Source organism: Pezoporus wallicus, unplaced genomic scaffold (genome assembly GCF_028554395.1).
Source record: "Pezoporus wallicus isolate ANWC-B61680 ecotype Strahan unplaced genomic scaffold, APGP_CSIRO_Pwel_v1 contig_10160, whole genome shotgun sequence".
NCBI classification, from domain to species: domain Eukaryota; kingdom Metazoa; phylum Chordata; class Aves; order Psittaciformes; family Psittacidae; genus Pezoporus; species Pezoporus wallicus.
In genome coordinates this window covers 137802-208516 of record NW_026641390.1, presented here as the reverse complement: position 1 = coordinate 208516, position 70715 = coordinate 137802, and the positions used below count along the sequence as shown (strand labels likewise).

The window sequence follows — 70715 nt, the reverse complement described above, 5'->3', positions numbered from 1 at the left end:
TGGAAAAAAGAGAGATAAAGATAGGAGGCTGTTCCCCTTCTCAGAAATCTTCCATTCTGACAAGCTCTATATTTGTACTTTGCCCGACAGTGATATTCCCAGGATCATGCTCACAGCTGTATCTGCTGCCCTTTTACCTCTGTTACACAGCTGATATAGTTGCCCAGTATTTGCTAGTTTTACCCAGCTTTGTTCAGGTTTGTCCTAGACCATGTTTGCTTTGTCAGGTATCATTATCATCATCATCAGTCTTTTTTAATCCACTGGGATTATCAAAAGCCTGAAAGAGCTTACTGACTTTAGAGGATTTTATCCTTTACTTCAGACTGAGGGCTGCCTGAGAACTGTTTTTTTATTCAGTATGTAGTACCCAACTTTGTATTTATTTTATTTATTTCAGAAATCTAGATATAAAATGTAACATAGCATTTGGTGTCCTCTACATAAGAAGGACATGGAACAGTTGGAACAAGTCCAGAGGAGGGCCATGAGGATGATCAGGGGACTGGAGCACCTCCCATATGAAGGCAGACTGAGAAAGTTGGGGCTGTTCAGCCTGGAGAAGAGAAGGCTGTATGGAGACCTCATAGCAACCTTCCAGTATCTGAAGGGGGTCTATAAGGATGCTGGGGAGGGACTATTAATTAGCTCATTCATAGTTCTGAGGTCTCCATGCAGCCTTCTCTTCTCCAGGCTGAACAGCCCCAACTTTCTCATACAGGAGGCGCTCCAGCCCCCTGATCATCCTCGTGGCCTGCTTTGGACTTGCTCTAACAGCTCCATGTCCTTCTGATGTTGAGGACACCAGAACTGTAAACAGTACTTCAAATGAGGTCTCATGAGAGCGGAGTAGAGGGGCAGGATCACCTCCTTTGTCCTTGTGGGCATGCTTCTTTTGATACTTCATTAACACTTCTATTCTAAGCAGAATTTAGCTGTCTCTTGGTTTTGGACCTGCATCAGTTTAGACACGTGTTCAAAATTATTTGCAACATAACCCAATTTTTTCATGTGTGAGAGGTAAAATAAACTAAGTGAAAATCTTCAACAGTGGCCAAAGTAACAGCAGACTGCATTAGAAAGAGCATGGCCAGCGCATCAACCGCTCACCACCCACCAACCAATACCCAGCCCGACCCAAGAAGCAATGTGGGCCTTCCAGGTAACTCCCCCCCAGTTTCTATAAAGGGCATGACATGCTGTCGTATGGAATACCTCTTTGGCTAGTTTGGGTCAGATGTCCTGTCTCTGCTTCCTCCTGGCTTCCCCTCCTCCCTGGCAGAGCATGAGACTCAGAAAGTCCTTGGTCAGAGTAAACATTACTGAGCAACAACTAAAAACATCGGTGTTATCAGCGTTGTTCCTAGGCTGAAAGTCAAAAACACAGCACTGCACCAGCTACTAAGGCAAAAAATGACTGCTACTGCTGAACCCAGGACATCGTCCTGTCTGGGGACTCCTGGTGCGAGAGAGAGAATGAAAAACTGGAGGGAGAAAGGTGGTTGGAAGGCTGCTGAGGCTCAGCACATTATTAAGTGTCCTAGCAAAATCTCGACATCAAAGAAAAGGTTCCCTTAGGCTGCAGCAATATCTAACTTGGGAAGCATGAGCCAAGCCACAGAGAAAGGAGGGTTAAAGCCCACCCCATAACAACCTGACTCTTTGTGAAGGCTGCCCTAGGTGGTATTTGTAGCTAGTCCATAGAGGTTTCACATGGATTCCTCAGCAGCAATGCCACCCCAGACCACTTCCTCATACTTGACTGATTGTCCTGTCCAGTGTTACACAACAGTAACCAGGTGAGGAAAATGGTGATTATGAAATCACTTTCATTGTATTTTTCTAATTATAGTAAAACTATTTTGTCCTGAATTACTAGTTTTGACTTGGCAATGTTGCAACTGAAACAATTTTAGGACCCTTACAAGCACAATGCCAGAAGAATCAGATTTCCTGAAACACTAAATCCAGAAGGTAATTTTCTCTTTCCAAGTAACAGCATTCATTTGAAGTTAACCAGAATGTATGTAAGTACTGGCAACCCTCTAGTAAGCATCAGGAAAAAAAGAAATATTGGTCCTCCCTGTCCAGTCTGGAGCAAGTCAGATGGGTTGTGACAGCAAGAAATATCACTTCTCTAGTTTCTGTGAAGACAAAATAAGCACCATTCCATCGTATACAGGAATACTCCACAGTTGTAATTACCCACAGTCATGAGCAACCATAGAAGTTTGATGTTGCAGTTCTTCAGGCAGAACTCTCAACTGATAATGGCTTGCTTTTAGATATTTTGAAACAGGCAGCTGAGATAATAAATGACAAGCATTAAGAAAGACTCTTCTAAATATTAAGTTTTGGAATAGCAAATTGCACAGATAAGCTTGCCACTTCAGGCTACTAAAGTAGATTCCCTGAGCCTTGCACTTACACCCTGTGTGATAAGAGATGAGAAACACATCTGTGTTTAATGAAAATATTGCCAAGCAAATGAGTTTCTAATTCAAAACAACGCAATTTATTAAGCAAAAAAAGCCAAAAACAAACCCAATAAACAACCAACAAAACAAAGTGACAAATATTTCACAGGTAATTTTATGGATTAAGAAAGGAGTGGGGTTTGATGGCAAATTTTTAATAGCAGAATGTTAATAGTCTTCTCACTTTTGCCTGCTCTGTCATTGGTTAAGACTGTTGCTTTCAAAATATGCCTTCCTATGTACTTAATGGAGGAAAATAATCACATGGATTTTGTAAATACTGACATGAGAGTTACTAAAGGCCCCACATGACCTTGAAGCCGCTAACAAGTCTTACTGGTCCTGACAACGCTCAGGTGCAGACTCTACCCACAGCCCTGCCTGCCTGGGCCGCTGAACTCTGATGTTAGGGCACATGTCTTCAGGTTTGGCTTTGGACCTGTCTCAAGGAAGGACTCTGCACCCTTTAGTGGCTTGTCTGTTACACTGAGAAACTATACCACTAACTCAGAAGTTACTTGTGTGTCTGTGCCATTGACGTGGATTGCAGCTATGGGAGGCAGAATAAACATCCCAAAGAATATTGAAGAATGGGATTTTAATATGGATCTTTCACATAAGATAACAATGTTATTGGAATTGCATGTGGGAATAGTAAGAGAGTAACATTCTTCATGCTTTCATCCCTAAGAAAAACATAGGTCATGAAAACATCTCAATCTGCTCTCCCCGCTGGGAAAAAGAATACTTCAGCTGGGTCAAAGGGGTGTGTGAGTAGGAAGAGTAATTAGGGTTCCTTATGCCTGTTCCTATTTCTAGTCTATGCAAAAATATCCCTCTTATGGGACATGGGATAGTTCAGAGGAACGAATTCCTCACCTTGAGGCTGCAGTGATGCTGTGTCACGTGCTTACAGCTAAAATACTCCTCTGCAGGAGGCTGCTCTTCCTATTCTGTGGGCAAGCCTTATAGATCTACTAGATTTCTGTGAATTCCTCAGTCTGGGCAGTCACCAGTCCTCTGAATTATAGCTGTTAATGACAGTTCTTAGCTATCTGTATTCAAATACACAGCTATTCAAATTCAAAGCATGTATGCAGCAAGACATGATAAGAAACCTCTCCTTGCATACAAAAGAGTGGTTTCTGTAACACTTTAGTTGCTCATCGAGACAGATAAGAAAAAAGCTGGAGAGCACATGTAGAATAATCATCAACTAGCTAGTCCTCCAACAAAATATAGAGCAAATGAAGAAGGCAGTCTAGGGACAAGTTGAAAATTAACTACTTGTCAGTTCCACGTCTCCAACCAGGAAAGGGTGCTCACAGAATTTGTTATAAATCAGTCTGGAGACCCTCCAGTTATCTTGAAGCTGTGTATCTGCAGGATTTTTTCCCTCTGCTTTGTGTTGATAGGTCGCTGGACTCTGAAAAGCTCCTCTGTCTGTTTGACGAACAGAAGATTTGAAGTGCCAAAGTGATAGCAATGAATAGTTTGAAGGCAAATACCCTGGTGCGTTTCTACAAGCAGCTGAAAACTATCTGTAGTCCAGCAGCAGTGCCAGCAGGACTCTGCAGCCTGGCCACCTCCACTCATAAAAACAGGAATGGTGCATGTAAGTGTGCTTCATTTTATTGAAATAGTGCTGGCTACCTACAGCGAATTGATTCTGAGGGATTCTGAATTTAATAGACACTGCAGTCTTTAATTTTGAAAAGTGTAAGCCACAAAACTCTCCAAATGTGGTGTACAGGATAACTGCAATGAATCGCTTCCTGAGATGCAGGATACTACTAGAAGATGTCAAAGATTTAGTTATTTAAAACACTGATTAATTTATTTAAAGATAAGATGGTGCCAGCCAGAGATCGTGTGTCTACTTGCTCACGTGTAGATAATGTCAGCTGGAGCAGTAGTTTTTTACATCTAGGAATCCTTTTGTTTCCTGTTTTTTCCCCCGTCAATGTATTCAGCATAGTTACTTTTCCCACAGAACAGCCAGATCCTTCCTTGAATACTGAGATGTGATTTCCTTCTATTTAAACTATCAAACAACAAATTTTGTATTAGCTGAGGAGAAAACAGATGGTTTTCTGGCAGATATAAAGCAAAGCAGAATGGAGACAAGCACAAGGCTTTGTTTATATTGAAAGCTAGAAGAAATACTCAGAAGCTTTCTGTGTTTAATAGCTTTACACTTGGAAATCCATTTTGAAGACTATGCTGAATTCTTTCTGCCACTGAGTGACTAGCATTTCAAGAAACCTGGTAGATTGGCTGGCAAGTTCAGTGTGCACAGTGTTTTAGATACTCCTAGACATGGAAGCTTTATGTAACACACAGCACGCAAGCTTCCCTGCCACTTAGCACATCAGAAATAAGTCAGAACAGGTCTTATAAAGATACAGTGTTTGCAAAGTTTTTCAGAGTTCTTACACTAAATATTCTTTTTCCTTTCTTGTTACTTAGAATAGAAAATGCAAATTGTATCCTGAAACCTTAAACCAGAATGGGTACTTCCATCTACTAATATTTGTTAATATAGCAGTTCCTTATTTTTTTATACCTTCATTTTTAAAATATGCCTTCTAGATATCTAGAAGATGATTAATTCTAGAAGCAAGATTAGCGCTCAGTTGTTTTATTAGAGAAACAACCACAAGAAAGAGCTTAATTCCTAATGCAGTATTTAAATGATCACACATGCATCCCTGATCACATTTTCCCCTTTTCTGTGCTTTCGTAGTACAGCTGAAAAGTCTCTTAAACTTGTACTTCCTTTCCTACTAATTTTTTCTTTATAAGCATGCTCAGAAACTTAGAATCATAGAATAGTTAGGGTTGGAAAGGACCTTAAGATCATCCAGTTCCAACCCCCTGCCATGGGCAGGTACACCTCACACTAAACCATGTCACCCAAGGCTCTGGCCAGCCTGGCCTTGAACACTGCCAAACTTCATTTTTTCCCATTAAGACAAGGAAAAATACATTGTTCATCTATTCAAAGAAAAGCATTACAGTAATGTTTAGAAAAACTATGATTCAGCCTTACAAAATAGCAGCTTTCCTAACAAATTCATATTAATTGTGTTAATTAGTCTCTACAACTCTGCATCCCCTCCACATAAGAACATGTGCATATGAGAGAACATATTCTAACAGTCAGAAGCAATCTATCACTCCTTTAGCTGCAATTTATCAGCAGACTTTTTCAGCTCTGGAAATTCAACAGCTAAAACCAAAAGCTGTGCCAGTGAGTATAGTGTTGGGGCTCATACAGTACTGCTCATCATGTGCAGGGATATGAATTACTGCTTCAGAGGGGAAATCCAGATAATCCACTGTAACTGTGGTTAAAAAGTTCTGTCATGACTCTGTATTTTTATTCATTATTTATTCAGTGTTTTTATACTTGAAGACATGAAGATTGCAAGTGAGTATTCATTGTGAGTCCAACAATTTCCAATTTCAGAAGCCACACAAGAAAATATAAACATCTTTCATAAAAAAAAAGTACTGAAATCATGAATCAGCAGCACAGGATCCCTCTAGACAGTTCCTAATTCTGCTCCTTGCTCAATTTTAATATGCTACTAAGCTTTATAGCCTATAGAATTAAAAACTCAAGGAATGGAATGTATTACAGTTAAGTGTAACATTCCTGTTTCATCAGTGAAATTACTGATCTAGGAAAATTATTTGAAATGTTCAGTGGAGTAAGAAGGTAAACTGGAGAAATAACCACAATCCATAGAACTCCACACAGGATGGAGAAATAATTATTTTATGGTTACCCATGGCCCATTGGTTTCCAGTAAGGGGTTAATGATGTATTTTTTGCTATGGACACTTGTTCCAGGGTAACTGTACTGAGAAACTGAAACTCACTTCACGGTAACAAGATTTCCAGGAAGAGATCATACAAGGCTGTTCCATTATAGGACCATTGCTGTTTAAATTAACTGCAATTGCTCTCCATCTTTTTTTACTCTTTTCAATTTAATTTTTCCTCTTTTCAATTTAAGACAGATGCTATTTATTACTTAAATCTTTCTTTATTCCATGACATTCATGCAGGAAATGCCAAAACAAACTGATTCAGGAAAATGCTATCTTTGGAATGGCTGGTTTCAGCTGCCAGTGAACAGGCACCAGCTCTGAATGAGCCAGCCTGTAAGTTCTTCCATCTGCTGGCTAGACCCTGTGCACAACATCCATTCAGAGCAAAAAGCACATTCAATTAAATTCAGCTATTCACAAAAAACCCTTTTGGTGACAAAAACTTGATCAAAGAAATGGTAAAATTGGACTGTAAATTTCTTGGGTAATGTCTGCAATATGAAGTTCGCCATTTTCCCAAACTTCATCTCCTATCTTTCTCCCTTCACCCTTCCCACACACAGAAGCAGTCTCTCGCCGATCTGTGTGGTGATGCTTTCACTCAGCAGTTAACTCAGATGTTTGCTTTGAGGATATAAGTTAAACAATTCAAAGACTAACACTTTCTAGTGCCTTTTCTGGATTCCTCTTGTCTCCTCAAAATGACAAAAGCATATTTCTGCACTTCACTAACAAAGAACTGTGAAAACATTGCTGAGAAACATGGCATATATTTATGAATTTCTAGTGACATAGACTACCACAGAGGATGTCTGTACTAAGCTCTGTAGTATGTTGTACCATGGAGGCAGTGGTTTCAGGCACCTTTTAATACAATAGAGAGCTGCTGGAAATGCTCTTCATAGGGATTTTAAGATTATAGAGCACCCAAGCAGTTGTTGCCAAAACAGATCTCAATGTATTTTTCTCTTTTCCTTTTCTTAGCCTTTTAGAAGTTAAAAGAAAAGCAGAATCCTTCAGGTTTTGGTTTTTAATAATTGTAGAAGTACAGAAATGACACAATCCAGGTGTGCCATCTCCAGGACTGCACATACAATTGCAGAAACTACACAAATTGTCCATGAGAGATCTTGTAAGCCCTTTCCATGCTGAGCTACTAAGTCTGCATGCATAATTTCGGCAAACGTTTTTATACAGAAAAGATAAAGCCTCTGTTTGCTTTACCTTGCCAACTGGAATCACGTCCTCCTTATCTGGACTTAGCCTCAGCCACTGCCTTCTCATCCAGCCTCCTATCTCTGCCAAACATTCTGGAAGCAGAGAAAAGCTCAGCATTTCACAATCTGCTGCTGCTTTTCTGTAGAGCTTAGAGTACTCTGTCAGTTACATCCATTTGATAAAAAGCACTGGACTGTTTATCAATAAGCTGGCCTAAATCACAGTCCAAATCTGACATGAATTCAGCAGAACTTTCAACACCTTGTTACAATGGACCTCAGCCAGCCATCACTGTTACCCTCCAAAATCTTGATTCATACTAAAAAGCTTCAAAGAAATCAACCTATTTTGGATTTCCTCTGTAACATTCGATCCAAGTGACTAAAGCAGAGCCACGGTCTTCTAAAGTTTAAAATGGTTCTCTGTTGAGTTTCAGTTATATGTTTGGGTTTATTTTTCAAATTCAGAATGTGTTGCTATGGAAAGGGCCCCTGGTCAACTTAGGACAAAAATGCACTCCCTTCAAGTAGGAACACTGTCCACCATGCTGTCCTCCCTCTTTTACTTCAGAGCTGGGTGAAGCTTGTTTGAAGGTCCCTGTGTAAACAAACCAAAGTGCTTCATTCAGCAGGTTGGATTTTTTTCCTTTTTAAAGATTAAACCCATAAAGACTGGAATCCCCTGAAGCTGAGTCATTTTACCCCTCATTCTTACTTGATAACCACCAATTTTCATACTCTTTCTTCTAATTCTGTAACCTATACATGAGAACTCTGTCCTCCCCAGGATCCCTAAAGGTAAATTAAAAATGAAACATTGAAAAATATTTTGTCTCTTTAAATCAAGTTTACAACAGTGCAAACTGGAAGTAAAACCTTTCATTTAGCTCAATTTATTTTGGATTTTTACCATCAAACTGCGGCCTTCAAAATATTTTCTTTGAGATCGTATTATAAATTAATGCTAATCCAGTAATATTATACACAACCCACATTTTCATCTGGATCTTGATTCCCACTCCAAACCTTTTGAGACTTGTATCAGTGCTAAATGAACTTTTTTAACAATTATGCCAAACACACCACAGCTGCAATTAATTATACAAAACAATTATAAAGATTTGGACTATTTGGATGGCTCTGTATGTCTACTTCAGCTGGGAGTGGTAAGGAGAAAAACACACAGTGCAAGTGTAAGAAGCCTCCAAACACTATAAAATTAAATGGAGCATCACTGTGTCTGTCTGGAAGATTTTAAATAAGTAAAATAAATCAAGCACAGATTAGGCCTGTTTGTGGCAGATCTCTCTTCATGAGTGACTCACATTTTGCTCACGCTTGTTATACTACAGTATTTACTGAACTGTTCAGACAATGCCATGGATATGGCATGTAAAAAGGTAAATGATAACTAGAACTTTCCTCAGTGAGCTGACTGCAAATGAGGTGTGCGTAAAGCAAAGGGTGCAAAATGCACACTGATTAATTCTCAGCTTTTTTTTTCGCTTTTATTTAAACTTTGCACATTTGAAAACAGACCTAATAGATGAAGTTTCTATTTCTCTTTCCACTCAGATTCTGCATCACTCATCCAGAAGGCCAATTGCCAAATTTCTGGTTCTGGTGTTCCCTATACACACAAGACTCTCTCATTTAGAAACAAGAGAGAATGTAGCTAAAACTTCCCAAATGGTCCAGAAATGCAGCAATTTTGGAAAAACATGAGAACAACAGAGATACTGTAATTCTGGCTGCCATTGTTCTCCCCAGCTTGCTGCTTGAGAGCCATGTCTCTTGCTTGCATCAACCACCTCTAGCTGGGACATGGCCAAGGAGACACTGTGTATCTGCAGTGGTCAAGAATAGATTTTGGCCATGCTAGTTGAGTGCTGTGCAGAAGGTCTAGAGCTTTGGTTTCCTTTTGCAGAGGTAGTTTTTGCCTTTCTGTCTGCAGTTTCCAAAACAAACCATCCCAATGCCACTCAGCTTGTATTTTGAAGTGGTTTCTTTAACCCAGTAGAGAAGAAAAGGTTTTTTTCATCAGATGCTGAAGTGTTACTTAAATAGTGTGTACATGTAAAAACTGGATGGAGATTCCATGAATGATTCAGAAGGGAAACAAAAATGTTCAGGTCAAAGTTATTTTTCTTTTAGTTCTGCACCAGAACAGCCCATTGTTTCCGCAAGCTTAAGAACTTTCCTGTGGTTGTGCTGTTCAACACACAAGAAATGACTCATTCTGCTCAGTTTTGTAGCTCTATAAGAAACTTCACATTTTCAAAAGCTTGCAGGATCTAATTCGTAAAAGCTTTACAAAGTTTGTCTATCTTAATGCCACAGCGTAAAGTAGTGGATTTTGAGGATTTTTTTTTTTGTCAACTGCTTTTAACACGCAGAAAAATGATAGTTGTGCAGAAGCCAGGTTATGCTCTGCAACAGTAAGCACCTATACTATGATATAGGGCATGCATACATACATCAGTTAATTTAGTAGATGTGATTTCTAAACTGCCTGAAATTATTAGTTGTATTTAGAGGACACATCATGGGAGAATGGAATGTGAAGGAATGTCATTATTGCCTTGGTAGATAGGAATACAACCCAGTATCTCTTTATACTGAATATTACAATACCTGAAGCTACATTTGAGCTCCCTGCTGCAATTAAGCATGAAGCTCATTATGAGCTGCCCTCATGACCAGGAGCTACCTGTTGCTCGTAAGTAGCTTCAGCGACAGGTCTGACCTGTACTAAATACACTTGCCCAACCATGATCAATTGGCTATTAAACTGTAATTAACCCTGAATCAAAACTGCATTTATGGGTGGCAACTGTTTTCAGTTTCATCAAGTACCTTTCTCTTCAAGTTACAGGAACTGTATGTTGAAGATAATACATTAACCATCCTGAAAAACATTGAGACTCAAACCACAGTTCATGGTGTTTGCAGTTGAATCTTGCTATGCAAAAAAAAGGGCTGTGCTTTAAAGAAGGTCTATCTTGGCAAGTAGGAAGTAAATTAAATTCAAACCCGTATGAAGACAGGCTGAGAAAGTTGGGGCTGTTCAGCCTGGAGAAGAGAAGGCTGTGTGGAGACCTCATGGCAGCCTTCCAGTATCTGAAGGGGGCCTATAGGGATGCTGGGGAGGGAGGGACTCTTCATTAGGGACTGTAGTGACAGGACAAGGGGTAATGGGTTAAAACTTAAACAGGGAAAGTTTAGATTGGATATAAGGAGGAAGTTCTTTACTGTGAGGGTGGTGAGGCACTGGAATGGGTTGCCCAAGGAAGCTGTGAATGGTCCATCCCTGGCAGTGTAAAGGGCCGGGCTGGAGGAAGCCTTGGGTGATATGGTTTAGTGTGAGGTGTCCCTGCCCATGGCAGGGGGGTTGGAACTCCATAGTCTTGAGGTCCTTTCCAACCCTAAGTGTTCTATGATTCTGTAAAACATCCTAAGATCACAAGCTGTTTGTACATCTAATGATCTGTTTCCTCATCACATAGCCACTAATTGCAAATCACTTGCCAGATTTCAACCTCTTACTCAACTCAGGAGTACTCTAAATACATTGTACTGTGAATGCAATGGAAACTTGTTACACAACGTTGTAAACTAGAGCAAACACTTCTTTGTTGGCTCTATTTAGTCTTGTCTCCAACAGAACATTCTCAATGCTACATCAGGTTCCTCATGAAAATTCAGAAGTACTCACTCTAAAACACCCCCCAAGGGTAAATGCAAATGTGCAAAGCGATTTTAAGGGAGTAACCAAGAAACAGGATTCACAGGAGGTGGCCAGATGAAGGCCGGGAGCTGAGGTGTGGTGTTTGCTCCTGGCTGCTCAACAGACACAGCAAAACTGAGGACTCTTCATCTCTGCACGTTCACTCAGTCCGCTTTCTACGGAGCTTCCTTTGTGTTCCTCACTGGGAACTGTAACAGAGAAAAAGGGGCAAGGAGTAACCAAGGTTTTAACCCGTTTCATCCACCTGCCTCAAGCAGTTTCACACAAATCCCGGTTGAATCGGCCCCTTTTTACCATCCTGGGGTGGTCCTGTTTCTGCCTCCAGCCTTTGGGGCAGATGCAGTGGGGTAAAACGGCCGTCATGTTAACTTCTCCCAGCTTTCCCGTGTGCAGTTTGGGACAGGGACACCCGTGCAACCTAAACCTCCTGCTTGAGTAAAACCGACTAGACAAGAATAACAGCTAACCCCTCTGTGACGCTGTCACCCTCAGGGCAAACACGTTTTTGATGTGAGTCAGGCACAGGGATCAGCATGACCACGGGAAATGGCGAGCACGCTCACACGGAGATGTACTGTCTCCTCCGCAGCGTTATCACTGGATAAAATGCCGGTGGAAGCCAGCCTCCGCCCCTGAGGGAGAAGCAGCCGCCGGGGGGCCGCCGCCCTCACCCTCCCGCCTCTATCAGCGACACCGCCCGCTCCCCTGAGGGGATCGCAGCGGTCGAGGGCCGGCCCGGAAGGGGCTGCGCCGCTCTGGGCCGGGCTGTGCTGGGCGGTGGCACCCGGCGGCTCCGCGGTCTCCTCAGCGATGCTGCCGCTGCTTCGCCGCGCTTGGGTGGCCGCTGCCTCACGGCGGGGGACGCGGCGATGCAGCCTGGGCGCCTGCTGCTCCTACCGCTTGCGAGACGTCCGTGAGTGCTGCGGCCCTGCCGAGACCCTTCCCTCAGGGGGGCCGCCTGCCCACGGGCTCCTTCAGGCCCGCGCTGCCCTCGCCCCTCGAGCGGAGCAGCTCCCGCCTGCTGAGGGGAGCTCGATGTCCCCCCGCTCCCCTTGCTCTCCCCGCCCGGTTCATCGCCTCCTGCCCACCGCGCTGCGCCCCTTCGTGTTGCCCAGGGCTCGGGCATGGGCAGCGCCCATGTTCCTTGGTCCCTTCGTGGTCCTAAAGGGGCTGCCGGTGCCTCCAAAGTTTGGCTAAGGCGGAGACACCAACTTCAGCTTGGCTTTGTCGGCGTCCGGTCCTCCGCTGAACGTCAGGAAATGGCAGTAACAGTAACGGGGATTTGAGGACTTCTGGGGAGTATTTTGTTTGCCTTACCTGTGTGTGGTGACCTTGTGCGGGCCGATAAAGTTTGGTCCTCGCTGAGGAAACTGAAGGGGAAGGTTGTTTAGCCACCCCTTACGTGAGAGGTTTGTTAAAAGATTTAATTTGCTTTTATTTTCCGCTTGCAAAAGACCTCAAGCAGTTGTACGTAATGAAGTAGGCAGTAATGCAGTGCCTGAGAGCCTCTCCAGTTTGGGTTCAGTGAATGGGCCCAGCACAAAAACCCTTTACTGGTGTTTCATCGGTGGTGTGGGACAGCAGGTGAACAAGTTCTCCCCATCCACACAGATCTTGATTCTGCTTTGAAGTAGAATAAAATCCTGCAGAAGCTGTATTCATGCAGCTGTATCCAAGCAGCCCCCAAAATGTGTAGTTTGGGGTTTTACAGGTTTGGGATCAGCTGTAGGTTCTGATTGTATAAAGGAGTCTTGGTCAATATGGGCACGGCTGCTTCAGGGCCCTACACCCTCAGCAGTGGTGTAACCTGTAAGCACATGTAGGCGAAAGACTAGCACCTTCAAGGGGGTATTTTTGCTTTCTCATCAGAGTTGTCCTGCGTCTGGCGCAGGCTGATGTCAGTTGATGGTACTGGTGTATGAGGAAAGCTGAAGTGGTGTGCTGAGAGTCAGGCAAAGTTATAAAGCAGAAGCCACTTTAAAATCAATCATCTGTAAAAGAGAGTTTTCTAGGAAATAAGCAACAGAATTTCTTTGAAGAGCACTTTGCAAATGCAGGAAGGTATCGTCAACGCAGTTGTATGTCAGATTACTGCACTTCCCTATGTGGCTTTGAGTCATGCAACTGGAATGTGTTGTTATTATTTTTTTTACTTTTCTGTGCATCAGCTGACTTGAATTAGCTTTTGGAGCCAATATGCCAAAGCGCCTTCTCTTGCCAAAAAGTTCTGAGGTATTCGGTTGGAAGTTCTGTATCGTGCATTAGAGCCTGACTCTCTTCATCATCTTCCAGTGCATCCACTCTGGCAGAGTCCGCTTACAATCCCTGGAGGCACCCGACAGTCTCCTATCAATATCCAGTGGAGAGACAGTGTTTATGACCCCTTCCTGAAGCCTCTGAAAATCAGCTACGACCCAACAACGTGTCTTCACATCTGGAACAACGGCTATTCATTCCTGGTTGAGTTTGATGATTCTACTGATAGATCGAGTAAGAAAAACTCAGAAAAATCTGTTTAATGTCTTTATTAATGCATAGAGAGGAGAAATACTTGCTAGCTGTAAAACCTCAGGAGAAGTGTTGGAAATGAATGTATAGTAAAAGAATGTTTTAGCGTTTACAGTGGTGGGAACTGTAATGCAAAAGTTCTATGCAGGCCTTACTCTAAGTTATTTACTACCATGGACACTGCACAAACCCTGTGTTGCAGGTTAAGACTTACTCATATTGCACAAGCCTTAATCCCCTGCCTTTTTTATTAGGTCTCGTAATATCACAGCTTTGCTGCATGAGTCAAGCTTCAGTTGTATGTATCTACTTAATTTTAAATGAGATTCCATATTACACTATTAAATAGTGAAGTGTATAAGATATTAAATAGTAATCTGCCACTTATCTCTTCTGCAGTGTTAACAGATATATTTAATGCATTTGAAATAACCGGTAACAAAATGACTTAAGTTTCAAAAGCATACACACTTATCTCAATAAGCTCTTGGAAAATCGAATCATACTAAATTGCTACCATAGGGAACAGAAGGTGCATGTGTTCCTGTTAATTTTAGCATAAGCAGGAGTTCATGCATGCAGAATCAAATTATACATTCCAGTAATTTACTGTGAATAAGGATTCTGACCTGAGCAGCTATATCTTTTTTAAATGCTCAGCGTAGTGGAGTGACTTAAAATGAAGATATTGCTACCAAATTCCAGATGTTTTTGTCCGTTGTTCCTTTTAAAAGTTGACTTTACCAAAAGGTATTGCTGGTGCGTATAAAGAAGTAAAAGTAGGTGAACTGGTCAGGGATATTGTGAAACACACGATTCATATTGATCACTTGTCCTGGATGGAAAAATTGAGGGACTTGGGGGAAGTTTGAACCTGTTTGATTAGAACTATTTATAAGGTGGCTGCTTGCCGTGAGAGATGCTGGAACTTCATAAGAGATTTAGTAATGCTCTTGGGAGGGAAGATTTCACAATACCAGTATTTTTGGTTGATGTTTTGAAAGAGGCTGGTGAAACAATACAGCAAAAATGATAGTGGTGGAATGCATGGAGCTTTGAGGCTTGTGTGACATTTGGGTTTTTTTTTGTTTTCTTGTTTATGGCTGTTCACCCAGAATATTTGTTTCCAACCAGAGAATATTCTTGCCCTTGTTCATTTGAGTGCTGTTGTATGTATGAAGAAACCAAGTATTGCTCTTGTGTTTTTTTACAGTACAAACTGCTACTGCATTAAGTGAGGTAGGTCAGAGGAGAGACTAAGATGGAGACATCACTTGTAGCTCATCTGTGATTTTAACTATCTAACTTTAGATTGGTTTTCTTTAACCTAACAAATGAGGATGCATTCTCGAAGTGTAATGGTTTGCAGTTTGATGGATAACAAAGTTTTTTTGTTTTGTTTATTTCTTTGTTTTCCCTGCCAGGATTGATGTAGTGGAGGGGAATTGCCTGCAGAGGTTAACAAACACACAGCATTTAAATGCACAGGAACAGTGTTTTTTGACATAGACACAAGCATCAGGACTGTCAGTCAGAGGGGTGCTGGCCTTTCAGAGCCTGGCTAATCAGAGCGCATTACAGCTCTGAAAAATCTTACCCACTTCATCTGTAAGACTGAACACTTGAGGTAAAGATTTAAGTGTAAACATTCTTGCTGCCTCTTTCTGAATGGCTGGCTTATCATCATCATCTCCCTCGAACTGAAGTCAGTGAAGGGTGATGATGGCTAGTGGAGGATGACATGAAATGATCAGTGACAGGTGACAGGACTCCAAAATGACAGAGAAAGAACAGATGTTGCTGTATAAATGACCAGGTTTTCAAGTGCCTACCTCTCTCCTCTGTCTTTTCTGTCTTTACTTGCTGTTTCTGATTTTTCTTTCTGCCAGCTTCTGTCTAACAATAATAGAAATCCAGAGAAGGAAGCGTAGGAATAAAGAAAAGCAACAAAATTGAAACAGAAGATGAAAAATACAAAATGAAGTATGCCCCCAGGATAGACAAAAATGCCCAACTCCTGAGATGAGGCAAATCAAGACTTGGGCAAAAAATGAAGGTAGTGCTGCCATGGGGTGTTTGCTTATGAGCAGATCAGGAAGATGAAGAAGAGAAGAGGGTTTGGGGAAGGTATGTACTGAGTGTGGTCCTGTCTGTGTGCACGAATGCCATCTGCTGCAAGGAAATGAGACAAACAGATCCAGGGTTACAGCAAAAAGCTGATGTGATTATTTCTGCTGATTGTTGTTTGAGTTCCTTTAGACTTCTGTTTTGTTTTGAAATTTTCAAGACTGGTGAATTGAGAGGAAATGAAATGGGAAAAATGTTTGTAAAGGGACTGTAAATTCCTGTTTGTTTCCTGTCACTTTTGGGTGTCCACTACAGGAACCTGATTTTCTACATGTGTCCCCTGTGCCTAACTTTACTCATGAGGTAAACATTCAAGTAAATGTGATTATTAACATGAATGTAGCTGCTTGTGGGTTCGCATCATCACAAAATCAGGAATGGGTAGTCTTAAAGCACAGAGACATAATTCTGAGGGACTTTGCAGTGGGCCACATCTTCATCCTATCCTTTTAAGTTACTTTTCTGCATCGTGATTTTTCAGGGATGGTCAGTATTGCACTTCTGCTAAAGCTCAGCAGCAGCAGATGAAATAAATGTCAACTAATTGACATTAGCATACTCTTTTATCGCAATCAGACCTGCCTAGTTAGAATTTCAAAACTAATGGTTGGTTTTCATAAAATAAAAAAACCAAAACCAAAAGACAAACAAAACACCCCCCCAACAAAAAAAAAAAACAAAACCAAGAAAAGTTCTTAATACCTTTCATTATTTTCTCCTTAGCTTTAAAGTGATTAACTTCTTTTCAAATAGTGTGGGATTATGTACTTTATACAGTGGTTTGCTATAAAATTTAACCATGACATACAGTTAAGTAAAAATCAGCAAACAGGACTTTACAGCTGCATATTTGTTTAGCCCTTTGGAAGTAATTATGGTCTCTCATTTACCAGGTGCTGTCTTGTAGTAACTAGGAAGAAGGCTTTGCAGCATGTTCCTGGCTTGATTAGGAAAAAATGAGTAAAACCCAATAGAACATAGAAAAACTATGCCTAGAGTATTTCATTTGTGTATTTGCAAAATGATGAGAGGCTTTCTGAAATCAGGAGAGCAGGCTCAATGCTTACCTGTACTCATGGCTAAAAAAGCTCATTAAAGCTTCCAGAAACTCAGAATCTTGTGCATAGATACTTTATGGAGTGTAGCTTGAACAGTTCACAGTAGGCACAATATCAATACATTTCTGGCTGTGCAGAAAACCTTTAACATCGGTTATGAAGTCTGAAAGTTGTATTGAAGCAAAATAGTATGTTTGGACTTTTGTAACTTGAAGAACAGCAGAATTGAATGTTTGACACAGTGTACTGATTGTTTTCTGGCAAAATTGGACTTTTGAAGGCTTGTCATGGGAAATGTCAATGTTTTTCGTAGATGCTGAGGCTTTGCTGGGATGTCATTTAGTAGATGTATTAATTACTTTGTCATTACACATGTTTCTTTGGGATAAGGCAGTTCTAATATGCCTGCTCAAAGAGAAGAGGATAGATCATATCATGTAATCACCACTCTGCCAAACTGGATGTGAACTGGGGAGAAAATTCCCTTGAGGGGAGTTGGATGAGGAGACTATTTAGCTTATCTTCAGCTTGATGTGATTGATTCATACTGCAGGGGGAAACAGTGGTGTGTTTGCTTGAACAATTTTGTTGTATCAAAGGAAAGTGTACAAGTAGCCAAGCATGAGGGGGACTGTTCCAGTTAAGGAGTTAAGGCACATTGCTCCACCTGATCTTTTTACTGGTCAAGTTTATTTCAAGGAAGATCTTGCTGTGTTAGTTGTCTGGATAATTCTAAATCATGTTTATTAATATGTGTGTCTTGTTTTGGTTTTTTAGTAATTGATGGAGGTCCCTTGGAAAACCAATACAGGCTAAAGCAGTTCCACTTCCATTGGGGAGCTATAAATGACTGGGGTTCGGAGCACACAGTTGACTGTAAATTTTACCCAGCAGAGGTATGAGATAAAATGCTGAAGAATGCAAATGCTTGTGGGGACTGGAGGCTGGGTGTCAGGCTGTCTGTGACTGTACCGCATGCTACAAAATTCCGAGTTTTAAGCATTAAAGCTTACTGTTAAAGATCAGACCTGATAGGTGCCAGAGCTCATCCACCATTTTATTAGTAAGTTCACATTCACTCTGTTTTCTGGAGAACAGAGTCTTAAAATTGAACATTGGCCTCATTACTCAAAGTTTCAGTTAATGTTTTCTTCTCCCTGAATGGCCCTGGGGGTAGCTGCCGGACAAGCCAATGGCAGGCAGTGAATTATCATTGATATTCCAGCTCTGTAGGGATGGAGTGGCACAACTCTGCTTGTCCTTCCCCCCTTTAAAGGGGAAAAGGATGAAATGGAAAGCAGACTGAGGATGCAGTTGGGTCTTAATGAACTCCCAGGTCCCAGCTAATGTGATGCAGATCAGGTGGGCAGCAATTACTGAGGTAAGTGTGCAAGCTCAGATCTTAATAAAAAATGTAGCTGCTTTACCTCTGAGCTCTGCTGTAAGCTGTGAGTTCATATTTTCTTGGGAGTACAGTGAATGCCCTGCAACTCAGCTGCTGTCTGTAGTGGGCCTCAAATTTTCAATCCTTGCTGCTTTAAAATCACAACTATTACTAAATGCTTCCAGAGATACAAAGCACATACTGAATACTCTTTTAAAAATACATATTTAAAGAGAAAATGAAAGATTATTTGTCACACCCATACCTGTAAATCAAAAGGCCTCATCCTGCTTTCCATGTCTTGTGTAGACAGAGCCCCAGCTAATGTTAAAGGTTATTTCCAGTTATCAACAGTTTTTTACGTGTTTTTTAAGGTGTTAGAATAACATACAGCAGAGTTCTACGGTAATATAGCATTTATCATGATTATTTTGTGTTTTCAACTCCTAAGCAATCATTAGAGCAGCAAAACTTTTCTGAGTAACTACTGAGGCAGAGAGTCAATAAAAAGGATGGAGCCAGTGGGGACGAATATAGATTAAGTTGCTCAGAGAGGAAAATACAACAGATATAAACACAGTAATACGCCAAAGATGGAGAATTTTGAAAAATAGTGATTTTCAAGAAGGTGTTTCTCTTCTGTGAATGTGTTCAGAATTATGCCTGTTAGCTTTTCAAGGTATGTGTTACCAGCAAGTTATAGTCCCCAGGTTCTGGGGCTGGTTCTGGGTATCTGTCCAATACACAAAACCCCTTAATGGAGTGCTTGTATTGGACTGTAAGCAATGCAGAGGAAGCTTATTATGTGCATGAGAATGTTCTTTAGCAATGTAGCATGCTCTGTACCATTCCTGTTAAGAAATGAGTGACCTTCAGTTCCAGGTATACTTAGCCTTTTTTGTGCTTTTAACTAGCATTCCTGTAATTAGTCTCCCACAGACAAAATCCCTTTCATATTTGTGAAGTGTGGTTTATGGGTCTTTAGCTATTATTTAAAAAGAAAAAAACCCAAAACCCAAGCCAAACAAAAAAAAAAACCAAACGAAAAAATCACATTCTTTCCCAACACCACTTTGGTTCTCGTTTTTGTGCTGTATGTATTTGTTCTGAGGTAGCTCATTGCAGTGTCTCAAATTGCCAAGGAGCAAACATAGCAAAGATCAAGAGTCGAGTTTCTTGATAATCATTGCTGTGTTCTGTGCACGTGTTAATTTCTTATTCATTTATATTTCAGTTGCATTTAGTACACTGGAATGCCGTTGTGTACCCAACCTTTGAAGAAGCTGTAATGGAAGGTAACGGCTTGGCTGTTATTGGAGTGTTTTTAAAGGTAATTTCACTTTGTGTAATAAGCTATAACGATGCCTTTTTATTTTGTTAAGACCAATTTAGCACAAAATACTTCTAGATTGTTGTTGTTTTCAAGGAATACTGATTAAAGTAGATATGTAGAATGTCAGCTTAATGATTTTCTAACTCCTGTCTGTCTTCTGCAGCTAGGAGCACGTCATGAAGGGCTGCAGACACTGGTTGATGCCTTGCCAGCAGTTAAACACAAAGTAGGTATTTTTAAGTGTCCCACCAGTTGTCACTCAGCATAGCTAATGCAGTCATTAAACGTAAAGAATACTTGAGAAGAGCAAAACAGTAGTAAAGGCTTTCTTCCTTAAATATCAGTAGGGGGCCTGATTGTCACCTTGGTTAAATTGTTGACTGTCCTGACAGTGGGAGGAAAGCTAATTTTTAAGGAGGAATTGTACACGTTAAGCTTTCCAAACTCTTGTTTTAAGAAATTATGCTCTTCAGATTGTATCTCCTTAGAATGGCAGGCACACGTTTAACGCTGGCCCTCACTGACACTTCACTGACGCCTGCCCTTCCGCTTCCATGAAAGCAGGTGCCATTGGATTAGTTTTTATATGTCATTTAACTGGAAAGAATTCGCTGTGCTGTGTAAAGCGATAGTTTATTTCTTGTGGAATTAAGGCTTTCTGATTTTTGTCTGGTGTTTGAGGAGATTATTGTTTGCTTATTTTAAACGCTCCTAAGTTTTCTGCGAGGGGAATGGCACTCTTTCTTCACAGCTGATTTCTGATTCTGCCAGGAGAGGGAGTGCTGCGTCTCTGTAAGTGCTCAGTAGCAGCTCATGCTCCTCCAGGGGCCCGTTCGTTTTCGAAAGCAGACGTTGAAAATACACATCAAGAATTCTGCTGGCTTGTAGGTGCGTCCAGTTGAAGTCGCTGTGCCATTATTTATCGCAGGAAGGATTTTCTAAAATCCAAATAAACCAAATATTTATGGCAGTGATGTAAAATTCTGCCAGATAAATGCCAAACAAGTCAGTTCTGTGCTTAAAGACCTAAGCCCATGATGAGAATATAATATTTTACAGCATGTGAGTTTGAAAGAAACTAAAGCCAAGGTCTTTAAAAGAAAAATACAGTATCAAATATGAGGCTCTTCAAGCCGCTTGTGGGCTGCTCCAATTTCTAAAGGGTCACCCTGCAACACATCAGCACTTGGTTTGAAATGTATGAAAACCTTTGTTTCCTAGTTATCACTGCCTTAAGCACCAAACAATGAGGAACATTACCCAGATTAGCAGGAGGAAGGTCAGATAATACCCATTCTGATGTATTTGCATCTTCCTCTCACATGCAGGGTGAAAGGTCCCATCTAAAATCTCTTATCCAACACCCTATTGTTGAAAAATCCTATACTGTAGTATTTTTTCATTCTCAATGGGAAACTGATAAAACCTGTCTCAGTCTTCCTTTTCTGCATTGCCTGTATATCCTGGAAGTATCTCAGAAGTAAAATGTTTAAGTAGGAAATCATGGGCTCTGAAGCTCCTGCTGTCTGGTATCTCACTCGTGGAGATGAATGTGGAGACATGAATACTTGATATGATTTAAATAAAACTTTAGTCATTCTCCTTTATCCAGCTGCCTAAAATCATGTGGTGAAAAGTAAAGGCACTATTGTTTGCAGTCTATTAAGTGTATCTGGCAGAGCAACCTGAACTTACTGCATCATTTATTCTTCTTTGTTTCTAGCTCCCACAAAGACACAGTCGGTTGCTCCTTTGCACTCCTTGTTCTTCTGCCCTGAATTCCTAATGGCTTGTGGGGACAACAGAAATATTTAAATTTTGTCTACTCAGTAGCTGCCTCTAGTGCTTCAAACCCAGCTTACCAATTTTGTACAAGTTCATGGGGTTTAAATTATTATGTTATTAGATCATTATTAATAGTCACAATACCTATTTTTGCATATGCATACATAACATGTACAGTATTTAATATTGTTTTGAATCATTTAATATTTTTAAGGGTTTTTTTTGCCTCAAAATACAATTTTTAAAACTTTTTTTCTTGCATTAGGACACTGTTATTGAGTTTGATGTCTTTGATCCCTCCTGTTTGATACCTTCATGCCCTGATTATTGGACCTATGCGGGCTCTTTGACTACTCCCCCACTTACTGAATCAGTCACATGGATTATTAAGAAGCAGCCCATAGAGGTTGATGAGAATCAGGTAAATCTCATGCTTACATTTCAAATCATACCATATACCTTTTTATCTCCCTGCCAAGATTCACAGAAGTAGTTGCTTATCAGTACCAGTAATTCTCTGTGAATACAGAGATTGGTGGCTGCTTCACAGCCGGTATTTGGATAGGAATCCTGACATAAACAGCAGCTGATATTGAAAGAAAGTAAGCAGTTGAAGATACTTCTCCAGCTTTCCAATAGAATTTTATCTTGATAAGTGATAAGCAATGACTTATGGTGGAAGCTGCCTGTTAAAAACTTTGAAGGTTATTTGTTGTAACTCTGTTTGCTCTCCTTACCAGGTTGCAGCTCTTTTTGTGGTAGGGAGTGAGAAGGACGGACATGTTTTCTGAAATTCCAAAATCTCACCTTGTGTACATGTTCTTGGTAGTCATGTTGTGCATTTGCACAGGAATCTTGTGAAGACTTGTCCTGGGTTCAGCAGTAGCAGTCATTTTTCTCCTTCTTGGTAGCTGGTGCAATGCAGTGTTTTGGCTTTCGGCTTGGGAACAGAGCTGATAACACTGATGTTTTGGTTTGGCCAAGGACTTTGTGAGCCTCATGCCCTGCCAGGGAGGAGGGGAAGCCAGGAGGAAGCAGAGACGGGACACCTGACCCAAGCTAGCCAAAGAGGTATCCCATACCACAGCACGTCATGCCCAGGATGTAACGGGGAGTTAGCCGGAAGGGCTGGTAGTCTGCAGGGTTGGTAGTCTGCAGGGTTGGAGGAGGTATCGGTCAGAGCTTGGTCAGGCTGGGGGGGCGAGTTATCGGTCAGCTGGTGGTGAGATGATGTATTCTCTTCCCTTGTTATTTCCTTTATCATTATTATTATTGGTGGTAGCAGTAGTGATCTGTGTTATACCTTAGTTACTAAACTGTTCTTATCTCAACCCGTGGGAGTTGCATTCTTTTCGATTCTCCTCTCTGTCCCTCCGGGAGTAGGGGGAGGGAAAGAAGGGGGGGAGTGAGTGAACGAGCTGCCTGACTGGGTTTAAACCACGACAAGACTGCAAGAGCTAATCTGCTGTTCTTCTCTTGTGTGATGTCTGAAAATACAGAAGCAATGGTGGGTGGCTCACATGCCATTCTGATGGCCGTAGTGAGTTTCCATTGTGTTTTCTATTTTGCCTTTGTGGGCATGTTTTTGATATATTTGGCTATACTGTCCTTGAATTCCATTTTTTTTTTTTTCCAATTCCCCTTTAAAAAGGGCACACAAATTTTTCAGCAAACATTTGTATTATGGAAGTTATTTCAAGTATAAAAGTTTGTGGTCAGTCACCTGTCCTGAGACTAACCCTAACTTGTCACCATAGACCTTCTGTTGCTTTTAATTTTACTACTTCATGTTTCAATGTGATGGTATTCCTTGGTATGAAGTAGATGTAGGGACATGTAGAAAATGATCAGGAGGACTCATTGGAATTGTACTACTATTGTAGTTTTTGTTGGAAGTTTTCAGTACTTTTTTGTCTGTTCAGAGTTGTGAAGTAATTACAGCATAGAACATTACAGCATAGAACAAGTCTTGGAGATTGTTGTGAAGCAAGTAAAATTTAACAACCTCCCCAAAATCTACTGTTATTTAATGGTTTAAGAGGCACTGAGAATTATCTGTGCAATCTCACAGGATTAAGTGCACCCTCAGCAAGTTTGCCGATGACACCAAGCTGTGTGGTTCGGTTGATACGCTGGAGGGAGGGAATGCCATCCAGAGGGACCTTGACACGCTTCTGAGGTGGGCTGATGCCAACCTCATAAAGTTTAACCATGCCAAGTGCAATCCCAGGCACAGCTACAGGTTGGGCAGAGAAGGGATTCAGAGCAGCCCAAGGAGAAGGACTTGGGGGTGTTGGTTGATGAGAAAATGAACATGAGCCGGCTTCAGTGTGCGCTCGCAGCCCAGAAAGCAACCGTATCCTGGGCTGCATCAAAAGGAGGGTGACCAGCAGGTCGAAGGAGGTGATCCTGCCCCTCTACTCTGCTCCTGTGAGACCCCACTTGGAGCATTGTGTGCAGTTCTGGTGTCCTCAACATAAGAAGGACATGGAACTGTTGGAACAAGTCCAGAGCAGGGCCATGAGAATAATCAGGGGCTGGAACTCCTCCCATATGAAGATAGGCTGAGAAAGTTGGGGCTGTTCAGCCTGGAGAAGAGAAGGCTGCGTGGAGACCTTGGAGCAGCTTTCCAGTATCTGAAGGGGGCCTATAAGGATGCTGGGGATGGACTCTTCATTAGGGACTGTAGTGATAGGACAAGGGGTAATGGGTTAAAACTTAAGCAGGGGAAGGTTAGATTGGATATAAGGAAGGAGTTCTTTACTGTGAGGGTGGTGAGGCACTGGAATGGGTTGCCCAGTAAAATTGTGGATGCTCCATCCCTGGTGGTGTTAAAGGCGGGGTTGGACAGAGCCTTGGGTGACATGGCTTAGTGTGAGGTGTCCCTGGTCATGGCGGTGGGGCGTGGTGGTGTTGGAACTGGGTGATCTTGAGGTCCTTTCCAGCCCTAACTATTCTATGATTGTCTCTAATTTTTGAGGCTTTGGTTAGTAATTGCGAGTGCAATGACATGAGGCAAATTGTGAACTTACTGGGGGGAGGAGGTGGGGTGATACAGTTTTTTATGGAGAGTAATGATCTGGAAAGTCATACTCCAAGCTAAAACTCTGAAGAATAGTCATGTATGTGATCTTAATATTTTAGTTTACATAAAGGAATAGGACAGGACAAACTGAGGACTGTTAACAGAGCAGAAAGAACTGAATGCGTAATGGAACATTCTTATTTTCAATTGAAACTTTTTTCATTTCTTTTCTGTTCTTTTTTCTTTTTGTCTTTTTTCCATGGTTCTTTTTCACTCTCGTTCTTTTATGGCATAGAAAGGCTTATAGTTTACTTGACATTGTAATGCCCTTGTGAGCATTTAAAGCCTGACCTGCTGCATACTTCATTTTAATCCCCAGTTAGAAACCACTGAGTATAACAGCTATGTAGATTGTTGCTTGTTGAGCTTCCGTCTTTTCTGGGTGCCAGCATATGCACGTCAGTATAAGCTAAAAGAACTCCAGAAAAGGTGTAAATTAAGAAGGTTGGAGAGGTTTATTTAAAGACAGCATATGTTCCATCTCTGGAAGTCAGTTTCATCTCAGATGTGCCACATTTCAGATTTAATTTGCCTAAATATGGCAGATGACTGACAGTTCATCTTCTGCACTGATATGGCTGATGGTATATCTTTACCAGCAGGTGACAAAGAAGTGCCACAGGTCTGTGCTAAAACTTCCCAGAATGCAAATGTAATAATACGTTTGATTTTGTTACCCAAGCATGAATGACTGTGTTTTGTTGTGAACTTCAATAATTCTCCAGTTAGTAAAGTCACAAAACTGGACATTTCTCATTCTCAGCTGGAGGCGTTTCGGATGCTGCTCTTTACTTCAGACGGTGAAGAAGAAAAGAGAATGGTAGACAACTTTCGCCCTCTTCAGCCATTAATGAACCGAACCGTCCGTTCATCCTTCCAAAGCAGGCATCTCTTGAATGCTGAAGAGCAGCCCAAGGACCATGCTGAGCAGATGAGGCCATAGATGGCCCATGAAATGTCAGTCCAGACTGCAGTACCTGGCTATAACAGACTTATTTTTTCAATTATTTTTCCTTTTTCTTCAGTATATGTCACAACATTTCCACAGCCACCCAGCTTCAGTTCTGCTAAGTGCCATTTGACTTTCAGTAGAGAAGCTGTGGAGTTTTTTAGTTTTCCTTTTTTTTTTTTTTCTCAAGAAGTAAATAATATTAACCTGTGACAAATTGACTTGCTTTAAAACAGGAATTGGTAAAGGAAGTATTGACAGCTAAAGGAAGAATAAGGGCAGGAGATCTTTTCTGAATTGTTCTTCCTCTTCTCTGAATTGCTCTTTCTTTAAGTGCTCTTTCAAGTGACTTGCACAAATCAGTAATCCCAACTAAAAACGTTGTCAAGCAGGAAGTGTGAAGAAGTGAAAAGTATTAGGTTTGTGGTCAGTGGCACGAAGTCTAATTGGAGACCTATAACTAGCGGTGTCCCCCAAAGGTCAGTACTGGGCCCAATATTGTTCAACTTGCTCATCAGTGGTTTGGATGGAGGGATAGAGTGCCTGCCATGGGGAGGAGTGGCTGATACCCTTGAGTGCTGTGCTGTCCTTCATAAGGATATAGTCAGGATGGAGAGAGGAACCTTCTGAAACTCAGCAAGTGCAGAGCCCTGCAGCTGGGGAGGAATAACTCCATGAACCAGCATAGGCTGGGGGCTGACCTGCTGGAAAGCAACTCTGAGGAGAGAGATCTGGGGGTCCTCGTGGACAATGAGTTATCCATGAGCCAGCAGCAATGTGCCCTTGTGGCCAAGGACGCAGATGGTGTCCTGGGCTGCACGAGGAAGAGCATTACCAGCAGGTTGAGGGAAGTAATCTTCTCTTTCTTCTCAGCCTTCGTAAGGCTTCACGTGGAGTACTGTGTCCAGTTTGGGCCCCTGGAGCAAGTCCATGGAAGGGTCACTAAGATGATGAAGGGCCTGGAGCATCTCTGCTGTGAGGAAAAGCTAAAGGTGCTGGGTCTGTTCAGCCTGGAGAAGAGAAGGCTCAGGGGGATCTGATAAATGTATATAAGTATCTGAGGGCAGGGTGTCAGGATGCTTCTTGGTGGTGTCAGGTAATAGGATGAGAGGCAACTGACAAACTAAACCACAAGAAGTTCCACCTGAACATGAGGAGGAGCTTCTTTACTGTGAGGGTGACTGAGCACTGGAACAGGTTGCCTGGAGAGGTTGTGGAGTCTCCTTCCCTGGAGATAATTCAAGAGCCATCTGGACAGAATGTGAGCAATGTGCTCTGGGTGACTCTGCTTGAACAGGGAGGTTGGACAGGATGACTTGCAGTGGTCCCTTCCAACCTTAACTATGCTGTGCGATTAATACTGATCCGGGCCTTTTGTGGAATTGTTTGAGGTTTGGGAAGAGAACCAGCTTCTCTAGTTATATGTACAGAGACATTTTATGTTCTTCCTTTTTGCTTTGTGCTTAGGATGGCAAGAGGAAAAGAGAAAAAATGCCTTGCAGAATCTCTCTTTCCATTCTATTGACCCTATGATCGGTGTTTGATATGGTTGCCACAGAATGTCCATTCTATTTACATCATAAGCTAGAAGACTATTTTTCTAAAACCCTGTAACAAATGTCAAAGCTTTTAACTTTGGCAGCTTTTACTTTTCTGTATTACTAATGTACCAGAGTATAAGAGAATTTCACCAGTATCTCAAGAATGGCAAAAATGTCCAATTGATCCCAGGAAACTAGTAACATCAAAGGAAAGCGAAATTAAATATGCCCCAGCTGACCTTTCCAATGGGATTTGTGGGAAAAAAACAAAACAAAAACTTGCAACAATTTCTGAAACCTAACCTAGTGCTAGGAGAGCATGGGCAAATTGCGGCATTTAGATACTTGAAAGATTTATTTTCAGTAACTCATAGAGCACCAGTGCACTCTTCGGTGTTTTGTCTTGCTGTACTTTTATAAAAAATGCTACTTAGCTTCAGGACAACTGGGGATCAGATTGCATTTATGGCACCTTACAGTAATGAAGTTAAGTGGTGGTTGAAATTTATTTGGGGATCATATAAAATTGTTGTATAAGCTGCCGGCTGTGCAGCCTTATTGAGTTACAGTCCAGTTGCCACAAGTGTCACCTACCTCTGAAGCTTACTACTACTACTAGCCATAATTTTCTCTAGACCACCTTTCTCACTGGCATTTAATGCTTTGCTGTATTTAACAGTGTGCCTGTGCATGAAGTTCATGTCCTAAATGTATGGTCAGATTTTCTGATGAGGAGCAAATCTGTCTGTAACCTTATGATGTGAGCCTGATTGATTGTATTTGAGGAATCTTCTTGGAGAACAGGTCTTACTGGTCTGCTTCTGCCAGTAAGCAAAGTCACTGCTTGCTTCTGTGATTCAGCAGAAGTGAAGCCAGGGCACTAGATTGTCACTGCTAAATTAAGAAATTCAGAATCAATACTTTTCTAAGTCCAAGTGTTCAGTTTAAAAGCACTTTAATACTTTTTGGTGTGACCCTAATGATTTTAAGTATTTTGAATATTCTTGTTTAACTAGTTAAGTGATCAGTTCCTACCTTTGCTGCTTTAATAGCTCTACCTCAGGCTGTTGTTAATGTTGCAACAGTTGTGCCTTTCTTCTTGGCAATTTGAAATGTGTCCACTTATCTTTAGACTGACTCTACATGGTAAATGTAAGAAAATCTCCCTTCTATTCCAATTTGTATTTACTGTGCAGTGTACCTTCAGTTTCATTACCCCTTGCAAGCCCTTACTCTTAGTTGAACCTTACCATCTTGTCTTAACTCTTGTCAAACTACACCATCTGTACCAAATGGTTGAACTATACAGTCTTTGGCATCATCAGACTTTTTACTATGTTCCTTGTCTGATGAATCACATCAGTGATGGTTTTGTCAGAGAATGATAGGTTCCAAAATAATTTTGGAAGGGATATTTACAGCTCTGCCAGTATGGAAAGAATTCTTTTACTTTCTTCCTGAACGTACATATTCTAGACATTGCTAAGCTTGAGGTTTTTTTCTTCATCGCTGTTCCTGCAAATGTTTTTCTGAGGAGGATCCTATAAAAATATGGCAGTGATTCAGAGCTGGCATATATCTTGTCTATCTGTGAGATTTTTTGCTACTCATTATTAGCAGTTAGAAAAACTGTAATGTGAAGACATCTTAATGTTGCTTTCACATTTAAAAATGCAGGTGACTCAGCAGCCCTAAGCTAGCTGTAGGTAGCCTGCATCAATATCCCTGTCATACATGAATGGGTCTTAAAAAACTTCATGCAATTGCTCAAAAGTTTTTAGTTGCCTTGGTAATTTCCAAAGTTTTTCTGTACCTTTTATCCGCTGAGCTTGTTTCAGTGGTTAGCATCACTTTCTTAGCATATGCAGATACAAAATACATACTTTGTTCTTAGGGAACTGCTACAGTGTGAATGTTTAATGCTTGTTAATGCTGTGGTTTGCTCATACCCAACTGAGTTCTCAATAGTTAGGTTTGTTCCACTGAATTAAATTGTTTTCCTAGGTGTGTAAATCTTTTTAACATCCTCACCACCATGCATCCATCACAGATGATGTAGAACAGTCTGTTTTCAGTGATCTGTTTAAAATTCTCATAGAGATTTGCTTTTAAACTATTGTGGATTTTTTTTTTTTGAGAATAGGTGCATTATCCAGTCATGCAGTTGATAAGCTGTTCTCCATACATAGTTAGAGAAAATCACATCTGAGTATACTGACATAAATCAATTTCAGTTTCAACACAAATACCTGAATACAGGGACACCCTAGAAAAAACATTTACTGTGCTACAAAAATAAGCTTTACAGGGATTTTCTGTTACAATTATTTTGCTGTGTTTAGAGTCTTTTTTTTTTGTTGTTGTTTGGTTTTGGTTTTGTTTTTTGTTTTTTTTTTTTTAGCTTTTATGTTCATTTATACAATGATTGTATTTGCCCAGCAAATTAACTGCAAGAATTATATGTGCCTGCACATGAGATGGTATAGCGTTCTTTCGACTTACTCTCTCAGTTGCCTGGAAGGGATACTGATTTGGTTGTTGGACTGGAGCTAATATTTGTAATGATTTTGCAAAATTAAGTTAATCTCTGAAAGGTGTCTGCAAGGCATCTCCCAGCTCTTTTAGATGGTACAATATGAAAGGGTCAAAGCACATATATGTACTTGTCCTTGCATAGTAGTCACTTCATAGTTACTCAGTACTGTCTGAGGGACATTCCTGTGGCAAGAAGTGCTAGGAATTAAGGAATATAACAGAGTTTTGAGGACAGCTTACTGAAAAGGCAGTAGAAGGTTTTTCAGTGCAGATATGCCTCTCTGTTGGCCTGATTTCCAGCTGCCTTTCTGTTCAATGTCATTCTTATCAGAAGTCTCATTCTTAGTGACTTCTGATTAAACACTTGAATATTTAATCCATGTTCCTCCATTCCAGAATTTTCACACTGAATGTTTAATCCATTTAATATTCTGGAATTTTCACACAGTGAAACACAGTTATACCACCAGGTATACCTGACCAGGCTTTTTTTGTTATGAATGGCTTGCTTTGATATTTTTACTGCAAGTCTGACAGGAGAGTTGTCTTCTGGCTCTGGAAGCTGTAGAAACAGAGATTGCTTTGATCTCATGAAAATATACTGGGGTTTACAGCACTGGAATTCCACACGGCTTACTTTTGAGGAAGGGTCCCTTTTTCTGCTCAACTTCATAGTTAATAGTATTTGCTTTGAAATGTGCATACCTTAATTTTGAATGTCTTAACTTGTATTTCTTGGTACATCTTTGCTTTTTTCTTTGTGCACCTTGTTTTCGTGGCAGTTATTACATTGTGTATTGTAATGTATGTTACCTGACTAATCATAATTTACTAAAATAATTGCCTTTGCAGATGACATATGTAAGGAATGCTTTTTGTTCTCTTAGGATACAGGTCTTTTCCCTTAGTTTTTACCTGATGTAAAGAAACTTGTAGCTGCTGGATTTTGAACTGTTACATTAGTGTGCAACTGTGCAATAAAAAACACAAGAGAAACCTGTGCCTGCATCTCGTTGTGTAATTAAGATCTCCAAATTAAAAAGTAGATTTTCTGTCAAGAAAATAATACAATTCCCCCTGAGAATGAACCGGTTCATTAGGAGTGGAGTCTAATCAGATGTCAGACACTGTGATACTTAAAAGCTCTGAAAGACTCTGCTGAACTGTATTATAATTGGAATGAAAGAACAATGACCCCTCTGTTGCCGCTGTACTGATGGGAGCATATTTAATTATTTCTTACATTCAGCCAGATGCAGCATGCCATCTAAAATGGCATTCCGGATTTTGAGGATATTTGCTGAACTCATTCATTTGCCACTGATCATTAAACCCGACCTGTCAACTAAGCTCCTTTTTCTGTTGTCTGATCAGTCTTGATAAAACTAAGCATTGATTTGATGTGTGTAGTTTCATTTTTAGTGATTGTGGCTACAAGCATTTTGGCAAATAACCCCCTCAAAACCTTTGAGTAAAATAAGTTACTTTCAGTGATAAGGATTGGCTAATCAGGTGAAATGAGTGTGGTCTGTCTCGCTGCTCAGCCATGCTTGAAGTCTAGTTATCCTATGGAAATGCTTAGCTGAATTCATTCAAATATGTTTTCACTTATTTTGATGGGAAAAGTAGATTACATTCCTGGTTAGGAAATTCCCTCCTGAAATAATTGTAGACAATACTATTATATATGGCCTCCCAAACCGTGCTGTTTGGAACATTTTGTGATAGGCAAAGCCATTTCAGTATCAAAAAAAGAGCGGCACGGATTAATAGTGAGGCCAGCTCCACTTTTATTGCTATTTAAGGATTCTAAAAGCTTCCTTCTCTTCCCATGCACTCAACAAAAAACCTTGTAAGTGCTAGTATTAGTATAGCTGAGACGTTTGGTAAAGAAATGGGTTATTTGGTTCCAGCAGGCTGTCTTAATTTTGATTAAGGCAGCTTTCTGATAAATGGTTAAGAACATTCACATTACTTCTAACAAATGGCCAATTTACTTCTGATACTGGCAATTATTTGTCTTTCTGACAAATAATTCTTTCCTGCTTTCTTTTTGATGTGACAAACTTGAAGTGCCTGAGTATTAGCATATGGAGAACTGATTGTATAATCCAATAGTCTTCAAAGATGCTGCAGAATAACTTGGGGGCCTGAAGAGAGTTAATGTTCATGGTTAGAACAAATAATAATACTTAGCATTTGTGAAGTGCTTTGAAGATACAAAGCACTATGTGAACACACCCTAACACCGTGGCTGTATTTCCTTAGTAGTACAAATGAAGAAACGGTTGCAGAATTAACGCCGATGGATTAATTTGCAAGACAGTCAAGTATGTGGTTGACTTCAAATATGGAAGTTCAGTGGCTGCTGCTCCACTGCTACTTACCTCAGAATTTCCAGGTGGAAATGGTGGCAAAACTGAGACTGAAGCCTGCAAATTCTTAATTGTCAGTCTGTTAAGAAACTCCCTTTCAGAGGAACTGGATGCAGGAAGAAAAAGGTCACTTGGTCCCATTCTTGGGAAAGTTAATGCAAAGCTCTGTAAATTAGGTTACTATGAGGTGTAAAATGCCAATCCTCAAACGGTTAGTTTGCCTTATGGGAAGAACTTCGTGTAGAGGGCTAGTGAGGTAAATCCATTGAACAATTTTGTTCACCCAACTATAAAAGTTTGAGCATTCATCCTAAAATCTCTGAAGCATACATCATATTTTCGTTCCAATCCTGTCCATATCCTGGATATGGGTAGGTACCTGGGGTTGCATTTTTTGGGGTGGTTTTTTTTTTTGGTGTTTTTTTTTTGTCCAGTTTTTATGGTCCTATGAACCTTTTCCCTAGGATAAAGTATGAAATACAGTAACAAGTAAATGTTGGTAAATCTTACATTGAGAAATAATCGGGTTAGGTTACAGCTGTCCTGCCTCTGTGTTAAGGCTAATGTTAAGCTTGCAAGCTAAAAGAAGACTTTGGGAAAATGGTGTGATGAAGAGTTTTTGCATTTTTTTTTTTTTTAATTTATTGCCATAGTCTTTGTAATCTCTTCAGAATCCCATTTATCTCCCTAAAAATCGGAAAAAACGTGCTCTATGCAAAGGTAATTTTTGTCTTAAGCTTTCTTCCACAGTACGGGTGCTGATATAACCAGAGAAGCAGTGAGCAGCTTCGGGCCTCTGGGCTGTTGGGGCTACCAGCCACCAGGTGTCAGGTTCTGATCAGCGCTTCAGAGGTCCCTGTCATGGTTGGCAGTGGTCTTGATGCCAATTACCAGGGCCAGGTACCTGAAAATGTTGCTAAAATGCTCAGTCTTTCCCCAGAATGTATATCGTGCATTTCTTCAAGGTATCTTGCAGGAAACACACCGTGCTGTCGGTACTGAAGCATGTCTGAGGCTTGCAGGGAAAGAGGATGGTCCAGGGAGGATGGACACACCAGCCTTGGGCTCCAGAGCTTGGGCGCAACTTGTGTGACACCAACTAACCACTTGCTGAGACACACCTCCTCCAAGGTACCACTTCTACCTCTCACTGGGAACAATCACTGAGAATCAGGGCTTCCAGCCTTTAGCCCCTGAATCCCACAAGGACAAGGAGTTGAAATTTGCTAAGGGATTGGCTCCTTAGGCACTACTGTGAAGCATCCAGTTAAGTCTCCTTGGATGCAAACCCTCTGCCTTCACTTGAGGTAGTGCAATATAAGTTCTTTTGCCTGCTTGGCAGATTGGTGAATTTATTTATTTGTATTTATCTCCTTTGTGACCTCGGTGTCCGAAATGACAGGCGGATTTCTGCAGTGTCTGCAGAAATGCAGATGATGCAGTGACAGTGCCTTGGCCTGTGATTGTGTACAAGAGGAGGGAGTACAGCAAGTGCACTGAAATCAGGTGGGGCTGACAGCGTGGTAATGGGGAAACATGGATTTTGCTGTATTTTAGGTTTACACATGCACAGACCGCTCTCCTTCATAGGAGCACGCAGCCCAGTCTGGGCAGGAGAAGGAGCGGTCACAAACCTCCTTCTGATAGCGAGGAACCGCAGCGCTGGGGGATGAGGAAAGAGGGAGAAGCGCTTTGGCCTCGCCACGCTTCTTTGGTCACTTGGGGAGAACGAACCCCGCGGCTGCCCGCGCAAGCTGCAACACCTCCCTTTCTCCTCCCTCTCCTCCTTCTCCTCCTCCCGGAAAGGCGGCCGGTCCCCGCTCCCCGCCTAGGCGGGAGGTTCACAGCGCACGCCGCCCACCGCCACCGGAACAAAAGGGGCGGCTGCATGGTGCCGGCGGAGCGCCGCGCCGCTCCGCCACCCGCTCCGCGTCTCGCTCTGCCGCCCGTCTCCGGTCCGCGTTCTGCACCGTGCCGCCATGTCGGGCAGCGGCGGCAACAGCAGCAACAGCGCGGTGAAGAAGAGGAGCCCGGCGGGCTCGGCCTCCTCGCTGGCGCAGCAAGAGGAGAAGCAAGTGATGGAGAAGATGCTGGAGGCGGCGGACGGCGGGGCGCAAGAGAACGGCTGCGCCCGCTCGCCCTCGCCATGCGCTTCGGCTGAGGGCGAGGGGGTGACCCTGCAGCGCTCCATCACGCTGCTCAACGGCGTGGCCATCATCGTAGGCACCATCATCGGCTCCGGCATCTTCGTCACCCCCACCGGCGTGCTGCGGGAGGCCGGCTCGCCGGGGCTGTCGCTGGTGGTGTGGGCCGTCTGCGGGGCCTTCTCCATCGTGGGTGCCCTCTGCTATGCTGAGCTAGGCACCACCATCACCAAGTCCGGCGGGGACTATGCCTACATGCTGGAGGTGTACGGCTCCCTGCCCGCTTTCCTCAAGCTCTGGATAGAGCTGCTCATCATCCGGCCCTCATCGCAGTACATCGTGGCTCTGGTCTTCGCCACCTACCTACTCAAGCCCGTCTTCCCCACCTGCCCTGTGCCCGACGAGGCTGCCAAGTTGGTGGCCTGTCTCTGTGTCTGTAAGTACCCGCAGACCCTCTGCTGTCCTGCCTGCCCCACGTGGATCTGTGCTCACCATTGCCTTCCCCCATAAGTCTGCCGGAACAGCCAGCTGCCTTTAAGCACATCACTTTATAGGAGATGAACAATCTCTTCTGCACTACACTGGCTTCCTGCTGTTCTTTTTTTTGGGGGGGGGGGGGGGAGGGGGGGGGCTGTTTTGGAACAGCGTGAGTAGGAAATACGTTCCCATCCCAAATAAATTAAGTAAAAAATGTCCAAAATACCAGTTACAGGCTGGCAAACCAATCTGATCCCTCTGAATGCACTGAGCAGTGTGTGATAAATGCAGCACGCATTTTGACTGTGTTCTGGCACGGGATTCCTCATGCTGTCCCTTGGGAATGTGTTGATGCAGGGTAAAATAAATCCCCTTTCATCACCACAGTGCTGAGGTGCTGCGGAAACCAGGATGGGCATTTATATGTAGAGGTAGGTGAGGATAACGTGCAGTTGGGAAATTATCTGTCGTGAGCAGCTGGTGCTGAACGTGGCCTGTGCTGCTGTGCCGGGCTGTTTTCAGCACCAGTTGTGAGATTAGATGATTCTCGGCTGTATGTGCACTGATACCATGCTTAAAACCTGTTTTGTTGGTGTTTTTTTGCTAGCAAGTGTTCTATCTCATGAGAATTTGCCTTGTGGAGAAGTTCAGTCATGCTGTGATGCGTTTAGGACCACTGATATTTGCCGTGACACACAGATAATCTCGCCTGCTGCAGTTTTTATCGTATTTCTGGTACTTTGAGGTCTGCAGTTTTGTCACTGAAGCCTCATTTTCTGTTCCTTCCGTTATTGCAGTGTCACCCCATCCAAATTCTTCATCCTTTAAATGCAAGACCATTTTCTGCCTTTCTTCCCTCATTTCCTATCTAGTCCATGTTGTACTCCACTGTTAGTTCTTTGTGCCATTGGAAAGATGTATATTGGGAAAAGATGTAATTTTTTTGTGAGGGCTTTATGCAACATATATTTGGTGTATGAAGTTACAGTCTGGTAATCTTTCGGGTTTTTTGAGGTAGTGTGGGAAGTTGTTTGTTCGTGCTGTCCAAGGGGACATTGTGTTAGATTCCTTCATCCTCTGAGGATCACAGGCATTCAAAAGCTGCAGCACATGGTTGTTATGTGAAGATAGATTGTCTGTAAATGTCTTCATACACAAACCCCCTGAGTCTTTGGTAGATACATTATATGGCCAGCTAGTAGACAGAGTAAGATAATAAAAGGTAGGGCAGCAAACTGTACTTTCTTTGGGCAAGATGAAAACTTCCCTATTCCCTAAATCAATTTTCAGGAAGGTTAGGGCAAGTAGACAGGCATGTGGACTTTCCAGGCAAGTTTTAATCAAAGTTTATTAAGGAAACACAGTCATCCAACTATAGTTCTGCTGATTGGTTTCTTGCCTCAGGCAACAACTTATGAAAAATCTGGTTTTAGAGCTTTCCTGCCAGTCTGCAATATGGTTTCCTCAGTGGCATGGAGAAAAGGGGCATCCATGCACGTGGCATTCACATTTTTTGCTGAGAAGCTAATGGAATTAGAGCATTGATTAGATGGACTTTGTCACTGCTTTAGATCAAAGTTTTGCTGAACATACTGTAGTTGACAAAGCCTTTGAGAACACATTTGTAATATTAAGGTACTTTTCATCTTCTGGATCTTTCCCAAAATAGGTAGGATGAGGTCTCCCTGTTCTCATTTTGCTGCTCAGAAGACAAATACAGGGGTAAAACAGACCTGCCTGTGGCGGGATGTGTTCACTGGCAGGGCAGATTGCAGCATGAGATTTCTTGATGCCGCGGCTCATTCCCACTCCAATAAGTAATGCGTCTCCAACTTTCTTTTGCTTGCAATTAGTAGGCTTCCTGAAGTGGGATTTGTTCTTGAGCCTTTATCTTGAAAACCCAAAGAAAGAATTGCCAGTTTTGGAAATCTGCTTCATTTCCATGTGTTTCTTCTTTAAACTTTACTCTCCCCTGCACCGCTGGCTGCTATTTTGTTTATGCTTTGGGTTAAGTTCTTGTTTGTGTGCTTTGCTACAAAAGGTTGGTTCATCAGGCCTTGCCTTCAGCAAGTTAGTTTTCTGTAACTTTGATTTCTGGACTTAGCTTTTCAACTGTCTGGTGCCAAAACCACATCATGAACTAGGAACAATAAATGAAGTAAAGCTGGTCCAAGGACTTAGCGAGTCACACGAAACTTCAATGGGCTAACAAGCAGCTTTGTTACATGGTTGTTGCAAACACACTCCTATCCAGTGAGATACTTACAGTTTTTCTAGAGCCCTAGGGTACGGAAAATGACCTATTTGTGCATATGCTCATCCATTAATAAGTTATCTCAAAGACAAGAACAGTTCAGGAAGCAACAGGGGAATCTGGGGCTCTGGGCTGGAATACAGTTGACCTACAGCCAAAACCCAGTCATCTAGAACAGTACCAGCTATATTCTCCTCAGTTTGTATTTCCATGTAAAATGCAATTGGCTGTGTGGTTTCTAGTAAGAGAAATGACAGAAGTTACTTGTTTCCATTTCCAGTGTTACTGGTGTCGAACAGATCAATAAATAATGTGTTGTTCAGTATTTGCCACCATGAAGTATAGAAATGGAATTCCTAGACATTAAGATAATCTAAATAAATCACAGTCTTGAAAGAAAGAAGAAATAGTTGGCGTAAGGAATTCTGTTCCCCTTAAGGTGCTGAGGAAAACAGCGTGGGTGGTAAGTAGACTTTAACTCCAAATCGGTATTTTCTGAAATCAAGATTGTAATCTACAGACAGTTGGTATGCAAGACTACTCCTTCCATAAGACAACATGAATGCATATTATGGTTGCCAAATACAAGCATGGGAATTCTCTACAGGGAAGTCTTACTGCAGCAAGATTGGTCAAGTTGCTTGTTGCTGTTCACCACAGAACAGCCAGTGCTCCCTAGCTGTAAGAATTCACAGGTAATCTGCCTTAATACTTTTCAGGCTCTGGGTTACTTGGGTAACTCATAAATTTGAGCATGTTATTTTAGCTGAGAGATTGGAGGGCTGATACTTTCAAAACTGAAAAATCATAAACGCAAAAGCAAACACAAAGTGCACCTGGTATCCAAGCATTTTTGAACAGAAAAAAATTAGTTTGTGAAACTGAGTATTCTTCTATATGCATGAAAACAGAACAATAATTTGAATTCCCCGAAATATGATTTAATCTAAACCAGTTTTGTAAATTCAGTAGGTGGTGGAGGAACGGTTACTTGGTCCTGACATAGCATTTTTGATGATGTCTGCATTACCATATCAGTAGTTCTTTGCACATGACAAAGAATTAAACTACTAAGGATTCTGTACCCAGTGTCTCAGGTGCACATTCAAGGCTACATAGATAAATAAGAATCCACCTGTCTCCACTTTTTTCGTCTTGAGAAAGCATCACAGTGAAAAGTACACTCACTGCACTTCCAGCTTACTTGTATCTTTTTTCTGCAGTTTTCTACAGTTCATTTTGTCTTTGAATTAAAAAATACATACTTTATCAGGATATTTAGGTGGCAAGTGTAGTTTTGGAAGAACTTGTTGATACGCAGGACCATCTTCAGATAGCAGAAGCATCGTGTAAAACTGTTTAACCCTGTAGTCTTTTTTTTCCCATTGAAGAGACAGTGTCCAGGTAGTGGCCTGAGCAGTGATGAGGAACAACAGCCAGTTGAGAGTGCATCCCTGATGTCTTACAGTGCAAGTGGGTCAGATTCTCTTTCACAGCTGGCTGCCACTTGTGTGTTAATGTTTTTTTAATTCAAACTGATAAATCTTAAGAAAAAATCATAAAAATATTCCAGAGCACAGCCTAATACAGAGTGTATGTCCTAGAGAAGGAAGGAAAATTTCAAATTGCCCATTAAAAGGTAACATGCCTGTTCCTTATAACCACCTGTTAATTTGCAGATTTCCTACATGTTAAACATCTCTGAATTGTGGTACAATAAATTTTCTGTAGATAAGGGAGATGGGAGGGGGGTAATGCTGCTTCCAGACATGAGGAGGTTCTTGCTCAGTGTTTTACAAGTGCCTGAACTGTTCTTCTACGCACATCCTTACACACAGCCTGCGACACACCCCCTGTGTGCTACCTAACAGATTATAATTTACTTATTTCTTGACAATATTATCTGCACCATAAAACCCTGCCACTTGCATGTATTTTTACTTTTGATCTTCAATGTCATATCAGTGATTTGACTGTTAGCTTCTGAAGCCTTTTCTCAGTTGTTAATTATATATGCTAATCTGGCACTAATAACCCCAATATTGCTGCAGCAATATCTGCTACTTCCAAAGCAGCAGTATTTTAATCTTCTTTAATATGTCTTTAGACTTCCTTTGCTGCTTCTGAAATATTTTGGGCACTCCTGCTGCAAGCATAAAGTTGCAGTAAAACAAGCACATTTGTCTCTTTTGCTATGAACAGACTAATAGTGGAAGAATTAGTAGCAGTCAGTGTAGAGTTGAGTCATATTTAATAGCTGTCCATGTCATAGAGATGTGTAAGTGCCTGACACCCCCCTGAGGAAATTGTGAGTTCAAGGAGGAGAATGGTATTCAATCCAGGGATTGGCAAAAGTGTACAAGCAGATGCCTGGAGTGCTTGTCAGATCATAGCTGTAGCCCATAAGTGAATATTTGGTGTCAGCGTTTCAGCTATAAATTGTCTATGTTGAAAGTAGGAACATCTTTATTTGGTATTAGGGTTTTGCTTTAAATATGACAAGTTTGGCTGTTTGACCAGCTGTTTCAAGTGAAGCTACAGGTAGATTTTCAACTCATCAGGCGTTAGATGGTAAGCAAGGCCAACACAAGATACATCTTATTCTTGTCTGTTTAAGATGGGTTTATTCTGCAGCGTTGCGACTTGGAATTAATCTGCCAGGGCAAGCAAGGTGTGAAGCTTTGATGATGTTTGGGTTTTTTGTTTTTTCTCCTCCAGAAAGGTGGATTAAGTGATTAAGCTGAATCAGAGTGGAAAGAAGGGGTCTTTATAGAATCCCTGCTGTATGGCTAATGTTGAAAGACTGAAGTTGTTGTTTTAAATCCGCATTTAATTAGAGTAGCATTAATGAAAACAGCTCTGACACTAGCAGAACTCCTCTGAAATGGATAAAGATTTGGAGGACATTTGAACCACAAGCAAGTACTGCATTTCTTGGCACCCTTCTCTTGGCTCTCACAACAAATGTCTCATTAAATTTCATTGTATTTGAATGACTAAATTACCACTGAGATCTTTCAGAGTCTTTCTCTTCTGACATGAGCAAATTGGGAAGGCTTTTTCAAAGAAACTCTCCATGGTCAGTTTAATTCAACCCAGCATCACTAGGTATTTCAAGTATTCAAGTAGTCGCATAGTCCCAGTGTCGAATGTGGCCAAGAGATCAAACGTAATGGACGAGAAAGCAGCTTCGTGCCGACGAGCAAACAGAGCTGAATTCTGCATGGCAGAGGTGGCGTGATTCAGACTAAAACTGTCTGGAATTTCATATAAGGGGACATGGTGGGAAAGATGTTTAGCTTGTGATAGTCATGGGGTCCTTTAAATTTGCTGGGAGCTGAAGAAAGAGATCTCTTTCTTCTATTGCAGTCTATATTTACTTTGTCTTCTTATGGCAGAATGACTTGTCTTGCAGAATTGCTGCGTCATGTAATCTAGAAACATTGACAGTGAAAACACAAGCTTCTTTCTAAGGCGACAGATTAGTAACTCCTACCCACTACCTGGGAGTTAGCTCCTCTAACATTGATAATTCTTCATAGTAGTAAAGTAAATTCTTTTTGCTAATAAGTTCACATATCACACAGTTTGACTAGTGTAAACTGTGTCACTGTTACTACAGAACCTAGGTACCAAAGTGATGGGTGCATTTATGTAGGCTTGAGATCCAGGCTCTGCAATATCTGCCGGCAATGGAATTCTTTAATGAGCTCTTCCTCTGGGCAGTCCTTGTTTTGCCTTTTGGCCCCAACTTGTGCTGCAGTGGTTGGCACAGCTCTGGAGAGAGAGGTGGCAAGTAAGTGCTTGTTAATTTATTCTTGCAGAATTCTGTAAACGCAAGGGTGTGGATGCTTCTGAGAGCAGTGATACATGGGGAAATATCACCGTCGTTCCACTTTGCAGTCACTGACTCCTCTGGCTCCCAGCTCCGAGCTGGTTTCAGCACCAGGGGCTTCCTGGAACAGCAAGCCAACAAAGAGATGGAGCTGTGACCCACTCAGGGTGTCTGCAGCCGTGTGTTGGAGGCACCCAGAGCCCCTGGTCTTAGTTAGGGTGTGGGTCTTAAGCTCTAGTGGTAGGGCAACCCTTTGCCTTCTCCTTTTACCTGTTGTTTGTTGATGCTCTCATTCACCAATTCCTCAGCACTGTTGTCTGCAAAAGAAGAATAAAAAGGAAACTGTAAGCTGTTGCCAGGTATATTTGTTATTATAAGTTGATTTATAATATAGATGCATTTGCTCTGGGTCCAAGTGCTCCTTCCCAACAGCTTCATGTGCCACTGAGTGTTTCCCTTCTACAGACTCATTGCCTTGTCTGTTAAGTTTCTCCAGGGGATTGTCCTTGAAAAAATAGCTGCAGAGTGTCTCCCTCTGTTTTTTCTGTGTACGACCTTTCAGGGCATGAGTCTTCACTCAATTCCTGTCAGGCTGAAATTTCCCCAGCCTTTTTCTGTCTGTGTCCTTCTCTGTATGTCTCATGCTAGGCTGTGCAATTAGAAACAGACATCTGAGACTATTGAAAGACACTGTAGCATCACAGCCAGCTGAATGTAAAGTGGGTTTTTTTTGCCTTAGTGGATAGTTAAGGCATTGATTTTCCCATTGGTTTAAATCACTGTAGTCAGTAAATCGTAATTCCTTGTTTGTGCTATGTGGAGTAACTATTTTCAATGTAACCTTTTTAGTTTAGTCTAGCCTCTTTGAGCTTAGGCAGCAGTTCCCTGTAAAGCATATCAGCCATCTCTGCGGTTTGTTTCTTGGTGCCCATGGATTCAGCTTGCCTCTCTGTGAAACCTGCTTGTGCCGTCAAGAGAAAACTCCTATCTATCATCCGTACTTTATAAAGAGTGAAAGGAGCAGCCTTTCCTGTAGGATTGGGAAACTGAAAGGAACTGAGAGCTGTTCTGTGAGTAATAGTGAAAAGGAGAGCAGCATCATCCAGTGGCAGATGGTAAATGGAAGCATCGTCTTACAATTGAGAGGGCTAAGTGCTTTGGAAATGCATGAGCTAGAAATAGGAATCATTTAATGATATATCCTCTATCTGTGTTTGGGCAGTGTCACAGTCCCTGTTTTCTTGTCGGGAAGCTGAGGTGGAGGATTTCGTTTTATTCTTCCCCTTTTTTTCCACAAATTCCCTATGCTACAATGCATTTTCATTCTGGTCTGTAATACAACAAATAGGGATCCATGGCTACCTTGCACCAATTTAAGCTTACTTCTTTAAAGTACAGTACTTACACACATTTATCCTTGTTGTAGAGGTGTATACTGAACTATGTAGGAAGCACTACTGCTCAAGACCAGGGAAACCTACAGGAGATAGACTAAAGGACAAAAGTGTCATTGCACAAGGCTCTCAACGTATGTAACCTCGCACTCAGCATGAATGCAGCTGTGCCAGTAGTTCAAGAATTCCTACCCTCATTTCAGAAATGTTTCACCTGAAAAACTGCTAAAGATCTCGGATTGAGCAAACTCCCATCACTCCATCAGCAAGTTACATGTGGTGTTGGGCTTGGATCCTGTCTTCCCCTCTGAATCAGGATGACTATGCAGAGCTGTGTGGATTGCCTGCTTGTGTTTTTCCTTTTCCAAACAAAGCCTCCCTGAGCACTGTCTTTACTCCATCTCTGATCCATGGCCACATTCTATTACTCCAGGAAAGCTGCAGCCCTGCCTTTTTCTGTAGGATCATTGCCAAGACTCTTGCATCATAAATGCCAAACCCCAGTTTACTTGTATTAGGGCTCCATTCGCGTACTATTTGCTTTGGGCAGAACCACATGCCCACAGGGCAAGTTTACGGTATCCTGCCTTTGCTTTGTAGACAGAGTGTGTTTATGATGGACTTGTTCTGTGTAGGGACTGTTATGATACCTTTCTGTGCTTTGTAGGGATTTACTCCTCTTGTCATTTAGAAACCATGTTTGGGAGTGGTCTTGGAACTTGAGTTCAAAGGAATGTGCCCATAAAATGTGAATTGTGGCAGGGCAAGGTTCTATATTGTGTTAGTCTGTTTATCCTTGGTTCCTATCAGTAACGGGGAAATTATCACACTGTGCAGGTGAATGCCAGGGGAACAGGTTATGTGACATGCCTGAAGCCAGCTGGAACTACGAGGACATAGTAAATAATTGAAGCTGGACCTATTGTTGTCTTTGGAAAGCCAAAAATTCTCTTTGAAAGCCTGTGGCTTCCCCTGTGGCTTGAGTATCTTGAAATGATGCTCACCCTCAGTTGGCTAGAGCAGTCACCAGAGGAAATGAAAGAGTTAACAACACTCTGTGAGCATGTTCTCTCTTCAGCAGTCAAAACCCAGCATCCTCCCTGCTTCTGGAAGATAAACGGGTGTACCCCTTTGTACATCTGCAGTCACTGCTGCTTTGTAGCTCCTGTTACCCCAATTATACAAAGCCTTTGCAGAGGGGCTGCTGGATCAGACAGGCAGTGTCACATCAGGTCATGCTGAAGTCCTTGTTCCTAGAATGATTCCCAAGAATGGCCCCAACAGGTCATGCTAGAGGTCTGATTTGCTGCATAGCCGGCTTCTGACTATGGCTACTGGCTGTAGCTTTACAAAAGGTGCTGCAGAAATTAGGGCAGTGCTGATATTTCCCTGCTTTGTATCATGGCCCTGATTCATAGCAAAGCTGTGGCTATCCAGCTTTCCCCTGTTGTTCATGTGGAGCAGTTCATCTGAGGTAAAGGGAGCCGTGCCAGGAGGACTCCCACAGCCCCTGCTTCATGGGATAGCATCTCGGATCAAAGGAATAAAACTGCTTTACGAAACCCAAGCCCTCTGGTCTCCTGGGAAGCAGCCACTGGAATTTGTCTTGGAATTTTATTGAAAAAGTACTCGGTGTGTTTTTTCATCTTGGTGTCTGTAGGAAAAAGCATTTAAGTGTAGTAACTCCACCACACTCCTTTAGGAAAGACAAATATTATTACGTGGTAGGAAAAGCAAAGCTGAGATTGTCACTTGGAAGGATCTGAATTACGACTGACGTGGAATAAGCTCTCAGCCCTGTTCAGTCTCTGTCCCTAAGTTATTTTATGTATTTACAAAGCCCATTTATGTGGCACCAATGTATTTTTAAGGGCTGAATACAGACGCTGTCATTGCTTTTCAGTCTAGGGCTGAGTGGAAAGCTTTTGCCTTTTATGTGCAGCACTGCCTTCCTATGGCCCGTCCAGCAGACTCTGTACAGAACCAGAACATGAAAAACAGCCCCGAGAATGTCAGTATTTAAAGTGGAGGCTGAAGCAGCTATTGTCAAAGAAACAGAATGCCTAAATGGGGAAGGGAATGTCACTGTCACACCTCTAAGGGCTGTCTTCACTAATGGGAGAAGTGTGCTTTTAGATACGTTAGCTCATCCTTTAAATATCCCTCTGTAAACAAGGAGAGTTTTATTTTTAGCATAATCACTGGTTGAAGTGAATCCTGGCTCCTCGGTTCCCTCCCTGTCCTCCCCATTAGGATTCATTATAGAGATGCTTTTAGTAGATGAATTGTGATCTGTGCTTTAGTGGTATTTAACTGTGTTTTCTTCTCTCCCCTTCACCTCCTCCCCTGTGGCACAGACATGCTGTAAGTTGACCTTGCTAATTTCTGTTTTCTCCTCCCCTGTGTGTCTGGACAGTGTTCCTTTTAGCATGCTGGTTGGAGGCAGATATATCACAATCTTGCTGCCAGGTGTCGGAGCTGTGACCCTGCAAACCGCAGATAGTGCTGGCCTGCTTGATGCTGAAGAGCTTCCAAGCCTGGGCATGTTACATCTTTCTAAGGAGATGCACCTTATCTCCCACAAGCAGCACAGCGTGGGGGGACCCAGGGACATGGCTTTACGTCTGTGGGTGGTGGTGTGGCAGGTTTGTTGGCACGGGTCTTCACTGTTTGCTTTTGGCTGGGTGCTGAAGCAGGTCACCTAAAGGCCATGATGACCTGTGCAGGAGCACGTGTGGTACAGGGGTATGCTTCCCATTAGAAACAGCTCTTGGTCATTTCGGTTTCACCTGCTTCAAATACCCAGACACTCCCAAAGTAGCTTGAAAGGCATGATATATTAAAAAAGGTGAATCTGAAGTTTCTTATTTACTTGTGGCTTTCATTCTTGTGGGATGTATTGGATCGCATGCTTTTCTTTGCAAAGACTTCTCTTTCATTCTCAGAACTTTAAATGCTCTTATATTGAGATGACACCAGATCCCAGGGGTAAAGGGGGGGGCCATGTAGCAAATGATCCTGAAAGCAGGCACTGCATTCTGAGATGTGCAGTCTGCTGCACTGGGACTGGCTTTGCTCTTCTCTGCCTGAAGATCCCTCACAGGCAGCCTTTAGCTGATCTTTAGATGGACGTTTAAATCCTCTCAGCGTGATGGGTATTGCTGTCCTGCTGTGGCTGTAGCAGGCTTTCACATCCCTCTGAATGAATGATGCAACTCGTCTCTCTTCTTGCCTGTGTGTCACTGCTTCCTGGTGACTCCTGCTTTGCATCACCGGCAAGTCCTGTCACCCAGCAAAAACAGGAAGTCTGATCATTGTGATCGGACCCAGATACTGTGGTCCCTGAAGACCGAGTTCTCTGAAGCCTGCCTATGGGTGCTTCTGAGCCTGCCTGTGCTCATATGTCTCAGGAATGCTATTCCCAGCTCTGGCGTGGGATGTGTGCTGTGTTTCCCTGAACTCTTACCAATGCAATTGCTTCCACGGGCAGGGCAGGATGCGGGGTGGCAGTGAGCCAGTAAGACCCTCTTAAAAGCCCAATACTCCTTCCTCCTCCCATGGTTTTATTTCCCAGTCTGCAGTTTATTGTGCCCTTGCTGGGAGGCAGGGTATGAGGCTGTGGGAACGCAGCTTTGCTCCAGGCTGATGGGATGTGAGCAGCTCTGGTGCATGGTCCTGATGGAAGCTGGAGAGCAAAGGCACTGCTGATCCCATGCAGCCATCTCATGTCAGAGGGGAGGTGGTGAATGCATGGTGTGCTGGTGCCTGCATCCTTCATGTGAATGTGTGTGATAGCTGGATTCGGGTGTGTAGTTGGAGGTAACCTTGCTTCTGAGTAGGGATGTATTGTGGTTTCCCCTGTGATGCTCAGCATGTATTGAGGGTCTTAAAGCCCTGGGTGTCTTGCTGGGCAGTAATCAGGCCATATGACTGCAGGTATTTCTGCCTCCCACCTTTACCCATCACCTTCCCACTCTGTTCTGAGCCCCCCGTGCACCTCAGCTCCACAGGAACAGGCCAGAGTGTCCACCAGCAATCCCCTGGAGGAAGAGAGTGGTGACCTGACAAAGGTGCTGCTTGAGCCCAGTCATATCTCTGGGAGTTCTGTTAGGGCTGAGATATCTACATCCCATTCTCTGGGCTTTAAGCTGTGAGTGCAGATATAGCCTGTAGCCTCAGGAGAGTGTGATCAGTGTCCAGACTGAGTATTTTGGGGAGCAGCCGTTTGGCTCTGGTCGAGGCAGCTGGGTCCTGTGAAAATACGCTGCAGGATGTGGGAAGCAGCCTTTGCACAAGGGCAGAGGCCAGCTTGGAGACGATCCCACAGGGAAAAGCCTCCAGCTCCAGAAGAAGGGTTGAGATCAGCTCCTCCCCGAGCAGCTCCAGGGGCTGTGCAAGCTGGCGTGGAGGCAGCGAGGGGTGCAAGGGAGACGGAGAGGAGGGGAAGGCATCCAGCACGTGGGGCACTGTCATTCTCGCTGTGACATTTGCTTGTCTCTATAACAAGCAACAGTCTCTGGGAAGCAGGGAGAGAGCAGGGCATGAAAATAGTAAGTGATTTGGAAGAGCATTAAGGGTTTAGCCACTGTTTCCTCTGAAGCAGGTGAAACTTGGCCAGTCAGCAGCTTCATGGCTTTAGACAAGCCCTGTCCTGGTAGGACTGTCACACTGAATAGTGGCAGGAGCGGGTGATAACAGAGGAGGGTGATGGGGGAACAAGGCCAGAAAAGGTAGGAAATAAGGCTTCATTGAGTAATGTGTAGGTAGCAGGAGCTGCTTGGCAGTGCGTGGGAAGGTAGCATGATCGTGTAGGAGAGCAGTCGGAGCAGACGTGAACCATGGCACTATTCTGCTCTGTGCAGCCCTGTCTTCCATCGCTGTGGTGTGCAGCCCTGGTGAGCATCCCTGAAATCCTGCGCAACCATCCTGGGCCCCACTGGTCCAGCAAGCCAACCAAAGGATGAGGGTTGCCTTAGATCCGGCTTCTCTTTCAGTCTGTGCCACTGACCCATGTCCCGCAGCTTGCAGAATGGGTCAGGACAGGGACATCTCCTCCTTCATGTTTACACCTTCAATAGCCTTTTAGGTGCTATTGTTACACAAATAACTATATACCAGTTCTGGAAGCTTGTCCTGACACTATGGTGTTTCCACACAATAGCAGCGTTAAATTGGGTCGACTTAACAGGGACTGCAGCCAATGATAATGGTTGCAGCAAGCACTTGTATTTCCATGCCCTCAGAAGTGTTCTTCCCAGTGCAGCAGGGCAGCTCCTTGTCCCAAGGATACTGTTCAAACCAGCTGCTGTCTCAAAACAGGAGACAGAATAGGGAAGTGTGTGGCTGCAGAACCTTGCCTTTAAAAGTTTCTATTTTAGGAAGAGACTTTTTGTGTTTGCTTAAGCTTTAGCAAAACTTAAATGCCCAGGGAAGTGGTGGATTCATCAACTCTGGGCACTTCAGAGATTCAGCTGGACGTGGTACTGGATGTAGTCTAGGCTAGACCTAGTTTTGTGTAGAAAGGTTTGGTCCTTGAAGTCCTTTCCAACCTGGTTTTCTGTGAGTCTGTGATGATTTGTTTTGTGTTTTAAGTGTTTCACTGAAAACTGACCTGTCTTTTCTTGCCTGCTTCCCTCAGTGCTCCTCACAGCAGTGAACTGTTACAGCGTGAAAGCTGCCACTCGTGTTCAGGATGCCTTTGCTGCGGCAAAGCTGCTGGCGCTGGCTCTCATCATCATTCTTGGCTTTGTGCAGCTTGCAAAGGGTAAGTATGTGGTTCCCTTTTCCTCTTGAAGGTGGTATGCAGTTAAAGAAGAACCTGGGAATTAGGGATAAAGCCCCAGAGTCCGAACCCAAGCATTTCAGAGCTAGCAGACGTGCTTTACAAATGTCTTTTGTCCTCTTTCATGCTGGGGTGATATTTCCAGCTTGTGCTTTGCAAATGGCTAAGTGCTTTCATACACTTTATTTGTGAAATTTCATATCTACCTTACTGAAGTTATGCTTGGTTTCACGCTGCAGGCACCCAACAGATACAACCCAAGGTCCTTTCCACTTGCTGCAGTCACTGTGTGGCCTCTCCCTTTGAGATGCCAGAGCTGCCAAGTCTACAGGGAATGAAAATGGTGGCACTTGCTCTGGGAAATCTTATCTGTAACCAGTGCCATGGTCAGGGCCATTTCCGAGTAGAAAATTATCTGCATGTGCAAACCAACCCCCAGTAGTTTTAATTCTTTTCACAAAATATCCCTGCATGTTTCTCTTGCTCATGTATGGAATAACTTGTTTGAGTCCATAGGGTTACACAAGGATCAGGCAAGGCTGCAGAAACCGTGTGATGAACAGTGATGTTAGGGCCCTCAGCTGCCACCAGCGCACGTATCTGTCAAGTAGCATCTAAAAAAGAAGATAAAAGTGGGGAGATAAAGCAAATTTTCTGGTGCTTGTTTTCTTCGTGCACACTTAAAATTCTCTCAAACCCATCTGATTCCCATCTGTTCCAAACCCATCTGATTAACTAATCCTCACAAATAAGCATTTAACTGTGCTTTTTTTTGTACAACTTTTGTGAAAATAAACTCTTCTGGGGGAGCACTACAGGCCCTAATTGTTAAACGTGCATAAAAGCCTGCAGATAGTCCTGTCTCTCTGTACTGGCAAGTGTGTGTGTGTATGTTTGTGTGTGCATGTGGGTCTTTTTCATTCCTGTGTCAGCTATGGGAGCCAGTGCTGTCTTTGCAGAATTTCTTGCTTTATCAGAGGTTTTATTTTCTTCCAGCTCAGTGCCCGTGCTCAACAGGAGCATTGTTTGAGCCTTATCACAAAATATACCTCCTTCCTCTTTGCAGCTCCCCAGGCTGGCTTGCTGAACTTTTTATTTCTCCCTTAGAAGGAAAAGAATAAATAAATACAAATCTCTGTTAGTTCTTTAACATCTTCCCTTAAGTGTTTTTACAATTACTTTTTGTTTGCAGATGATAACCTTAATTTGCATCTTCAGAATCACCTTCCCTCCCTCTGTACTGTTCTTTTGCCCTTTTGTGGAGGGTGAATCACTTTCTGCCCAGGTGTAAAATACGAGGTATTTCCACTGACTTGTATCTGTAACCAGAGGTTTCTATCTTTGTGTTCAAAAATACCCATCCTACACTCTTTATCTCAGAAGCTTTTTACCTCCTATGAAGCCTGTTACAGCATCAGGTTTTTGTAGGTGTGGAGAGGTACAAATGTGCCCATCTTTAAGTACAGGTAATTTCATGTGACATTTACTTTCCTGTTAAACTACCCGGCCACTTCAAACAGAGTGAAAGGTAATAGGATCAAAAGCAGTAGTTAAATGGTAACATTTAAAGGTAAAGACCTCTACTTCCTGTCCATGCACACAAGACACAGTACAAAGCAAACTGGATCAGAGTGGGAACCTTGGGATCTACAGAGGATGCTCCTCTCAAAGCCCATGTTTACACCTTGTCCTAGGTGGCACGCTACTGCTTGTCTGAGTTCCTGTTTTACAGCACGCTACCTGCTGGTGGTCCAACATGGATTTTATTAACCTCCTTATGGAAGCTGCAAGCTCTCTCATAAGTCCTTAAGAACATACAAGCTCCTTCCATACACCCTTCTTTAGTTTCCACCTACATTTTGCAACTTCCTCCATTTTTGTTTAAATCATGCCAGGTAACTCATAGCTTATGCAGCAGGAATACATCAAGAGACTGTCTTTTTTTCTTCAAGGAAAGCACACTGGCATTCATTAAAACATACTGAAAATGGGAAAGCGCTGCACTGTTCTCCATCTGTGTTGAGACAAGAAATGATGGGTGCAAGCTGTGAGACAAGGGAAATTTAGATTACTCATTAGAAAAAACACTTCTAACTGTAATGCAGGGCTCAGGTGGATGGTGCAGAGAGGCTGTCTCACTGGAGATTCACAAGAACAGGTTAATAACTTCTCTCGGGAAGTGTTTAAGTGAGTCAAACCTGCCCTGGAGCAGGGAATAAATCTGGAGCATCTGGATGCCACTCTATCCGTGCTCTCTGAGGCTGTGCTGTGCATTAGTAGCACAGTACAGAGTTGCTGCGTCTTCTCCAGGTGAAATACTGTAAGTCTGTTAAAAGTACTGAGGTTTTAGATGGGTAACTTGCTTTTAAAAGCCTGTTTAACCTCTGAGGGTATGGGTGAGCCCATACAAAGTGCCATGCCTTTGCCACTCCTCTCTGTGCCCTTGTTTTCTATTATACCACTGAAGGCTCTTACCGCCATTCATTGCAAGCCAGCAGCTATTACTGGTGTGAAATACCATCCAAGTTTATTGTCTGGGACTGCAGTTTCAGTGGTGATGGGGTTGTGTTTTCCTGTGAGGCTCCAGATAGTGCCTGAGCAGCGCTGCTTAACTTGCTCTACTGGTTGCTGTCCCATTGCTGGTTTATGTTTGCAGTCTCCATAAAGAGAGGAGCAACACCAAGTTTCTTGCTCAGATGTGGAAGTGTTTGAGACTTCTCAGAAGTATGACCTCCTCTGTGCTGACCTCCTGCCTTCAGCTTCTGGCTTTTTTTTCTTCCCCTTTTTATGCTTTCCCTGAATATTTTCATTATTTTCAGAAAAGCAGTAACATCTCAAGACAAAGAAATATGTGGCAATATGACCACACAGAAAATAGGGTGTCCCTGTGATCTTTCTGTGGACAGCTGTTTTACATCACTCCTTTCGTGCTACTTCAAAAGGAGGGATGAAGTTGGTTTCTTACTTAGACAGCGTTTCAACTGTTTGAAAGTAGACTCAGTATAGCTCATGCAGTTATTTTACCAATGAAAAGTTAACACTTCTAAAAGCTGTTGTGGGGCTTGCTTTAAAAGTTGTGTCTGGGCTTGGTTTATTGGTGTGTAAAACCTTATAGGTGGACCCCCAACTGGACAGCTCACAGGCTGTAACACTTAAATAGAATAAACAACTTACAGCATAGCCAGGATCAGGATTACTTTGCTCCAGTGTTGTAAAAACTAAGCTTATTTTTAGTTCTACTTGGTTCAAATTTGAATTGGTTCTAATTCTAATTTGGTTCAAATTGCTGTCACCTCTAGGTATTTTTTGGCCGTATTCTTGACCTGGTGAGTGGGATAACTGGGATCAGAGTGGCTTGGATAGTGACTGTGCAGGTTTAAGGGGTGTTTTCTGTGCTGGGTGTGACAGAAGAGGACTGTGATTACATCTGCAGCTGTGCTTTTCATACCCCATCACCCTGCACCTCCTAATGTCTTCAAAACTAACCTAGGTGTGAAGTGGCTAAAAAAGATGCTAATCTTTAAGGACACGCTCATGCATTTTACATGTGAGGGAGTTCAGGAAAGGTTTGATGTCAAAAAAAAAACCTAAGAAAATCCATATCACAGATGTGTTTCAGCTGTATTCTATTCTGTGGTTGCTGTCCTAGTGTTTCTTAAACGTTCATGTGCAGCATAAGCAGCGAGGTGCTGTTCCTGGCTGCTCTGTGTTTGGAGAGTGCTGCAGTGCTGTGATTCCTCACCAGCAGTTCTGCTTAAAAAAATAATAAGAATTGGGCATTTGGGACTTGGGGAAATAGAATTTAACACTTGTTTTATCGAATTATTTTTATGGAACTTATTGTCCCTTTTCCCTCTTAACGCCCAGTTTCTGATCTTACATTTCTCATCTGTGGCACTTCGAGTGCCTGTTGGGTGGCAGCAGCATTATTCTCTCTTAACTCCTTTCATTGGGCTTGTCAGGGACCAGCATCTGCTGAATGAGCATGGGGTGAACTAAGGACACACTGGGCAGTTTTAACTCCAGACATTTACCGTGGAGAGCTTAGGCAAGGCAAGGAGGTTTTGGTTTAGTCATGGTTTTGTTTCATTTGTCTTCAGTAGATGTGTGCAATCTGAGCCAGCCCTGACACCCCCATCCCAGCATCGTTTGCTCTTTGTGAAAGGGTATTTAGAGATGTACTTGTGGCTGGGAAATTAGGAGCTCTACACAGGAGGGTTTCTGAAAGTACCAAAATGAGGATTCAAACCTTTAGTCATTGGCATGTGCTTGGCATGTCTGTGAACCCTCCTACAAATAGCATGTAAGTTCTCCAGGTGGGAGGCAGCATCTCCGCCATGGGGCTCTGTGCACATCTGGGTGCTGCTTCAGTTTATTGCAGCTCTGCTTTCTGCTAGAAAACACCCATTTGGACTCTGTCTTTGTTGAGGCTTTGGTTTGTTTTGCTTGTTTCCTGTGCAATTTTTCTGCCTTTTTTTGGTGAAAAATCCTGTGGTTAAGAAAGACCTGAGGGAGGGGGAGTTCACTCGCCCTTCCTTTCCTCCCAGATTCTCATCTCTGCTGCCAGTTGGATGCCCCAAAACCCCCCCTTGAGCCAGATCTGAAGCGAGACCCAGGGGCTGAGCGGATGAGCTCTGCAAGCAGCAAAGGCAGGATAGAGCTGTCAGTGTGGGGAGGGCAGGGCTGCCCTGGAGGGGTCCTGCTGACGCAGCAGGAAAGCTTGATTTCACAAGTATCAGGCTCCTTCAGGTCTGAAAGCACAATGGCACACAGATACTGAGAGAAAACAGGAGTGGTCATTGTCTGAATTCTCTCCTACCTACATTTAATCCTGCTTGGCCATCCTGAGATGAATGAGGATTTGGCATAGCTGAAGAAATCTGCCACAAGTTCTTCTTTGACCTGGTGTAATCTCACCCCAGAGGGAACCTGATCAACGGGTCGATGTTCAGCAGTTTGCTTTCAGTTGATTTGGGTTTTTTCATTTCCTGCCGTGTCAGTGATCTGCTGCTTTGCTAAGGTAGATACAGCAATGCCATTGCACACCCTGTGTGGGTTTGTGCAGCTGAGTAGCTATTGCAATGGTGTCTGTGCTTGGAGGAGCCAGCTCACCCAGGCGACTGGCTCTAGAATGCAACATGGGGCACAAGAAGCAACTGGAGGTGGAATTGTAGGTGTCTGAGAAGAGTTTGGAGCCCAAAGCCAAACCCAAAGGGTGTTCACCCAGCCATAGCCCATGACTAACTCGCACTGTAAATCCCCTTTGGCAGACAGGAGACGAAGCCTATGGGTAGTAAATGTCCCTCAAGCTTTTGAGTGCGTCCGTGCAAGTTGGGGCTGAAGCTTGTGCACGAAGGATTGCAAGGAAAGCGTGCCCTCCGGCTGCCCATGCTGTTTCTTGTTATGCTGGCATTCAGAAATGCCACTATAAAGTGTTTTTCCAGCAGTAAACTGCAAAGGAAAGTTATTGTGCTTCACTTACTCACCCTCTTCTTCAGGGAGCACATGGAGAGTGGAAGACTGTACCAAAGGAGAGCATGAACAAAGAAGCTGGGAAAGCTGCCAGCATCCTGCACCTCTAAATCACATCAACCACATGCTGGAGATTAATCAGGCATCTTAATGCTGGAGGGTTGATACCACACAATCATGTTTTATGGGCCTCTCACTCTCTAATCTTTGATTTCTGTTCCAGCCAAAGGTGGATGCAGATGCTGAGGCCAGGTGGGCATGGCAGATTAGTGTGCAATGCAGCTTGCCTGCTCTGGTTTGGAGTCAGCAGTGGTTCATTTCTGCTGAGACAACTCTTTTCTTGCCCTCTCTGCCCAGAAAGCTTTTGGCAATTACAGACTCCAGGATAGAGTTCAGCCTCCTGAGCCTCTTGCATTTTGCAAGTGTAGGGTTGCCTGTGCAGAAGTAAATAAAGTGTATTTAATAACAACAACGTACAGAAGTGGTCTGTTGGCGACCCTGTGTTTCTTGTTATGGTCACTGTGAGTTGTAGTGGCTCTGTACGCAGACCTTTAAGGGTGATGAGAGCTGTTTGTTTAACACTGAGGATGGAGGCTCGTGGCTGGGGTGGAAATGTGCCTTGACATCTGAAAAGCTTTATCCAAGGAGTTGTGGGTTGTAGCATGCTGCTCATTTTCAGTATTGTGAGTGAACTGCCAAATGCGAAGCTGGGTCAAGGTAGGTGCATTGAACTGGAGGCTGTGGAATGCACCTCGAGCACGCCATAGGGAACACTGCTCACCACTGTTGTGGGCTCTGTGGTTTTAAGGCAGCTGACACGAGAAATTCTGTTGGCTTCTTATTTTTCCAAGCGTGGCTAACCCAGCAATGCAGACATACCTAACTAGAGAGCAGCTAAGGCTTTGGTATTTACTGCTTTGCATCTCTGTTTGGATCCTGTCTCTCTGACGTAGAATTGTTCAGACTGGAAAACACCTTTAAGATCATCAAGTCTAACTGTTAACCCAGCACTGCCAAGTCCACTGTCTTTAAAGTATTCGGTTGCAGTCGCTCATGCCTGATGTGTGTCTGTGCAGTCCATAGCTCTGTGTGTGCGTGTGTTCACACGTGCTTTTGCTTGCTTTATAAACTTATCCTTTTCCACAGCCTTCAAATGCAGGGCTGAAATTCATGTCCTTGGGAGTGTGGCTGACAGGTATTAGGATCTGCCCTCCCCAGATGTTCTTTTGCATGTCAAGCTGGTTGGCTCCGTTAGCCCCCCCAGAGCCTTGTCAGTCGGCTTGTTTGTCATTCTCAATCACAAGCTTCTGTGGATGTGAATGGAACTTGTTGTGCAGCTATGAAAAGAAGAAAGAAGCTATGGAAGTGGCTGGAAATCTATTGGGTGGAACATCTTCCCATGCTGTGCTAAGGATCAAAGGGACCCTCTTCATCCAGGGTCTCTGCTTTCTGGCTCCCAGACATGATGTTTCCAGGTCTGCTTCTTTATTTCTTATCAGCAAATGTTATGCCATCAGACACGGAGGTTGTGAAAATCAAGAGGTGGTTGCTTAGGAGGAGGAGGAGAAAAGGTGTTTTGGTGGTATCAGCAGGATGCAGAGGAGGTGGAAAGAGCAGCAAAATGCTGTCTGGCCCAAATTGTGTCTTGGTGGACCATTGCAAAAGGGGGAGCTGTAACGCTTGAGTCTTTGTGTGGGGTGGAGCGAGTTCACGAGCCCAGATCCTTGGTTTCACCCTAAAAGAGAAATGTTAGCTCTCTGTAAACAGTATCGACAGAGCTTCCCAGTACTGGGAGGGGAGGAAAGGAACTTCTGTATAAAACAGAAGGAAGTAGTTGAAATAAGGGGAAGTGTCATCGCCTCTCCGCAGCTGGTGAGAATCAAGATGTAACCCAAGAGCTCTTCATCCTCCTTGCATGCCCCCATGGGGTCTCCCAAACCCATTAACCCATCTGCTACGGGACCCAAGTTTAACAGCTGCTGCTCAAAACTGCTTAATGCAAAGCTGTCTGCACAGTGGCAGCAGAGCAGAGAGGAGCAAACCGCTTATGTGGCTTCCGAGCGTGCGTTTCCTGGGTTGCTCCAAGCTGCCCAAGAGATGCTCCCGGAACCCTGACCCCTGTTTGCTTCTTGCCCTCTTGTTTTTCTGACTCAGTCCATTGAACTCTTGCTGCTGTTCTTGGGAAATGGCTCAACAGCTGAGTGCATCTCCTCCTCGGGGGGGGTTTGTGTGTACAGCACATTTCTCCCTGGCTCCGTCTCCTCCATGAGCAAGACGTGCTGGAGGCCCCCCCTTCTCTTGCTGAGCTGTCTGCATGGCTCTGTTCCCTCTGCTCGCTGTTTAGGCAAGTTAGAAGTACTTAATTATCATTAAACGCCTTCTGCAAGAGAAGATTGCTGTGCTGTTAGAACCGGAACGGACATGACCGGGGAGCAAATGGATGTTTTTCAAAGAAGGGGTCTGAACACGCAGCGCGCATGGACCTGAAATAGGTCCCTCCTGCCGAAAGGCCCCGGGTGACCCATCGCTTGCCGGTGCAATTACCCGAGTCTTGGCAGCTGGCAAGATCAGCAAATGGGGTTTATGTCAGAGCTTGTTACCTTAATTTGGTTAATTGTAGAGCAGAGTGCGGCTGAACAGCCAGTTCAAACCAGGTTCCAGATCTCCGGGGTGCCGGGCACGGGCAGGGCATTGCCTTGAGAGCGGCCGTGTCTGCATGGGCTGGGGAGGATGAAGGATCCGGAGGGTGTGCGTAGCATGGTTTTGGGATGCTCTCACATACAGACCCCTCTCTCAATGGGAGCAGTTGGGCCGTGCTTGGCAGCCTCACTGCGCATTTGTAACCCTTGATTTGATCCAGAGTCAGCAGTTTAAGGCTGGAGGCTTGAATTGCACACTGAGGCTCGACCGATGCAGTGTCCAGAACTGAGGTTCACACCTCGTTTGAACAGCAGGTCCTAGTGAGAATTTGTGTTAGAGGAGGGAGGTGAGAATGACCGTGCTGGACCATCTACCCAGTGTAAGAAAGATGGGGAGAGACTTCGTAGCAGCGCCTGTTACGATAGGGTGAGAGATGATGGTTTTAAACTAAAAGAGATTCAGACTGGACACGAGTTAAAAATTCATTACAACGAGGGTGGTAAAACACCAGCATGGGTTGCCCAGATGCAGCATCCCTGGAAACATTCAAGGCCAGGCTGGATGTGGTTCTGGGCAACCTGTGCCCATCAAGTTGAAGATGTCCCTGCTCATTGCAGGTGGGTTGGATTAGATGAGCTTTGGAGTTCCCTTCCAACCCAGACTATTCTGTTTCTATCCCCAGTCTCCAACTGGGACCAGTAAAGCGTCTGTGGATAAGTGTAAGAACACGTGGTGCTTCATGGACACTTTCACATCCTCCAGTGCACCTGTGGGACTTCTGCACCACCTCTGTGCATCTTTGTGTGATGCATTTCTGTTCCAGGGATCTAAGGACCTCCTTTGTGTGTGGGGCTGCTAACGAGATCAGGGCATGCTGGGTACAGTCAGAGCTCACCTGCTGCATCTGGGATGCTTCTGGCATCACTTTGATGCCAGTTACGTCTACAAGCATTACTGGTGGGCACAGATTGTTGCCTTTCTGCTGATCTGCTGCCTGGCAGTGTGGGGCAGAGCTAGGTGACCATGGCAGGAGAGGATGGGATTTGATACTTGGGGCATGCTTGTTAAGGAGCCCAGGTTCCTCTCATGCAAACAAGTAGCTGTAAATCATAGAATCCCAGACTGGTTTGTGTGGGACAGGACCTCAGAGCTCACCCAGCTCCACCCCCTGCCACGGGCAGGGACCCCTTCCACTAGAGCAGCTTGCTCCAAGCCCCTGTGTCCAACCTGGCCTTGAACACTGCCAGGGATGGGGCAGCCACAGCTTCTCTGGGCACCCTGTGCCAGCGCCTCAGCACCCTCACAGGGAAGAGCTTCTGCCTAAGATCTAACCTAAATCTCCCCTGTTTAAGTCTGAACCCTTGACCCTCTGTCCCGTCACTACAGTCCCCAGTGAAGAGTCCCTCTATGAAAGAAGCTAAAGAGCATCGTGTGGACACCTAACAACATGAGCTTGCCCCTTGCAGTAGGAAGAGATAGATCTTGGCTCCTCTGGTTATTTCATTGCGTTCTGGCAGGTTGCACAGAGATGTGAAGTTTAGCAACTCACTGCAAGCGTTTGAGAGGTACAGCTCAATAGATGAGGTGTCACAGTGAGGTGTTAGCTCCTCAGGTGCTGAGGAGGAACAAAAAGCCCTTTCCTTCCTTCGTAGTCTCTCCTGGCTGCCTCCACACTGACCTAACTTGCCACTCCTTTGCCAGTAGCTGCATTTTGGTGCTGATGCTTCAAAGGGATGAGTTAGGTGCGTGCCGCAGCGGGTGCAAGGAAAAGGTGTGTGAGTAATTAGTTACGTCCCACCCATCCATCACCCTCACCCGTAGCATAATGAAATGCCAAGGCTTTGTTCTTTGCATCAGTGCTACTCCCTTTGCTGCCTTTCCCTCTTTGTCCATGTATCCTGGAGGGCAGGCAGTCCTGACACACAGCCAAAGTGTCTGTACAGCCCAGCAGGACACCAAATTGGGCTTGGACCCATCCTTGCCCAGAGGCTAAAGATGCTCATGGTCCCCAAGCGGATGGAACATCCTGAATCCAGGCGTGTGGTTTGGGGCTGGAGACTACTGGTGGTCCCTCATCCTGGCCAGCGGGGTGAGGGCAGCAGCTCAGCCCTTCCTCAGCAGCACCAGTGCATGGTTCCTGTGTGAGGTTTTTAGAGGGCACAGAGTGAAACCTGCAGATGCCTCAGAAAAAGGAACATTGGGACTGAGAGCTTTTGCCTGTGATGGGCAGAAAGAGGCTGCTGGTGGAAGATGGTGTCTAGCTGCGGACAAGAAATGGGGGTGCATCCTCTTGACATGGTAAAGAGGTGGTCCAAGTGGGAGCTACTGATGAGCAGACCTTAAAGAGACTTCCCGAGGGGTGTTTGCAATGCTGAGAGAGCTCTCCTTGTCCATCGGTGTGCAGTTCTAGTAGCTAATTACAGTCACTGTTAACAAAAAGTGTATCTTATTCCCATAACAAAAGACCTGGAAAGCACTAGACTGGTAATTATCTAGGAGGGGCAGAAAATTAACTCAGGAAAGCTGAACCCGAGGGATGCAGCAGAATGTGATACTGTGCACACCCACCTCCGGATCAGCCTTTTTATTCACAGCCAGGCCCGGGCATTAATGCTAAATTAAGATTATGTGACTGAACCGATAAGCCAAGGAATTAAGGTTAAACTCACAGCATTGTATCGGTGTCTTTGAATTGCCTGGCTTTCCTATTACGTTTTGATGTATGTTTTCTACCCTCACTTTAAAACTGATTGGTGCATCTTGCAAAGGAGATTCACTGGCTGAAGGGGCATTAAATACAACCAGGATACATTCAGAAGAGAGCTTCCTAGTGCAAGGAGGTGCTTGGAGATAGAAACAAGGCAACACCAGTACAGAACTGTAATCTGCAGTGGAATGTGAACAAGTAGAGCCTTGCAGACCTGTTAGACGTAAGTGCACGGGGCTCCCTGGACATGACTGCCCAGTGCATGAGCTGCTGCTAGGGTCCTGGCTCTTTGCAGCTCATATCTGCAGCATCCCCTCTCAAATGGGATAGCAACTAGCCAGGAAAGAAGGCAGAGGGATGCTGGTTTCCTGGGTACTTTGTGAGCAGACAGCATTTTGCATGCTGCGTTAAGGAATATCTTTTTGCCATGGTTAAGATTCAGCTGGAGCAGGAGGGAGAAAGGAGGTAAAAGAGCAATGTCCAGGATGGAGAGGGTGGGGATAAAGCTGGAGGGTCAGGTAGAGAAGGGGAAAGACAAGAAAAACTCTTCCATGCACACAGGGCAGTTCTGTGTCACTGGCACTGGTTTGGAGCAGTTCCTTGTGAAGCCCCATGAGTGAAGGATGCAGCAGCAGAACAACAGCGCTGTCAGGAAAAGTCCCCTTTTCCACCACCATAAAGATGAGTGTGAGGTGTTAAAAGGTTAATGCATTTGTTACCCAGACCCTGCAAAAGAGGTCTTTGGTGACATAAGGGAGTGCAAGTTTACAGTGTGAGATGAGAAGAGGGGACATCCAGAAGTGCTTGGCTTGTCAGCATCCCTTTCCCATACCCAGAAGCACATCGTAGGTACCTTGTGCTAAGAGATGAAGGGTTAAGCTCCAGGCCCTGCTGACTGCCATGTGATGTAGTTGCTGGGGTGATTAGTAAAGATCTGTGCCCTAAGAGGAATCACATGGGCTTCGACAGTGCTCCCTGGATGCAAACCTGCCCTGCTGAGTCCTTCCTCGTTCCTTGCTTCTGTCCTCTCCCAAGAGGAGCACTGGATGCAGGGAGGGGAGCATGGCTTTGCCATCCCACAGCCAGGCTCCACATCAAAAGGCAGGGAACAAAACAACTGCAGAGCATTTTAAAGCAAAATAAATAAGCCCTTTGGTGTGGGTGAGTTCTTACCAAAGGTACAAACAAGTCTATTTATGGCTTTTTATTTTAAAAGTAAATAACATAACAGAAACTTTTGATATTCAAGCCCTACAGAACCTGACTTCCCACAATCAAAGGCATCGCCTTAACCCTCTGCTTTATCAGGTGGCTGGTGGGACTAGAGGAAATCCTGGGTTTCTGCTTTATTGGGTGGCTGGTGGAAGTGAAGGAAATCCTGGGTTTTTATCAAACGAAAGCAGCTTTCAGTTGGGAGGACAATGTGACAATATCTGTTTGCATAGCATCTTCCATCAGGAAGGTCCCCAGAGTGTTTTCTTTGCAGAGAGGAGGTATCTGAGAGGTTACCTTAGTGATGGCACATTGTAGTGTGAGAAAGTTTTGAGTAATGGCCATTTGCTTGAGACAAGTGTATTTGGTGCTGATTACTTTGTGCATGATTCCAGATGAGTTAAGTATTGTAAAGCTGGAGGAATCAGCCCAATACGTGCACATGCTCTGTAGCATAACCCAAAATGCATCATTATGATAACTAAGAATACTAAGAGCAGCTTTTGCCTCCAGGTTTCTCTGTTTCAAACCCCACAAAGGGTCACAATCCATCTGCCTTGGTTTTGTTTTCTGCAGGTGACGTGACAAACCTGACTCCTGAGCACTCCTTTGAAGGCACGAAAGGAGATGTGGGGAACATCGTGCTAGCTCTGTACAGTGGTCTCTTCGCCTATGGAGGATGGTAAGATTCAGCCCTCTATCTTTCTTTCAGTGCTAAATGCTGTAGTCCATTCCTTTTGTCCTCAGATTATGTTTGAAGGAAGAGTATGATGGAAGACTTCCCATCTTTCTTGTAACCAGTTGGTTTGGGTTTGGCTATTGACATTGGTAGTCATACTTCACACCCTGTTTCCAGCCAGGACATCAGAGCACAAAGAAGTAGAGGTGATCATGGCATTTAGAAGAGGCAGCAGATGATGGGTGATGATGCACCGTGATGCTGGGTACAGCTTCTGTGTGTGTTAAGGGACAGCAATAGGATGGGGTTAGCTAGAAGAGAGATATGCTAAATGCCAGCAGATTGCTTTGAGCACCAAACTGAAGCTCCTGGAGGGCTTCTTCGTCAGTCCCTTTGAGCACTTGCAAGCACAAGGAGCCTGCTCAGTTTGCTGTAAAAACAGGCCAGTTGCAGCCACCCTTATTGCCTGGAGGGGTGGCCCTGTCAGTCCTGGGTCCAGATCTTCACCAGCAATCACCCCTCCTCTTGCACAAAAGCTGGTCTATTATATCCACCACCACCATCCAGGGCTTGTCCTTTGCTGCAGCTCTTGGACTAGGCATTAGCCATCGTAACTTTTACTGCAGGTGCCAGTCTCTCTACCCCTCTTTAAATTCCCTTGCAGATGAGTATAGGATGAAGGGCTTCATTTATTCCATGGGCTAACCATAAATAACCACTGTTCCTTTTAAATTACAGGAATTACTTGAATTTTGTTACAGAAGAGATGATAAATCCCTACAGGTAGGTGTGTGTCCTGTGATGGCTTCCCCTGGGGGGGGAGAACCTGTTCTCAGGAAGCCTTTTCCTCGTCTGTGTAACAGGGGTTGCTGATCAGCCCAGAAGGGGAAGTAGAAAACAAGTTAAATTAATGGCGTAGTTCCTCCCTCAAGTAGGGGAAGGGGGAATAATAATCTCCTTTTGAGAGGAGCTGTTGCTTACACTGCTTTCCTGTACTGCTTATATTACCAGTGCTGTTGGGAAGTCCTGCTTCCTTGGCACGGCACCTCTCTGAATTACATGTGAGGAAGAAACACTCGTGGCTCTATTGCCATCTTGTATAAACTCCCACAAGAGTACTTGTGTGGACATACACTTGTCGTGTGCTCTTCCTCTTCTCTTGAGCCATAGCCACTTTCTGCACTGCTCATGCCTTTCGGGGCTGAGGTAAGGGTGGGCAACACCAAAGCCAGGACGTCGCTGATAAATCACTGTTGCTCACAGACGAGGTAACGATGGGGCACTGTTGTCGTGGGTTGCTTGTGCAAGAACCCATTCCTGGCTGACCCTGGCAGTGATTAGTGCCTGCTGGGAAGCATAAGGTTTGATACGACCTTTCCTTCACAAACACAGTTATAGAAAGTGGTTTTTTTGCCATTTTGCAATTATTTTAATCTCTTCCTGAATGCAGTCACAGTATTTGACTCTTTCCTCCTGTGGCTTTGAGCTCCACTTGACCAATTATACATGGTATCAAGCAGGGTTTCCTTTTTCAGTTTCCGTTTGCAAATGAAGTTAGACTGTTTGGAAAGGCAAATTTGTACCAACACAGCCTCATCATTACAGACCGACTCCAACTGTGTCTGAACTCGTTTTCGTTGAGTTTCATCAGTCCAGCGAGCTCCACAGTTAGAGCCTAAAATTTGCCCACTAAATCGCTGATCTTTCCATCTCCCACAAGAAACCCACTAGCAGGAATGGTTCTCTGCCCAGAAGAGAATAAATGTACTAATGCCACTGGCATTGGAGGTTATTTTTAACTAATGGCCTTTGCAGTGACCTTGGACTACTGCTTGCCCAGACAGTCAGAGTCTCTCCATGCATAAAGTTCCTTCTGCCATAATCCTTCACTCTACATATGTCAGGCTCCAGCCTGTTCCCATGTGGGCATTGTCTCCTTTCCTAGGGGAGCAGTGTGTGGCTGGGAAACGGGACATGCTAAAGAGCCAAAGGGCAGAATGGCTCAAGCAAACTTCAAGCGCGCACTGGAGGGCTGTGGCATGAAGACATCAACAACCCTCTTCTCTGAACTGCAGCACTCCATTGCAGTCTATGTTTTCTTCCTAGAAACCTGCCTCTGGCTATCATCATCTCACTACCTGTAGTCACTTTGGTTTATGTGCTGACAAACTTGGCTTACTTCACCACCCTGTCAACAGAGCAGATGCTGACATCCGAAGCTGTGGCTGTGGTAAGCTAGGTGCATTTCTGATGTGACTCATCTGTCTTGTAGGGCTGGTTAAATCAGATGTACAATCTCTCCATACATCTCATAGTTCCTTCCAGGCTGATCATGGCTGCATACAAAAGAGCTGATGTTTGACAGGAGATAAAGAGCAACTGTGACGGGAGCAGGGAAGAACAGTGTGATACCAAGTGGGATTAATCACAGACAGTAGTGAGGGTGGGCAGTCACCACTGCTCTTGATTTGGTCAATATGCAAGGTTGCTGCTGGCCCCATGACTTCCCATCAGTTACCAGCACATGATACTTGTGTGAAAAGGTCATGCATTCAATACTGAACTAGGTTGTTCTCTTTCTGTATCTTCTTTGTTTTAATTAAGAAAGGAAAACAATACTTGTATTAATTAAAATGCCATGGAGGTCAGAAATCCTGACTGCTTTGGAAGTAAGCAGCACAGTGTGATCTTGCAAACTGAGTGTGACCAGGTTTGTTCAGTGCTTCAAAGGGAATTTCCCAGTCCCAGGATAAGGGATGAGCTGGTCTGGGCCGTTCTGATGATGTGCTCCATCCTTTGGGTTAGTAGCAAGACCCTGCTCCAGCCTGCACCTATTCAGCACTGAGTTATTCCACTAGCTGTCTGTCTGGTTGTCTTGCTTACCTTTGCAAGTCTTGAAATCAGTGCATTAATAGCATTGGTGTAAAACTGCAGGGAAGCAGCATGGGGTCAGTTTGTGATATGAAAATACTACTCCAGGTCACTGCCTTTGCAAGGGGCTGCATCCCAGGTCCTTACTCAGCAACTGGCAATAGCTGCATGTCTGAATCTCCTCGCAGCTTCCCTTTGGTCTTGAACCTTTGGATGACTTATTGTGATAAATATTGTGTCCTGACTCTGAAGGAAGGGCTTATTGCTGATGTTTTTTTGCAGTTCCACAATGTGCTTTGTGGGGAAGGAGGAGCAACAAATGGCAATATGGAAAATCCCATAACAGCTTCGGCACCAAGCCATGCCACTTGCTCAGATCTCTATAAATATTAAGTCTTTGTAGGCAGCTGTGATTTCTTCTGGGCATTCTGGGTTTGAAATATCTGTATTGTTGCCCCCCATTTAGGATTTTGGGAACTATCACCTTGGCGTCATGTCCTGGATCATACCCGTCTTTGTTGGCTTATCCTGCTTTGGATCCGTTAATGGATCTCTCTTCACTTCTTCCCGGTAGGTTTCTTGCTTAATTCTGTGGGTTTATTTACAAGCTGTGCTCAACCCTCTTTGCTTGGCATTGTCCTCCAAAGAGTGGCTGTGCTTAGGCACAAAGTCTGAAGGGTCTGGAGGCCATGTGGGGAGTGAAGGGAAAACCAAGTAAGACTTCAAAACCATATCCAGTTTAAAGGAAGACTTTTGAGTGATCTTGGTCTTCTGTTTCTCAGGCAAAATCCCATTGAAGTTATTAGAACATAAGCAAACACATGCTTGAGGCTCAGTGCTGTTGCCTGAGAAAGTGGCTTTAATGAAAAGCAGAAACTTATGAAACTTAAGGGCTGAGAATACCTCGAGAAAGAACAGGGCAGGATAGGGACTGAGACGGTTCCAGCTCTGACACACATCTCCCAGGTTGTCTTAGGAAAGCCACTTAATTGCTCCCTCTGGAAAGGAGGCTATAAACACATCCTTTCCTGCATTCCTTGGCTGTCTCCAGCCTTCCTTCCCTAAGAGAGGGGCTTTCCACTCTGTGTGTGTGTAGAACACCCGTGCTGGGGTCTGATCCTGGAGGGCATCACTCCTTTTGCCTTACTAGCAAAAGGGTGCTACTCTTGCACTATGCAAAGCACTGCTGAGGTAGAAAACCTGCATGTAGCCTGGGCCTTTCAATCTTGCTGCCTCAGCACGCATCTAGGCTGAGCTTGAGCTGTCCCCACTTGTTTTGTGCTGAAGACAAACCCCAGCCCAGGACTGAAGGTTGCAGAGGTGATAACTGCTCCGTCTCCCCCATCTCAGGCTGTTCTTTGTGGGATCCCGAGAAGGACATTTGCCTTCAATCCTGTCTATGATTCACCCCAGGCTCCTCACTCCTGTGCCATCCCTCGTCTTTACGGTAAGCACCTGGCTCTCTGGTGATGAGGATCAATGTGGTACTGAGGAATGGGTTAGGGTAGGATCACATCAGAGTGGTTGGATGGGGCTACTCGGGCACCACCTCCAGACAGAGCCATTCCTGCAAGCACCGACAGGGGAGGATAGACCTCCCTCTCATCGTATCCTCATACTCCACTTCTGTTTTGAAATCACTGCAGGCACCAATTGCAAATAACCTAAAAGAAGTAAAAAATAATCAACATGATTCTTTCCCTAGCAGATAGTTCTGAAAAACCTGAATTTAGTGCTGTAACATACTTGGGTTTGCCTACTGCCTTTGCTAATGGCTTTTTTTGTTCTGGATGCAGTGCATCATGACCTTGCTGTATGCCTTTTCCAACAACATTTTCTCAGTCATCAACTTCTTCAGCTTCTTCAACTGGCTCTGCGTGGCTCTGGCCATCATCGGCATGATGTGGCTGCGTTACAAGAAACCAGAGCTAGAAAGGCCCATCAAGGTGAGAGCAGTGTGGTAGCTGCGTGGTGGTTCCTCCCAAGTCCCTTCTGGGCACCAGGGAAGGTTGGCAAGTACAAGCTGGTTATCCTCTACGGAAGACGAACTGGGATTGCGAGTGTGAGGAGGAAGTGTTGTGTTGTAAGCAACCTGCTGCATGGGAATCTGCTGGATGCAAATCAGTGCACGAGGACAAGGAGCTACCAGGGGGACATCAGAGAGTAAGAGGTTCTGAGCGTCAGAGATGCGGGGTGCTCTGATGGCACAGCCCAATGGGAAGCTCTCAGTGACTGACGTATTCCCCAGGGCAAATCCTAGGCTGTGGCACACAGTGAAACGCTCTGCGACATCGTGGAATTCAATTAAAATAGCTTTTCTAATAAAGCAGGCAAACCCACGCCTGCAGAGAGGAGAACTTTGTTCTCTTTGTCCTTGGCCAGCTTGGCAGTGCCGTATCCCATCTGGGACGAGCCCAAGATTGTGTCAGCCACAAGCATGTCTGCCTTCCTTAAAGGCATGTTTCTCACTCGTCCCCCAGCAGGTCTCTGCCAGGCCACAGGCAGCCAGAGAGAAGCAAAACCCACAGACCTGTACCAGTGCCCTCCCAAAGTAACTTGCAGGGTGTTTCGTTTGGGTTTGGGCTTTGATTCTAAAAGCCACGCTGCTCTCGGGGGGTGCCCTGCTCAGAACCTAAGAACTGCTGTGAAGAAGCAGCACTGCACATTCTGTGGTTGCTGCTGAATTTGATGCTGTTGGTACAAGTGTTTTTTATAAGGAATCATCTAAGTATGGAATTGGGGTCAAAAAAAGGGTGCTGAGAAAGGCTCTTGGCAAGCCACATGTGCGTGCTTTGTTTTGCTGGTTTTAGATGTACGTGGTAGGTGTTAGCCTACATCTGTTTTCCCCAGGACTGAGGAAGAACACTGCATAAACCAATACCTTCCCCGTGGCAGTTCAGGGCCATGGTCCTCTTATTCAGAGCACTGAGGCAGACAGGAGCACTGTCCATGTAGGCATCCATAGGAGAACATGAGCTTCTTCCCTCCCTGAGCTGTACAGCTAGATAAACTTGACTGGAAAGCATACACTGTTCCCCTGATACAGCTTCTAATCTGTTCTTTGGGTCCCTGTTCAGGTGAATATCTGCCTGCCCATTTTCTTCATCCTGGCCTGCTTGTTTCTCATTGCTGTTTCCTTCTGGATGACACCGAAGGAATGCGCCATTGGCTTTGCGATCATCTTCAGTGGGATCCCTGTTTACTTCTTCGGGGTCTGGTGGCAAAACAAGCCCGAATGGGTTGTCCAACTCATTTGTAAGTATAACCAGTGAAAGCAAAGGTGCAGCCTTAGCTTTTGCTCCAGAAATAGCAGCTTCCTGGTGAGCGTGCTACAGCTAGTAGCACTGGCTCTCCTTTGCAGAATGGAGACTTCCAGTGTCTTAGTTCTGATTAACTCTTCTTTAATGGAAACAAGTTTTAACCTGGTGATTACCATATCTACCAAGCACCCAAAACACACCCTGCCTTGTGATAATTGCAAAGTTTGGGCCAAATACCATGGGTATTCTTCATCTTGGCAAACTGGTGGCTGTTACGCAGTGGAGCGTAATTTGCTGAGCACATTGCTGCCTTTCTTCTACCTCCTGTCAAAGCACAGGGTCAAACCTTTTGTCAGCAGAGAATCCTTTTCCAGTGGCGTAGGAAGGGAAAAAAACTAACAGTGTCACAGTCTGAGCACAGTTGGCCTCAGTTTGGTTGCTGAAACTTCATAATTAGTCCTGATCCATCTCTTAGCCAGTGCTACCGTTTCTGATCCAGTCAAAGCTCGATTTGGCATCAAAATGGGGCAGCAGAGCAGAGGGAGAAGAGAATCCCCTAGATGCTTTCTCTTAGAAGGTTTATTTTTAAGGTATCTTCATATAAGGTTTTCCAGCAGCTGACACTAACCCACGGGGTGTTTTGAAGGGATGGAGGGGCTGTGCTTGGCACGTGGAACCTCTCCCTGAGCACCTGAATCAAGAAAGTCATTCCATGTGTTCAAGTAACTAAACTGCACCATCGGCCCCCCCAGCTCGCATGCAACAGCCTGACCTAGAAAAGCAGACAAGGAGAAATGCCCAGCCTTAGCTGGATGCATTTTATGAAGAAGAAAAAAGCCTTTCAACAGTGCTTAGCACTTGTTATTATTCTCCCCCTGCAGTCTCTCTCTCCCTCTCACACACTCACTGTTTTATTCAGAGTGTTAGGCTCAGTTCCTGGAAAAGCCATTTCTGCAGTGCCTGAGTGGTGAATTACCATATTAATTGTTTTCTACCCACTCAAAGGTTTGTTAGGAGAATATAGAAAATATTCTGGGAACACTGAATGATAATCCTGCAGATGCCCAGTTAGGAACATAAGAATTCCTGTCATGTGTATATTCACATATTGCAAAGAGTTTGGTCACTTCCAACTGATCTGGCTGGAATTTGTGTGCATTTACAATTAGTGTTAGCTCTACCTGGCTAGACTATCTTGTGATCTCCAAACACATGGTGAAGCAGCAGAAGGCACAGGTGTGTTTGGACACAAGCCACCTAAACTAATGGGTGGAAAAATAAAGTTACCTCAGGTTAGCACCTTTCCTGTGCAGACTGGCACCTGAAATGCTTCCTTTGCTCTCCACCTGCTCTGTGCAAGGCAGTGGGCTCTGCTTTGGGTTCATAGGCTGAGTTGGTTTTGTCTTCAGTTAAAGAAGCTGCGTTCACATACAGCCGAGGTTTTCAAAATAGGAAGTAAAAGCATCAGTTTCTATTTCCTATGCTAATTCCTGTTATTGTGCCTGACTCAGTTTTGGCTGCTTGCAATTATGGCATCCAATTGTAGATACAATATCACCATGCAAGTGTCAAGACATACTGGAGCATCTCAGGGCAGTACAGCATACGTGCTGCAGAAGCAGAGTTCCCTGTGTTCCATTTTATATGAATGTATGTATTTTATATGTCCTGTTTAAGTTCTGGGCATGAGTCAGTTATAGCCCACTGCTCATTTGCTTTCAAGTCTTACACTGTATTTGGACTAAACTTGCTCAGAATCACGGTGGGGAGGCTAAAGGATGAGCCCATTTGAGGCAGAGGATCATGAACTAAGACCAAGATATATGTTGGGCCCCTGCGTGCGATCTCTGACCTGTACTTTGCTTTCTTCCCCATAGTCTCCGCAACAGTCCTGTGCCAGAAACTGATGGAAGTGGTTCCACAAGAATCATAAGCAGGAAAAGCAGAGACATTCAGCTTGAGGAAACGCACAACATTACTCTAAGACGACACAAGGAGAAAACGGTTCTGATCCCTCGTAAACGAATCCTAGGCACTGGAGCACCCCATCGGAGCTGCTTCGTGTCTGACACCGTGCCACCAGCTCTGCCTTGTCTCCACCAGCCCCTCTGTCGTCACCCTTTAGCCTGGCAGATGGGCAACCCTGTGATGAGAAGTTCTTGGTACGAATGTGAGCCAGGAGGAGGAATTCCAGCCGGGAGCTTCCAGAGGGGTCCTGCCTGTCCAGCAGCAGGAAGTCTGATAGCATCTCTGTGTGTGTGTGTGTGATACAGAGGGTTGTATTCCAGTTCTGTGTAGACTTACTTGGCTTGGGTTTGGGTCTGGGATCCCCCAGACGACCGCAGATCTGCTCCTGAGCCCAATTTGAGTGTTGTCAGCCCTACAAATGTGCCTGTACGTGGGTCTGGGGCTGTCACAGAGCTGCAGGGTGGTCGTGAGCTCGGCCCACCGGCCTTCCCTGGACAACAGGGAGTGGTTGGGAAGCAAAGGTTGGCTGATGTTGGCTCACACACACACACAAAGTCATACCAAAACACATGCTGCTGGATGCTTTGGGCTCTGTCCACTGGCAGTGACTTAAGTGAGACAAGGCAGAGCAGAATTAGTGTCAGAGAAACAATGTGGGGAGGTCTTGTCTGATTTTCATTGCATTCCTGACTAGAGCACTCGGGGATCCCCTGCCACTGTCTGGCTTTGAACTCTCAGATCCAAGCCATCTCCCTACTGTTGAGTCGGCCCCTCTGGGATGCTCTTCACCACAATGCCCATCCTGTGGTCCTGTGAATTAGCACTGGGGCAGGTACAGGCCTGAGGGTGGACTTCCTCCTGATAAACCCAGGGAATAGCACTTAGCAGAAGGCCCAGTCCTTGGTTTCCTCACTCCATGTTTCTCTGTAGACAGGTTATCATCCAGCATGGGATGAGCAGCATCATGCCACCCAAATGGCCCTGTTCATTGCCACAATGTGATTCATGTTTGACCATAAACCATTTGCAAAGAGAAAATTAAGTGTGGGATTCCCTTAGCTTGTTCCCTTGGGGCTGGCTTGTGCATTGCCTGTTGCTGTGCCCCGTGTATCTTCTACAACATGCAGTGGAGATGGGACCAGCTGGGACTGGGGGTGTATAAAAGGGCAGATGTCCTCAGATGCTGGAGCCTGGGTTTAATCTTGGTCTGCTGTAGATGGTCTGTTTTGCTCTGAGAAGCAGGGACTGGGGCCCTGGTCCTCCTTTGTGCAAAACAGCATCATCAGGTTTGGCTTGGTGAGATGCCCCCACCAACACCCTTGTGCTCAGGGAGCAGTCTCTGAGCACAAACCACGTTCTGCATGTGAAGTCTTGTTTTGCTGTTGTGGTGGTGCAGTCCCATCCCCTGAGCGCACCCAAAATTCCTCTACTTCCAAGTAGTCAGAACTGTCCTCTAAGGAGCATGTTGCTTTATTTGGTCAAAAGCATCACCTCAAAACTGCAGTTGTGAACAGTTTGCTCATGACGCCTCTGCACTTGAGGTGATAGTCACTTGGAAATCAAAAGCATCTTTTCCCTGCAAGTGAGCTGCTTCAGTCTCTATTACCGATCTTTGTGCTTGTGCTTTGTGCAAATGGGTTGTTAAACTACCTTTTTTCCTCAGTATTTCTGTAAACTAAGCTATTTGGAAACCAGGATCCTCCAAGAGCTAATGCATTCTATGGATTCTCCTTGTAGTAGACAGTTATTTTGGATGACAAGGCATTAAGAACACCAATGGTACTAGCTCATGCTTTGTTCTTTTATGTTCTTTAGCAAAAAAAAGGGGTTGTGTGCAGCTTCTGTTCAAATGTGTGACAGCGACTGTGGCTACGTCAGCAAGTGTCTGCATGCTGCTCTTTGCTATTGCTTCACCAACCATTCGTCTTTGCTTTGAGGCAGTGCAGGAGGAATAGGTGAGACAATCATGACGATGAGAATCTTTGCTGTCAGGTTGCTTATTCCATGGCAGCACAATGTAGAGACACCCAAGCCAGCCCTGTGCCTCTCTGCATGTGT

The 70715-nt window shown here is 44.0% G+C and overlaps 2 protein-coding genes across 4 annotated transcripts; both read left to right on the top strand.

Annotated features, from left to right (window-relative positions):
* Window positions 1-3780: 3780 nt before the first annotated feature.
* CA5A (carbonic anhydrase 5A) lies at window positions 3781-26123 on the top strand. 3 transcript variants are annotated; one of them, XM_057423520.1, is made up of 7 exons: window positions 3784-4092; window positions 13575-13772; window positions 17753-17871; window positions 19594-19689; window positions 19856-19918; window positions 21743-21898; window positions 25326-26123. In XM_057423520.1, the coding sequence occupies exons 1-7, from the start codon at window positions 3963-3965 to the stop codon at window positions 25503-25505; spliced, it is 942 nt and encodes a 313-aa protein (XP_057279503.1). In that variant the 5' UTR covers window positions 3784-3962; the 3' UTR covers window positions 25506-26123. The 3 variants fall into 3 exon arrangements, with proteins under 3 accessions (XP_057279505.1, XP_057279503.1, XP_057279504.1); XM_057423521.1 differs by lacking the exon at window positions 3784-4092 and adding an exon at window positions 11955-12195; XM_057423522.1 differs by lacking the exon at window positions 19856-19918 and having other exon boundaries at window positions 3781-4092.
* A 7554-nt stretch (window positions 26124-33677) lies between these two features.
* On the top strand, window positions 33678-70447 carry SLC7A5 (solute carrier family 7 member 5). Its single transcript, XM_057423503.1, has 10 exons — window positions 33678-34542; window positions 47705-47830; window positions 60456-60561; window positions 61297-61341; window positions 62665-62788; window positions 63896-63999; window positions 64780-64876; window positions 65226-65375; window positions 66507-66684; window positions 68567-70447. Exons 1-10 carry the CDS (start codon window positions 33942-33944, stop codon window positions 68620-68622), a joined length of 1587 nt encoding a protein of 528 aa, XP_057279486.1. The 5' UTR covers window positions 33678-33941; the 3' UTR covers window positions 68623-70447.
* Window positions 70448-70715: the final 268 nt, after the last annotated feature.

What these genes read in the sequence shown, in the direction of transcription:
- CA5A (XM_057423520.1), top strand. Translation starts at nt 3,963, where the DNA reads ATGAATAGTTTGAAGGCAAATACCCTGGTGCGTTTCTACAAGCAGCTG. An exon ending in TGATTCTACTGATAGATCGA is followed by an intron (nt 13,773 to 17,752) that starts GTAAGAAAAACT and finishes TTGGTTTTTTAG; the next exon opens with TAATTGATGGAGGTCCCTTG. An exon ending in TGCCAGCAGTTAAACACAAA is followed by an intron (nt 19,919 to 21,742) that starts GTAGGTATTTTT and finishes TTCTTGCATTAG; the next exon opens with GACACTGTTATTGAGTTTGA.
- SLC7A5 (XM_057423503.1), top strand. Translation starts at nt 33,942, where the DNA reads ATGTCGGGCAGCGGCGGCAACAGCAGCAACAGCGCGGTGAAGAAGAGG. An exon ending in CTTTGTGCAGCTTGCAAAGG is followed by an intron (nt 47,831 to 60,455) that starts GTAAGTATGTGG and finishes TGTTTTCTGCAG; the next exon opens with GTGACGTGACAAACCTGACT. An exon ending in CTCTTCGCCTATGGAGGATG is followed by an intron (nt 60,562 to 61,296) that starts GTAAGATTCAGC and finishes TTTAAATTACAG; the next exon opens with GAATTACTTGAATTTTGTTA.